We start from the raw sequence: 72,089 nt of genomic DNA, 5'->3' as shown, positions 1-72,089 counted from the left end.
TCACTTACAAGTAATTATGTGAACATATGCTTTCATTTCTCTTGGGTAAATATCTAAGAGTTGTTCTACATCCTTGAAAAGCTTGGTATTGCCAGGCTTTTTATCTTAGCTATTCTAGTGGATGTAAAGTGGTATCTCTGTGGTTTTAACTTGCATTTCCTCAATAACTAATGATATTGAGCAACTTTTCATAGGCTAATTTGCCATTCATATAATTTTGGTAAAATGTTTGCTCAAATTTTTACACAGTTTTTATCAAGTTGTATCCCTTTTATCTTATAGTAAGAATTCTATATATTCTATAATCTACATATATTTTGGATTCTAGATGTAGTCTAGGTTCTGTCAGATATGTATTTGGCACACAAATTTTCTCCTTGTATGTGCTTTGCATTTACATTTCCTTAACAGTGTCTTTTGAAAAATAAAGGATTTTAATTTTGATAAAGTTCAATTTAACAACTTTTTTTTATAGTTCATGTTTTTGTATCCTATATAAGAAACTTTGCCTAATCCAAGACACAAAGAAATGCCCCTATGCATTTTCTAAAAACTTTATAGCTTTAGTTTTTATATTTACTTCTATAACCCATTTCATGTAATCTTTTGTATATCGTGTAAGTTAGGGGTTCCACTTTACTTTTATTAACTTTATCATACTACCTACCATCCTCTATACAGCCTTTGTCTTCAGGCAGGATGTTTGCCATAGCACACATTACTATGACTTTGGCTGCTTTTCTCCCCTGACTTTGACCTTTCTTTCCCTCCCTCCAAGGCCTTACCCAGTTTTCAAGGCCAAACTCAAAACCAGCCTCTTCTAATAAGCTTTTCCCAACCAACTCCACTCCATAGTGGCATTTTCTTTCCTTTTTTTCAGTAAAATCTCTTGTGTCAACAGAACCCAGTCTATTTGACAGCTTATTTTAGACTTAGACATAATTCAGATCATATAGGAATGAGCTGTCAGACAAAAAGAGTAACATGTTACTAAATTCTAACTAAATCAAGAACAAATGATCCAGAAAACCATAAAGTGTCTCAGCAAACAAACGAATATGCAAAATAAGTGGAATAGAGATCATATCTGGGTTCAGGGATCAAAATTGGCAACAAGTGTCCCAATTTAGGATCCATGGCCTCAGTTAAGAAAAGTGATTCAGAGGGCAAATATTCCACCAGGGATCTAAGGACATGTGGCTACTTACAGCACACTCAGAGGCGGAGTCAGAATGGGTATTTCCATGCCAATTTGCTCAAGTGCCAATTCTAGTATCCTCTGGTGGCCGCCTTCCATCTTTGCATGGTTCTACCACAACAAGTGAAGGAAGCAATCTCTAGTTAATTGAGAACTTCAAGCAAGGCCCATAGAACTTTGCCAGCCAAGGCTTAGTTGATACCTGGTGTGTAGGGTATCTTCCATGAAGGTTATTTTCACTTTCTTGGTACACTTCTTATATTCTTGGGGTTAGAAGAGAGCTTTAGGACTCTGGAATGTCCAAACCAAATATCTGAGGCTCATTTCTATGAGTCACCACATAGTGGGAAGAGATATCAAAGAGAGGTCCAGAATAATGAAGGTAAATATAATCTGTATTTGTTTTAATTTGATGGCTAGATATGGGGTAGGTCAGTTAAATCATTTAAAAATAATGTTTCTCTTTCTCTTGAGGGATAGACTTGAATTCAATTTTGATGATAAATTGCTCCTCTATTTTAGGAAAACCTAAACCATCTTAATAAGCCCTTTCGATCATTTCAAGCTAAGGGTTGAAAAGTAGTCAACTGGCCATCTCAAAATAGAGGTGGGGGCAGGAGCCAAGGACAAAACAATCCCATAATAGTTCCCTTGAAAGGTCTTGGTCTTTGGGTTCCAGTTCAACCTATTTTTTTCCCATATTATTGCCTTCTATTTTCTCTCAATTTCATATTATCCTTATTTGGATAAAAAAGAACAGTACCAGAACTGAAAAAAAAAAAATTAGAGTAAAGTATAGACTTTAGCTAACGATTATAATCTATATTGGTTCATTAATTATATAAACATACCATAGAATCTTAACAATTTTTCTGTAAATTTAAAACTGTTCTAAAAATAAAGTTTAATTTATTTTTTTTAAAAAAAGAAACAATGCTTTCTGAAGAACTGGACATGTCTGGGACACCTGGGTTACATAAACTTCACCGATTTCTCAATTTTTCTTAGCTCCAGTTATGTTTTCTTTCACATGTTTAAAGACAAATAGAAACAGTGAGATGAAGAATTACTGCTGTGTATTGCCCTGCAGGGATGCAGCTTGGAGAGAAGAATGGGATGGAGCAGCATGGTACATGCCAGACAGCAGCACATAATTTATAACAATTTTCTTGTTTATTTTTAAAGCAACTGACTTGCCTACGGAAAAGCCAAAAATTATGTAGTTTCTCTCCCCTATTAGTTTATTAATCCCTTGAAGGTATAAGCCATGCCTTTCATTCTTTTTTGCAACATGTCATCCCTTGTACTCAATAAATATCTGTGGTTTGAATAAATACTATAGAGACATTGATGAAAATAGGGTAGTCTACACATCCAGTATAAGAAAGTATATAATAGTCAATTTAGATTCTCGTCAATTAAATATAACAAATGCTTGTTACACCTTCTAAAAATTAACTGCTATTAATATTACTAAGGCAATTAAATCTACATCATGAATTCATCATATTGAAAGAGCTGCTCTATCCAGAAAAAAAAATAAAGTTTTCAATTCAGCAAGCAAAATCCATATTTTGAAAGATTAATTTCCATCTTTTTGACATCCTTGTCACTCAAAGCCAGAAAACTTGATTTAGGGGTTTAAAACTCTGTCACTTAGAACAAATTTCAAGCTGTGGATGTCTATGCAGAATTTCAGAGGTAATGTTTTCCTGGCCAAGTTATTGTGGCCTTCAAAATAGAATTTTCAGCAGAGACTCTGGCAGGTTCTAAATATGGAAGATTGAATATTGATGTAATGTCAAAAGAGTTCCATAATTACAGGTGTTTCTTTATAGCATATTCCTTTACCCATTTATTAATTCAACAAATATTTATTGAGCACTGCCTACGAGCCAGATTCCACATTAGCGAGGCTTCTCTGTTTCCTGAATGAGAGAATATTACCTGAATGAATGAACGATGAGATGCCTCCCAAAGCCACATTACGGCACTGCTCCACGACCCACGGGGGGAGATGTATGTGAAGGGGAAATTGAAAAGTACAAAAAAGTCACTCAGGAAAACTTATTTGCCTTTCGCATCCTCTGCCCTACCCATATCTCAACCCAGAAAGCAGGCCGGGCTGTCTTCAACTACGCCCTCGCCTTCTCCCCTGTTCTCTTTCAGTCTTCTCATTCGAGCCCCGAAAGAGCGTTTCTTTTTCATCTACTAGGAACTGTTCTTATGTCATATTCATCTTTTTTTAGGGACATGAAACTCACTTTTATGGGCTGGTCTGTGTTTTTGATTATTGTTCTTGCTGTCTGGTTGTTTGTTAGTTTAAATCTATATCATGAAAAGTTTGGAATATAAAATAAAAACTAAACTAAACAGTATAATAAATCTTCATGTACCCATCACATATCCCCCCAAAAAACATGAACTTAGGGCCAATACCACCCCCATCTACACCCTCATCCACTACCCCATCCTCATATTATTTGGAAGCAAATCCCAGAATCCTATATTCTCAGTTACCCCCTAGACTTAATGACAGACTCTATTAAAAAAACATCAAATTCCTGAGGGAGGGAGGGGAGTGTAAAGTAGTTTAAAAAAATTATTGACTTACAGTTGGATAACCTGAAGATGTGAGAGGAAAATGGTAAATATAGTTCTAGGAATGGCAGGATCTGGGGACCATAAAGAAGTCTGAACTTTTTGTTTTGCCCTTTACTCTTTCTACTTCCTATGCTTGCATTTCTCTCTGTATTGGCTTAGACTATCCTCAAAATATTGACACTCCCCCCCATACAAAGCAGACAATGACTGCAGGAGTTGTTCCCCTAATAAGTCTATGATTATCAAGGAAAGAGATAGCTATCCCTGCCAATTTCATTTAGAAACCCTGTGGAATATTCTGAATAGTCCAGTTTAAATCATGTGCTTTTACCTGAACAAATCACTGAGGTCAGGGAAATGGAATACTTTGATTGATGCAGCTTTGGCCACACCTACCTATCCTCCACTGGAATTAAGAAGAAAGGAAGGGGGCACACACACCACAGCCATTATAAGAACGACCTGACATTTATTGAAGTTCTAGTATTAGATAGAAAGATCATAATTTAGATAAAAGAAAAATGTCTCAAAATTTTGATTCTTTGTATTTTTGAATGAAAGAAGGAAAGCTTGGAAAAGTGAGGCAGGTTTCCCACCCTTTGACTCTTTTAGTATACCCCTATTTTCATCCTCACTCATGCTATTTCTAAGTTATGTGTTTTAAAGTGCACGGTCAGCATACATTGAGTAAAGAGAACACTTTAAGAATGAGACTACAGGTGATTTTAATTGCCATGGATCTTAGACAATATAAAGCTAGATGACCACGAACAATTTTCTTAACTTCTCTGTGGCTCAGTTTTCTGTTGTGTGAAGTCATAATAATAATATCCAGTGTGGCTGCAAGGACTGAGAAAAGAAATATATGTAAATTGCCTCACGCAGTGCCTGGCTTATAGTGTAAACTAAATAAATGGCTGCGATCATCAGTATTACTACTATAGGATAGTGCTCCAAATGAATATAAAGAGATGATTATCAAAAGCAAAAAAAAAAAAAAAAAAGCCAGGGTCACCCACCAGTCGTGATGAATTGCTTTGACTGTGAAATAGAAACACTTGCCTTTCTTATTTCTTGAAAGGTAAGATCCAAAAAATACAAAGGCATTTATTATTTCCCACATTAATTGAGTACTCAACTCCAGATCCAGAAACTTACTGAAAGTTAAGCTGAGGATAATGAGGTTACTAAAAAGGAAACAAAAAAACGAAAAGCTTAAAAACTCACTGATCTAGAAAGTAAAATGTTTGACTGGTTTTGTCAAATTAGAGTAGATATCATTTCTATTTCTGGTTCTTGCTTGAAAGGGAAGCCAATAAAATTGCCTTAAAGAGGAAGGTTGTCCCAATGAATGGTTCCAGCCTTCTAAATCTAACATCTAATGACGTGACAACAGTGGTTCTATTTGCTGAAGATCAAGCAACCACTACAGCTGCTGCAGTTGGAAGCAGATTGGCAGTGATAAAGGAAAGACAATTCTGGGTCACCATCACTTTTGGAGTATATTCACTGCTCTAGATAAAATTGCTCTGTTTCAATTTGTGGCTTGCCAAACATGTTGCTCGTTTTGAAGGATACGTTTCACTCTAGAAGGGGATTGTGTAAGACTGGCTCAGAGCAGTCTAAAGCAATAGAATGCATGCATTTCCTACATCCCCATTGTGAGGTTTCCGGAACCAGAAGACATCTGGTTATGGAAAGATCCAGACAGTCTGGAGAGGTGCGTGAGGCACTTTTCCTCATTGCAAATCCTCGTGCTATCCCGTGGAGATAAATATATATCTTCTCTCGTCTCAGCCAGATTAGTTCTGAAAATTTACTCGGCCAACTGAAGCATGTGTGTGTGCACACGTGTGTGCGAGCGCGCGCGCACACACACACACACACACACACACTCACAATCTGATAGGGGCAGTAGGATATCCCTGACATGCAAACCACAGAGGCGCCCTTTTAACAAAAAAACTTCCTCTGTTTTCACAACATTGAAACTGCCCAAAGGACATCGTTAGAAAAAATCTATAAGTACTTGGGAGCCAGAATTACATGTCATTCAGAATTTTTTCCCCAGGCCTATTACTCTGCCCAGAAACAAGAAACGCTCAGTGTATATAGACTGAATGGATACTTGAATGAAGACATATCTGTGATAAAAGAGTAATATTCTAAGCAGCCTCCGGAATTGACCAGAAGCAGGTGTTTTCAGCACTTGTCAGTAAGACCTGCCAAAATCTGAAATAAATCTCTATTTCCTACACCAGAGAGTCAGGCTAAAGTTGGAAATTAGATGCATCTAACATCTTGGATTTACGCTGAGCTTTTAGAACCAGGATTTCTTCACTTATATATTCAAAATATGTGTTTTGATTACTAACTCTTTCATCTCTGTGAAATCCTTAGGTAATGTTCAGACTGGGTCAACACCACCCTTGGAGTATATTCAAATCCGTGATTCTAAAGGGAAGACGTTCTTTTAAGACTAGGTCGAGTCGAACCCCTTGGTCTTGTTTGCACGCAGTTTTTAGTGCTTCTCACACAATGAGACACTTTAGTACAAGGTACTAAGTTCCAGTGCCGGAGACAGGGCCTGGCATCGCCTTGCCGTCTCTGCTTATTTTGACTTAATCTCTCATCTCCCTGGTTACTTTCAGTTCTTTCCCTCCCGTTTCTTCCTTGATATCAATCAATCTCCCAATCTCCAAGGCAAGTACTAGCAGAGACATGGCTATGCCCACACTGGGTGGCCAGGTAACTTTTCTTGCCCCTCAAGTTTTTCTTGATCTTGGCAGTAACCCACTCTGTGCTGCCTGGGCCACCTACTTTTGCTGAACTTATGATAGCTCTGGAAACTGTGATGTCTACATTTCAAGTCTGTGTTTGTCTGTTGCCCCATTGAACAGTCAAGTGCTAACTATGACTAAATGATATCAGATTTAACTACAAATCGGTAAGGGCCAAACACGTACTTCTATAGTCCCTTTATTCAATGATGGCATTAACAATTACTTTAAAAGTTTTATTATGGAAAATGTCAAATATATGTAAAAGTAGAATGGGATAATGAACTCCTATGCACCCATCAGACAGCTTCACAATTACATTTTCAAGTTTATGACTATAAAAATAGTTGCATAACTATCAAATCATTTCCATACTTCACAATTACATTCTGACTAAAGCCATATTTGTAACTCAGCAGTGTTGGCAGGCCTGCCTTTCAAGATCAGATCCCTCCTTGCTCAGTTATAATGAACCATTCCTCCTAGCAGACTTAGTCTGAACTGTTTAAGCAAATCTACCAAAGACATGATGCGTTTGCTCCTTTTCTTAAAAATAGAAGGTGATTTAAAAGATCATAAAAATGTTCATTACATTCACTAAGTCAGTCCAGGCAGTATTCTTTCTGTTTAAGATAGCAATTTGGCAGGAGAGCATAATTATTGCCTCTGATCTCAACCGTGAAAAAACCAGGGAGGTAACACAAACCATGCCAGCCTCCCTTAATAATTAATTACACGGCCCGTTCATGAAGTTCATCTAAACATTTTTTTGAAGCTGTTTCTATTTCTAGCCTGTACCAGTTCTGAGGAAGCCTGGTAGAGGCCATGGAGATAACAGAGCAGAGCCAGGAGGTGGTGGAGCAGATAGCAAAGCACATACACATGCCTTTGACCCCATGAGACACAGCTGGGCTCAGACGGAATTCAAAGCCAGGCAGTGCGATTAGTTCAACCACTATGGCTTTCTCCTTATTACTAAAGAACTTATCACTTAAAGTTCTCACAGAGTCCAAAGTAAGTACATTTTTAAAAAACAAAAGTTACTGTGATGTATTTCATAATCCACCTTACCATCTAGACTGGTGGACATAAGGTATATACACATATATAGCACCAATAACCTTAGTTTGGACATTTGTCTTTATAAGTTAGAAATGAATATTACGTGTATATGTGTATATACATACAAATCAATCTTACTTGCCAGGTTGTGTTGCCTCTTGAGGTTAAACTATAATTCTGAAGATGACAAATTTGCATCTCCAAACACGCTCATTAGTTTTTCAAACAAAACCTTTAAGTCTGCCGCAGACGCTGAGCTAAATTCCTTTCCCAGCCCCTTCCTCTTCCTAATGTATCATAAACTCATCCTTAGTAGGATAGGGCGGAGGAGGAAATTGCTGTCAGAAGATAAAACTGGGTGACTATGAGGCTTGTTCAGTAAAATCTGAATCCAGGGGAAAAAAATTCAAGAAGCATACCGTATTGACAGAGTTCCAAGGACCATCAAATATAAAAGACAAATATAATCACAGTTTGTGTTAACTTGAATTATGTTAGTTAGAAAAAGTACAGCATAAAAATTCTAATAAAGTTTCACTTTAAGGATAAATTCTATATACTACAAATTTTTCCAAATCAGAAATTTATTCATTATAATCTGTGTTTATGGTATTGCCACTTAACAGTACTGCTTTGTATAGATTAACTGTCATCTGACACATCAAGTTTAATCTTGAGTCATGAGAGTTTCAGGAAGATACAGAAGTATCCCTTGAATCAAATGAAAAGTTTTGTATTGGTGAGAGATGTTTTTCCTTGAATAATACTTGGTTTTCTTAGCTGACACACTGAGTTTCTATCCCAGAAGCCTCAGGAGATTCCTTAGCAACCAGAGGAGCATGAATTGTCTGCTCAATTGCTAACTAGGTCACAATTGGTTAGACAACGTACAAAACTGAGTAACCAGGAAGGTCATTTTTACTGCTTAATCACAGAAGGAACCATGACTCTGCAGCTGCCAGGTAAACTCTAGGACTGAGACTCTACTCCCCAAGTGAAAGAAGACCCCAGGGCTGTGTCCCTCTGTCCATCCTAGGAGACTTGTTGTGACCTACACGACCATCTGACAGCAGTTCACCATAAGGCACCACCTAAGGCACAGGTCATTCTGGAATGCCCTCACCCCCAAGGCGACCCCTTCTCATCCCATAGATTTCACTTCCTTCCTTAGGAAGCCACTCCCAGTCTGGGCTATGGTTCTTTAATCTGGTCATGTGTAGAACTTGGGTTATAGACAATTTTTGTCCTCCATAAATTACTTATAAATGTTTCAGTATACACTGTGTGTTTGTGCACCTTGAGGGTATTTAACTCATAGTTGAAGGACCTTAATCTAAAATACACACATCACTTCATAAATTACACGAATGTCTAACCACCACGCTGTACACCTGAAAGTGATATAAAATAATCGAGTGACAACTGTAACTGAAAAGAAAAAAGAAATGAAGTAAGTAAATAAATAAACAAACAAATAAATAAAATACACACTCAAAGTATGGTTAGCACTTAAAAGCTCTACTTAAAATCTATATTTAAGAGGCAGCTATGCAAATCTCCAACTCTAATCAATCAGAGAGTTTGATAACCAGCAAATTGCATTTTTTAAAATAACTTTTAATGGGTTTAATGAATGGTATTTTAAAAATGTAATTTGGCTAGAAATCTCATACACTTTCTCTTGCTTCTGCAGAAATAGGGTAAAGAATCGAGCTAGTCTAGTGGCATAAATTCTTCAAAAGGGTGCCTTAGGCTTAGGATTCCATCTGGTTCTGGATCCAGATGCTTCCAGAGACTGTTGACACCTGAATCCTGCTGCTGGAACGCTGTCACATTAATTTCAAGTGAACTTTTAACAGAGTATCTAAAAGCCTTGCCGTTCAAAGTGTGGTCTAGGGACAGCAGCATCAGCCACCCTGAGAGCTGGTTGGAAATGCACTGTCAGATCCCACCCCAGGTCTACTGCCTTTTACAAGATTCCCTGTGATTTCTAGGCACTTCGGCATTTGAGAAGCATGTGTACATTTGAGGACTGAAAGTTGAAACTTCATCAAGCTTACAGACCAGGTTGTATAATTACATTTTTTTTTCTTCTTGGATGCCAGTTTACTGATAACCATTTGTGTAACAGAATTCCATCTGAGGCTTATTGTCACTGTAACTGACACCTGGTTGTGAGGAAGTGAGTTTGAGAACTGGAGACTTGGCCAACATTCATTTTTGGAACCCACCTTTATCTCCCCTAAATAACCTTATCATTGAGAACTATCAAATTGGCTTGGGTCAGTCTGTAGCTCTTTTTCCATTCTGCCTCTGTTTATTCTCCTACATTCACTATGTGATTATTTAGTTAACTTGTGTCTCCCTTATTATACTCTGGGCTCCAAAAGGCAGAAACAGGTTTTATTTTTTCTCTTTGACCTTTCTAGTCAAGCGTCTAGCTGTTACTAATAAACACTAAATAAATATTTGTTGATTGAATTGTTGAAGAAGGGCATGTTTATAATGTTCTGAGCAGTCAGGAAAAATACTTTTAAGTTTTCATGGGCATTAGAACTTTGAACTGACTCTTGGGTCCTGAATAAATAACTTCCTTTGTGATTTGCCACCCCCCACCCCTGCCCAAACTTCACACAAACACTTCCCAAACTCATATCTTGTACATCTCTAGTGCCACTAGAATAAAGCTCAGGGTTTGGAATTTTACTTTTAAAAGGTTTCTCCTTTTCTATTGCTCTCTTCGCTTATCTTTATTTGACTGAAGCTTGCTAACTAGCTATGTACAAGTTTGATAATCATGGAATGCATAACCATAATGTTAAAAGGAACATTGACAAATTATTTCATGACTTCAGTGAATTGTTCTGGGCTCAGGGTGGCAGACAGGCATTTTACCAGAGGGAGAAAAACCAGCCAGTGGTGACATCGATGCCTTCTCCCAACTCCAGTCTTGTGAAATAGAAAATCTTATCAGAAATATGTAATCAATTTCAGCTCATTTTATGCAAATTATGACCTATTAAGGAAGCTTGTGAACAAAAATCTCTAAAAACAAGATTCTGCAGGCTTTTTTGGCACTGCTATGATAGACAGTACTAAATGCCAGCAGACTTGCATATTTAAAATATTTAATGATGGAGAGAAAATATAAAATTAATTATCCTAGCGAGAAAAAAAACTGTCAGAGAGATAATTTATTAAAAACAATTTTGGAAAATTGTTACATAAAACATTTCTAAATAAGACCAATTGACCTACCTAATAATAGAAATTGGAACTATCCTAAACCCATGCCAAATAGAGATTTATCAGAACTATGTAAGGTTTATGTCGAGCTCCAATCTAAACAATAGATGAAATACATTGTACCTATAATAGACAACTTATTGCTCACAGTAAACTTAAGTCATAAGAATGACTTAGCAGCTCGTATTTGCAAGCTCTAATAATAAGATATTAGAATAAGGGAAGGCAATACCTTTAATGCCTAGCCATGACAGCAAAGGCTATTTTTTAAATGAGTGTACTGTGCTTGATATGACGTGATGATTAATTTTATGTGGTGACGTGACTGGGCCACTTGACAGCGTGTCCAGACATTTTGTCGAATATTATTCTAGGTGTGTTTGAGAGGGTGTTTTGAGATCAGATAACACTTGCATCTATAAACCAATGGCCGCACCTTATGTGGATTGGCTTCATGCAATCACTGAAGGCCTGAATAGAACAATAAGACCGAGTAAGAGGGAACTTCACCTACGTGACTAATTGATCTGGACATCAGTCTTCTCCTGCCCTCAACTATAACTTACACCAGAGGCCCTCAAAGTTTTCAGGCCCTTGGACACACTGGGATTGTACCACTGTCTCTCCTGGGTCGTCGGCCTGTGGACTGCAAATCTTAGGACTTCTCAGCCTCCATAATGTGTGAGCCAATTTCTTATTTATTCTTTCAATAGATGATGATGATGATAGATAGATAGATAGATAGATAGATAGATAGATAGATGATAGAGATCTGTAGATGTAGATTTATAGATAAATATAAAAGATAAATATAGAGATGTATCTATATATTAAATGTATATAATGTGATATATATAATTTATGTATATAAAACCACTCTATAGCAAGATAGATATCATCAAAGTCCTATTAAGATATGTATATGTAAAAATATAGATACTTTTATATATACATACATATATGTGTATATATACACACATATATGTGGTTGTGTGTGTGTGTGTCGTGTTGGTTCAATTTCTCTACATATGGTTTATTCCAAGATAGTGCTTCCATAGGGTGACTTTCATCATTATTCTATTTTTAGGATTGGAAATTTCTTCCTGTTTTCAAAACCACATACATAGAAAAGAAATATATATGCTTTAATAATATGTGGATGAAGTGACTGACATGGTTAAGTAATATTGTATTATAAAAACATAACCTTTTGCTTAGACTTTCAACTTCGCATAGGAAACTTACCATTGAAAAGTACAAAACTATAATATTTTATCACTTAGAGATATTTATGTGTGTAGGTCTCTGAAATGAATAGGCACACATTTTATCACCCTGTTCCTATGACTCAAAAGCGTTAAATAGATTTAGTATTTTTAGAATGAATTAAGACCACACATAGGCCATTTAAGCCCCAAAGCTTGTAGTTTTAATAAGGAGTGAGGAGAATAAAATGGTGATGATGGCAAAGCTTTTGCACAGTGCTAGTTGTGTTCTCTTACTCTGAAAGAGAGAGGATGCGTCACACAGAAGTACGACTTCAACTAAGAATGAGGAAAGAAAGCGAAGTGAAAAGATGGAAAGCAGACAAGAGCTTTCAGCTTCTTAGACCCTAGGTCTTTCTTCAAGTGGAGGTGGTCCACGGCATAGTTTACTTCTTGGGACCCTAAGGTAGAAGACACTGCTTTTTGTCTCAGTTACCTCAACTGGCTATTTCTGATTTCAAATGCGGTAAGCAAAGAGAGCCCACTCCAGTTCTTTGCTCGATCTTAGTTGCCCAAGTAGGAGAACAAATGATTCAGTTATTTTACTGCTTTGTTAATTTACCTATAGAGAGTCTTATCCACACAGACTAAAGGACAGAAATGAAACTGGTCTTATTCTTTTTCTACTTCCTGCTTATTTCCATTCTTTACTTCCCTGGAAAGATCCCCTGCTCTTTTGGGATACCGCAAATAAATGCTTCAGAAACTCTGACTGGAATCTCCACACCCTAATATAAGTTATTTTGAGGGCAGCAGAGTAGCCTTAGAGTAAGAAGACCTAAGTTCTGACCTTACCCGTTTAACTTAAACAATTTATTTGATAAATATTTGTACAATGCCTTCTACGTGCAAGACCACATAAAGGCCAAGCTTACGAAAATGTTAATAACAAAGATCAAAGAGTTTAAAGGAGAGACAGTGCATGGAAAAATTATAGCGCAATAAGATATTTTCAGGTACACACTAGATCACAGGTGGCATAGAGAAGAGAGAAACCATTTCTGCTTGAGTCGAGAGAAAAGGCTTCGCTGAAGAAGATACAGGGAGTGGGGATGTCAGCAACACTCTCACTAGGCCGAGCAGTGTAGCCTGAAGCTTGCATGTGACCTCTGGAAAACTTGGTCTTTAAGCCCCCCACCTCTCACACTCTTCCTTATCTCTCTTTCCTCCACAGTCTTCCAGTCCTGATCCTTCTTCTTCTTCTTTTTTTATCCCTTATATTCCTCCTTTCTCTTCAAAGGTTTGGGTCAGCATTCATTACACATACCATCTCTAAGATTACAATTGCATGCCTTTTCCTACATGTTGGCCTATTTCGTCACATATTCACATGTATATAATTTTACAGAAAGCAAAATGCAATCAAACCGTGCAAACATAAACTTTTTTTTTAAATCAATTTTAAAGCAGTATTGCTGTCCTCATTATTTTGCTTGGCCCTCCCAGTTACCCCAACCCCACAGATATTTCTTCTAGGAATTATCAGTCCTACATATTTTCTTCATGATCATATAATCACATAGATATGCACACATATGCATATATATATATATTTTATGGATTGTTTTATAATAGGATTATATCATACATACTTACTTGTACTTTGTCTTTCTCATTCAAAAGATCTCATGTGAATTCCTCTGTTTCCTAGCAGAGTCTCATTTCATTCTTTTTAATACTGTATAATATTCCATAGCGTAGATTCATAATGATTTTGTCAATCATTGCCATAAGATCAAGAACTTTACCTCTAGATTTTTACTGCAATAAATATGGTGTCTATATATACTTGGATGCTTTTATTTCTCTGGTATAGATTACCAGGAGTGAAATTGTTAGGTCAGAGCATGTGTGTGCGCACACACACAAATGCACGCCATTTTAATAGATATTGCCAGGCAGGTTGCTTTCAAAAAGTGTTTTAATTCACACCACTGATGTGTCAGAAAATACTTTTTTGTAATCTCTGTCAGTAACAGATGTTTGCCATTTTTTGAATCTTTAGGAATTTAGGAATTGCTTTCTTCTCTTTTCAACTCTATTTAAATTTTGAATATGTAAAACATTTACATGATTTTGAAGTCAAAACTATAACTGATTACATTCAGAGAAGTGACATTTCTGTCACTGTGCTCTGTTGCTTCCTTCCCCAGAGGGAATCATTTTTATTCATTTTTAGTTCATTCTCTAGTATTTCTTTTTCAAATATACATATTAACATTGGCATTTATACATTTAACCCTTTTTCTTAAACAATAAGTTGCATTTCATTTATATTTTTTCTGCATTTAGCTCTTTTCCCAGAAATTATATCCTGGTCTTCAAGACACATGAATGTATAAAGACTTCCTCATCCTTTTTTTTATAGCTACACAGTATTACATCGTATGAATTCACCATAGCTTTTTCAACCACTCTCTAATTGATGAACATTGGGGTTGATTTCAATCTTTTGCTATTATAAAAAGAAAAATGCCACAGTGAATAATCTTGAGCATAAGTCATTGCATGCTTTTCTGCTGTATTTTTAGGCTACATTCCTAGAAGTGAGATTGCTAAGAAAAGAATAAATGCATGTATATTTATTTCTAGATATTACCAAATGTCCCTCCATAGGGGGTATACAACACTGTGTTCTCACAAAATATGAGAATGACTGTTTCCTCATAGTCTTGCCAGAATTCTACATTTTCAAATTTTTAGATTTTCATGAAACTGGCACATAAGAAATGGCAATATAATCTAATTTGTATTTCTCGTATTGCAGGTAAGATTAATAATCTTTTCATATGTTTAAAGGCCATTTACAATTATTTTTTCTGTGAATTACTTGTTCATATGTTTTGCACATTTTAAATTGGGTTATTGGTCTTTTCCCCTTTAAGTTTAGTAGCTGTTTATATTTTAGTGATAATAGCCCTTTGTGTAAATCGAAAATATTTTTAATTTATTTTGTTACTTTGCTTATGATACTTTTAACTATGCAAAGTTTTTTTTTAATGTAATTGAACCTATTTTAAATTGCTTATGGATTTTGAATGACAGTTGGTAAACATCACTAATTCCAAACGATTCATTCATGCCTGCTTTCAGGAGTGGTATGCTTTGAATTTTTACTTTCCCAATCATTTTGGAGTTTATTGTGGTGTAGGGAGCAAAGTACAGATCTAATTGTATCTTTTTTCAAATGTCTCAACATCATTAATTAAAAGTCCAACTTTTCTCTACAGATATGAAAATACCATTTTTATCATATATCAAATTTCCAAGTGTATTGGGATCAATTTTGTATAATATTACATTTGTCTATGTATGCCCCAATGTCATACTCACACGAAGGGTTTGTAATGTATAAGACTGTTTGGCAAGGTGAGTCACCGGCCCCATGACTATACTCTTATTTTTCAAGGTTTTGCTGCCTGTCTTTGCTTGTTTCCACCTATAATTTTGAATTAACTTTGATGGCATCACTAAATTTTTTCTTACTACTTCTATTGACACTGTATTAAATTTATAGAATAACAGGAAGGATTAATATCTTTATGAGACTGAGTCTTCATATCTAAGAACATCCCAGGCTTTTCCCCTTGTTCATATCTAATTTGGAGTCATTCAGGGATATTTGAAAGCTTTTCTTATTTAACTTTTGTACCTTTGTTAAGTTTATGACAAGGTATCCCATTTTCTTTGTTGCAATTTTATGGGTCCTTTGTTACATCATCTAACTTTTACATATGCAAAGCTGTGCTGATTTCTGTGTATTAACTTTATCTCCTGTTTTTTTTTACTACATTCTTATGTTTGTAATAGCTTTTGCATTATTCTTATGAGTTTTCCAGATATACAATTTCAAAAGTGTACTTCTTTCTAATTGTAATGCATCTAATTTCAAACTCCATTATTTTAAAGATAAAAGTCCCTTGAAGGTCACAGAGAGGCAAAAATCTCAAGTCACGTAGCTTACCAAAGCAGAGTCAGAATTACAACCTAATATCTGTTCTTTTTTTCCACTATGCTGTGCTTCTTGATTTTATATGTATAGATCTTCTATTCAACATTTGCTACATAAGCAGGCCACTCATTTTAAGCACATTTAAAAAATCTTTTTTCATAATTAGGAAACCGATTAAAAATACAATATTTCAAAAGTAAGAATAATGATGGTAATTATTTCTCATCAGTGAGTGAACAGCACTCCTGGAATTTGTCTTCCAATGTGTGTGCATTCAGTTTGATGACCGAGATCATTTTACATTCTTATATTCTCATTTACTTTTACATTCCCAGGCAGCTTCTTTCCTTATGCTTTATTTTTACCAAGCTAGAATATCCACATTCACAATCATTGGGGGTTTGGAATGTCCAGCAGTTGCATGTGTTCAGATGAAACATAGATCCAAAAATTATAAGGCTCTTTTTTTTTTAACCACAGTCTACTTTTCACCAAAGCATATTATTTTCAAAAGCTAGAAGGTTACATATTTCAACTTGGAAAAAAATGACAAATGAATTTCAAATCCTCTCTTTGCAGCATTTTTCATGCCTTATTGTTTATATGGAGTGTACGGTTTTGTTTTATTCTCCCCCTCCGTCTCAATGTACTAATTGCACCTCAACAGGTGTTTTGACACTGACTTAAAAAAAAAGTGCTAGAAAAGAGACAAACTATTAGTGATTAAGCCCTTTCCACCACAACACTGGCTTTTTGAGAAATCCTGATATTTATAACTCAACTAAAATGGATGGTATACCCACCCTGAAGATTGAGCTACTCAAGATACACAATTTACACACCTCACAGGAAACTAATTAGAATCTTAAATGACTCAATTTGTATTATAATTTTTTAATTGTTCATCTCTTTATCAACAATAAGAACATTCTAGTGTGGAAAAGCAAAGGACTGGCCCCACTGTTTATTTCTCCTTAGAGCCTAGTGAGTAGTGAATGCTCTAAGGAGAGGCTTCTTTGGGAATAAAGGACTTAGTCATCCACCTGTTGGAAGCAGTATTAAAAGATAACCTTCAGCCATCAGCCCTCTGCCTTGCTCAATGTCACAACTCCTTCCAAGAGCAGCCCACATCCGGTGCCTAATCTACACAGTTGTAGAAACCCAGCCCCTTTGCTCAGACTAAGATGGTTCTGAAGGGCCACTGCAGCTCCTGTCATTCAAGAAGTCAGCTGAGGTCTCCAATGATACAGTTCAACTTCTGCCATTGGGTGATGCTGCTTCCTTCCTTTCCATTTTATACATGTCAATCCCAAGAATATCTTCAGTGCTAATTTCCCTCTCAGAGATTGCTTCCTTGGAAACCTAAGCTGGAAAAGCACACTGAGAAAAAAGTACACTTAGAAATTGAGGTTTCTTCTATTGTTTTTTTTTTTCATCAGTACTGATGTCAATGCACCTTTGCAAGTCATTCTGATAAAATAAAAAATTGTGTCCCTTTAGTATATTTTTTAGTGATAAATGAAACAAAAAGTCGTCAAGTTTTTCTCCCCCATAAACAGAGGACTGTGATGACGTGAGCTCTGAAGTTGACTCCGTTGGCCGTGCCTCTTCCATACCTCTTCTCCAAGTTATGACTTTCCAAGCTGTGAAGGAATATGGAAGAGCAATCCCTACTTCTTAGGGTTTAGGGGCTGACGAAATGAGATAGAACGCCTCAAGCAAAAGAGCACAGGGGAGTTCTCCGTAAATGTTTGCTCTGTTTTCTCAGATATCTTTCGTACTTGGCAAGAACTGATTCACACATTCTGTCCACCAGTGGTCTCAGCTACTAAAAAGTAAAATATCTGCTACCACGCCATTGAAATTACATGCCATCCAATAACATCCTTTGATAAAAAGATTTTTTTAGTAGCTCATACTAGTTCCTTTCCAAGATTAATATTTGTCATTAAATTTTATAAGCTTATCTACCATATTGTGACTGAAATAAGGTTTTCTTTGTTTTGTTTTGCTTTCTTCCCCTACAAGGAGGGAAATCCTGAATGACTCTTTCACAACCTTCAGAAATAAAATGTGTCCATTGATTGGTAGAAAGCATTACTCTATCGTTCTGAAAAAAAATATTGATAAACTTTCTGGTGTGTTGACTGTACTTCGGCATGATCTGAAAATCTGGTAGTTCCATGAAAGTATTTGATAAAGTTTCCTATCAGACAGAACACTAAAATCTTAAGGGAAAATGTAAGCTTGGTCCAACAAAATCAGATTTTCAGACATCCATTGTTCTTATTTGTACTTTTCTTTTACAGCTTGTGAAAATTCACCACATTTAGAAATTCAGTTATCTCGACACATACAGAATCACATTCTATATTCACATCTAAGCCCCGTTCGCTATTTATATCTGTGATCTTATTTGAAGTTGTGGTACTTGCTTTACTATTTTCATCACTAGTTTCATGCTTCAGTTAACAACTTTTGAGCCACTGATCCATTTCTGTGAATCAAGAATATAACACCTCAGAAAAGTAAGAATGAAATGTGGAAATCTAACAAATGTAAACAAAAATATGTAAAGGAGGTGAGAATGAGTTGGCCAAGATAAACTACACCATGTTTACTGAACTAGAGGGGAGAAGAGGGTAGTTGCGGTCCGCTCAGACTAAGCAGACACTTTCAGAATGTAATCCTTAAGTATACCTTTCAAATTCAGCAATGTCTGTGAATAAATCATTCTTTGCATTTCCTCTGGAACCTTCGAACCTCCTGCAGACCATGAGATGGACTGTTGGAACCATGGAAACCTGTAGACCACAGTCTGAGATATAATTGTACTACCCAGTGCTGCTTCTGCGTGACTCCCCAGGTAAAGGCACTGGTCTCCCTCTTGACTAAATTCAGGTGTTCAAGCACTGGACCAGATTTGCTCTTTTCAGTTGTAGTAAGACGCAGCATTCAATTGAATTTCATTACTGGCCTTACAAATATTCAGTTCTACATCGGACCTCAAACACTACTTGTATCGGTTCTTTTAGCTTGTCAAATGGGCCAAAGATTTTTTTTTTAATATATATTCTTGAGTTGTTCAGAAAATAGATACCATGAGAAGTAGCATAAAATTTAGCTATACTGTCTGAAATTAGGGTTACCTGGATTAATGCCTCATACACACTGAGGATTCTGAATTCTCTTATGCTGCGAATTACTTATGATGGGGATTTTAACAAATGATTTAGCTTCTCTTAACTCAGTCTGCTCCTTCTTTATGAGCAAAGGAACATATGCAGTTTTCTGGTGAAAAACCAGACGTCAAAATGTAAAAATAAGACAAATTCTCAGAAGGTCCTTTTTATGAAAACCAAGATCTCAAGAACGTTCAAAAGGATCAACTTATTACTACTTTAAATTCTAAAAATAATATTCCCAAACTCGTGGCTATCGGAATGAAAGTTGATGCCTAAAGTGACAGAATGTGAGGGGGTGGGATGGGTGTTGGGGGGCTGAGAAACGGAAAAAAAGAAGCAGGAGGAAAGCTAAGATAGAGGGAACTTCACGGCTCCCCTGAGCGAAAGCCAGCTCCGTCTGGAGTGAAGCAAGACCGGATGTATGGGGGCGGGGACAGTCGTGGTTACTCCTTTGGACTCTGCGTTCACGACAGGGTGATTGGACTATGATCTTTCTGAAAATGGCGCTGACCATGTGGTGCTCCGTGGTTGAGGGGCCGCCCTCTCTTGTCTTTGAGGAAGTGCCATTTGGGAAAAGCCGATCTCGCTGTCTCCTCTACCCACCCACGCTGGGTCAGCGCCTGGCTTTATGCGCCCTTCTGCCCCTCAGCACCTGTGTTCTGCTCCCAGTGGGTGCAGAGGAAGCCACACTGCCCTGGGTTCATCTCTTCAGATCAGAGCCTGTGTTTTCCAAAGAGATGTTCACTTATACCTTAAAGCTACCTTTGTTTTTTTAATTGGGTGTTTCTGTATCAACACTGGAGAAATTTTTTTTTTTTAATGTGCCTAGTATAGAAAATAAAGTCTCCCACCAGAGTAAACACTTAAAGCATGTAACACAACTAAATGACGTTCAAACATTTTTATTCTGGAGGCATAAAAATGCATCGTTATTTCTTTAGCAGAAGTTTAAAAAGGAGAATTCACTTTCCAGTTACATAAACTCATCTTCCAAGCCTCGGTTTAAAAATTTAAAATAAGAGTAACTATCTCTATGTCACACAAACTGGGACATTTTTAAGGTGAGAAATAGAAAAAAAAGAAAATGACTTATATCTCTATTTGTATGTGTTTTTTAAAAAACAGTCATCACCCTGATATGAAAGTGTCACTCTATCTGTGCAGGATAAAAAATTTCATTTTAGCTTCCTTATCTAGTCATATATTCACATAGTGTTAACAAGTCATTGCTACTCTGACTTGATAGAGACAGCCACCGAAAACTCAGAGTAATCATAAAAATCAAGAAATGATGTTGTTGCAATATTTATATCCCTGACAGGTGCCTTGTTACTTTGAATGAGATCTCGCATGTGCTGTCTATGCCTTGAGCTGTACCTGGTTCAAATAGCACTTGTTCTAAATCCTCAAGCCTCCCGCCATAGACTGCAGGTCACCCAGATCCGTGGCAGTAAGAGCCCACTCCCACAACCTCATTCATACATTCTTTTTGTTCCATTGTACATGTAATAAATTACGAATGCCAAATAGTTGGAGAAATCCCACGGCAGAAAGAGGAAGAGGCCAGAGGATTAAAGCCTTAACGTGGGAATTCAAATGTATCAGCTCAGGGCAGGCCACGTTCCTGCTGATGCCGACTCGTGTGTGTGTGTGTGTGTGTGTGTGTGTGTGTGTGTGTGTGTGTGTCTGTGTGTGTCTGTGTCTGTGTGTGTGTCTGTGTGTGCATATGTGTGTGTGCATGACAGAGAGACAGATAGACAGAAGGAACAGGGCTGAAAGCAAAAGGAAAACTGTTTGCAGAAACAGAAATAAGATCTGATCTAATTTGAAAGAGTTCAAGAACAACCAGAAGAGTCTATTAATGGGTCACTAGAGTCAGCAAGAGTCAGCTAGGAAAGGATTAAATAGAGAAAAAAAATGTTTCAGGCTGAGAGAAAATGTCCAAAGAAAGCAAGAAATTCAGAGAGATGTTTACTTTCGTAGGGGAATAAGGTCTCACGGAAAGTCAGAACCTACTTACAGGATAAAACAGACTGAACAGAATGAAATCTGTTTTGTTTTTCTGCCCAGGAGAATGAAAAGAAATCCCAGAAAGCTGAAAGACAGAGAACAAAATCTAGGAGACAGAGAAGAGATTTTGAAAACATCTCTACCTGGGTTGAAAACATAGCGAGGAATAAGTCAGGAAGTAAAACCCTGGAAATTGAGGCAGGTTTAGAATGCCACCCATACTGAAATACACACCTACCAATACAGGTGCCTAACTTTATCAAATCCTGGAAAAATGGGGTTCTTGCCACTAAGTCATCTTTAACTATGTGTGTTATTCTGAAAACTCACTAGGCTTGTAGGAGGCCAAAAAATAATAATAATAGGAGAGAAGAGACAAAGTCAATACCTAGGCCAAATTCTCAAAATTCTGAAAAATGTTTCAAGATTTGGTTATTGGAGGTGAAACTCCTGAACCCTCAAGGGCTGGCTGTGGAAAATACGTAGCTGCAGAAAGTGGGGGGCCTTCTCTGGTGGGTGCTCTTGGCCTGTTTCACCACCACCCTACTTGTGTGCTTTTGTAAGAAAAACCTTTTTTTTTTTCCACTACAGCAACTTTGGAAGGCCCTGGCCACTGCAAGTCTGAAACAAAGTCTCATAGATGTGAGGATATAGAGGCTGGGTAAGAAAAATAAGTGGTACATTTTTTTATCCAAACCATTGGTGCCTGAGCATATCCTGCAATTCATTAGTAAACGTCTAATAATCCAGGGATTATAGCCATGTTATTTGATATCCATGGCCCAGTCACTCTGGGACAGGTTTATTTCACATCATCTTGTAGGTGGTTTGGGACCATTGAGGCCCAAAGTCTTCTCAGTTTGCACATCTGAATTTTCTCTGCTGACACTATTTCATCTTTTGTTCTCATAGTCAAGTCAATAAAGATGAAAGTCATTTGACCAGTCATTTTCACTGTCCAATTACTTAACCCCGTTTATCTTCTTTAAATTTTACTTTATAACTAGAGTCCAAGCTCTTCTGCCTCTGCCCGTCTCAACCTCTACTCATGACCTCTGCACAATTAGTTGGTTAGATAGAGGATTTGAGGAATAGTTCAAGAACTGTGTTTGGTTTGAGTAACCATTTTTCTTCGAAATACATTTGTTCATTCTATTAAAAAAAAAAAATCTTTATTTTAGATGATGAACGTTTTGTCAGTCTTCCCATAACATTAGTTTAGTCCTGGTCTTTTGAAAACAGAGCTTTTCAAAGCTCATATCCCTTTACGTAGAAATCTTTCATGTAGAAAGCAGAGGAACATCCCCTGAATGTCCACTGTTGTGTTATTTTCATTTGCAGTTTTGTAATATTCTTTTTCCATCCACGTATAGATAGTGATGACTCCATAGATCATCTTTATATCACCCGTCAAGAAAAAATTAACTCACCAATGCTTTGTGGCGCCTTCAGAGTCTAGATGCTGCCAGGGCAAAGCTTGTTTTTCAATTTACCAACCCTCTTTCTCCATAGCTCTTCCCTGTAAAACCTTATACTTGAGGATTTTTATTTAAAAGGAAAAATATAAGCTATGCAAATGCTCAGGCATCAGTTTTGATAGCACTGTGGGAACACATTAAGGAATGTGTTATAAAGTGAGAGACATATATCCTATGTGCTGAGCATAATGAGGCTTACTGATTAGTCTAACTCACTGAGGCAAATCACTACATAGTTTTAAAGGTCTACGGCTCCATGTACTGTAATTAAATTAAAGTTAAAATACAGTAATTATTTAGAACCGGGATGCCATTTTCTTACTGACTTTGTGAACTCATAGGCTCCAATGAATGCAGAGATAAAATGGCATAACGCAAGTTGGCTATATATTATCTTGTCTATCTTGTATTTGGAATTAAATTACTCAGAAGTTCAGAGGTTAATAAAAAACACAAGAGCTATTCTCTATATAATAGCAGCTTTATGTTGGCTGAACTTAAATATAACTGAAGAGCATTAATTGAATTATTTACATATAGCCATACAAGCTTAAATATGCACACATACACATAATGTCATACTCCAGCAGTCTCTTCACCTTTACAGAGGGCCTTTTTAAGTGACAGGAACCGTGCTTTACAGACACTGTATCCTGTAAAACATAGAAGCATCTTGTAATATGAGTATTACTAGGCTCACTTTAGAGAAGATATAACCTCAACTTGGATAACTCGAAAGCAATTCCGACTCTAGCATGACCAAACGGAACTCCTTTATGTTCTTCCCTCATCATTGCCCCTGCTTCCCCCAAACAACTCTTTCCCATTGTTTTTGACCTTGGCGAATGACCCCTCTCTGTTCAACTGCAGAAGCCAGAAACCTGGGAGTTATCCTCAACTCCCTCTTCTTTATCCTGATATTCAATACATTATTTTGCCCTAGAAGTTTTTAACTCCTAAATGTCTTTCAAGTCTTTGCCTTAATGCTGTCACTTACATCACAAAACTAGGACAGACAGCTGTTACATCTCTTCTGTACTGTGGCAACTGTCTCCATCTCATCTTCCGGCATTCGTCCTTCTCCACTTGATGTTCTTAAAGCAAATCTGATTATGCTACTTCTCTGTTTAAAACACATCTACAGATTTCCATAGCTCTTACGAAAAAAAAAAAAACAAGCAAACAAACAAAAAATGTGAATTAGCCCACAAAATGCCTTTCTGTCTCTTCAGGCTCATATCACATCCTCTCAATTTCTTCTCAGTCCTTCAGCCACATGAATTTCCTTCTGCTTCTTGAACAAATGTTCCATGTTCTGACCTGCCTCAGGACTTTGCACATGCTGCTCACTATGACTGACTGGACCACTCTTCCTCCAACCCTTTTGCCTAGTTAATATACTTCCTCAGAGAAGCCTTTCTTGATTCTACCCTAGGACAGGTCCCCTGTTATATGCTTTTCATAGCATCTTATCTCTTATCTCCATAGCACTTAGGATAATTCATGACTACACATTTGTATTCATGAATATTCATTTATATACATTTGTTACTACCATTTGATTATAAATTCCTTGCGGTATGAAACGTCTTTTTGCACTCCACCCTAACTCCAGAATTTAACAAAATGCCATGTTTAGAAAATATTCGATCATAGGTTTCATCCATGCTCTGACTTTTTAATTGAATAGCCTCTCTAATTACTGACTTAAGAAGGGGTCAAATCCCAATGAAGAAAGAACAGGAAAAACTGGATATTCAAATCAGGTGGAATATGAATCCAGATAAATCCAACAGATAGGCAGCATAAAAATGATTCTCAAGAAAACTGATCAAAAGAAGGGTAATTTTTGTCAAAGAGGAAGAGTTTGAAACCCACTGAATGTGTCAAAAGTTGAGACAGTAGTACTTGTGTAAGGTGAAAGTGTCTTCTAAAACATGCCCAGATAGGTAGTAGTCAAGCTCCCCACAAGAGGGCGCTCACAGTCATGGCTGTGTAAAGTGTAACATTGACTTATCTGTGGTCCCAGCTCTATCTTGGGTGCCATTGAAAGATACATGAGTTCGGCATCCTAAATAATTAAAAACCATTTAACATACTCCAGTATCTTCTTAAACCATTAAAGAAAAAGCACACTTGATAATGCAAAACAAAACATCAAAAATTGTATTCTCATCTTTCTCACTTCCCATTTCACTCACTTGCCACAGTTGCTCCAGTTTCCCCACCCCCACAACTCCAAGCTCCCTCACATTCTCACAAACACAGCTCTGGCGGCGGGGGGTGGGGGGGGGGCACTCTTGCCTCTTAACCTTTCTCCTCTCTGGCTCAGCTTTTTATTATGTGGATAAATTTATCTGAGATCTCTGGCTGTTGTATGCCCATCCTCAGCTCCTTCAAACACTAGGACCTGGCCCCGCCAACAGAAATCCCACTTCTGTCAAGTAAAAGGGTAAGAGAGAGATTGAAAATATTTATAATTCATTATATATTGTTAAAATGCTATTATTTTCTCCCCAATGTTGAAAAATGTGTCATTTTATAGTACAGCAAAACAAATCCTGATTTCCATTTTATAATTTATGAGGCAGACTTCACGCACTATTATGCTTTGGAAAACTATGATTTGTCCTCAGTTTGGGGCACTGGAAGATGGGGTGGGGTGCCGACCTTCTGATGCCCTTGAACCATAGCCCATTGGATGAAATGTGTCTGAGTGGAATATTATGTTGAAGAACTCTAGTAAAGGCAAGAAAGCAATGACGAGAACTAGGCACAAACATAAGTCAGGGAAGATACCAAGAGAGAGGAGATGAGTGGATAGAATATAGTTATGTATTATGACAACCCACTCAAGTCTTCATTTCGTTTCATCCAGAACCTGGCATAGAGGTATGAGAGAGGAAGCCCTATGAGACATCGACAATGAATTGCCTGGGGATAATTAATCCAAAATTGGGGGTCCAAAATATTCATCACCATCAATGCACATGGATGAGGCGCATATCTTCAGAAATGAAAGATGGCACTTTGATGAAGTCTCCCCTAATGGCCTGGGCAGCACTGAGCTTTGAAATAAAACACTCCAAGGAATATAGATTTCAAGGTATGCCATGCTTTCTGCGGTGAGCACATTTAACGATTTTCTCATTTGATATCTAATGAGATTTTTTAAATGAATTGCAGGCTTACAAAACTTTTTGAAAGAAGACAAGAACAACATGAAGAAAATAAATGATGGCAAAGATACCATACTGGGGAGAATTGAATATGGTACTGTTGGTCCCAGAAATCTGGTCTCAGATAAGATGGTAGCCAAAGTATCTTTCATCAGATTAATTTAAAAGAAATAGTTCTAATACAGAAATGCTAAATCAAAAGAGAGCTTCAAAATTCTGCATGTCTTGCAAGTGGACTTGGCCATTACAAAGACCAATCAACTGCAAGCCACCATTGCTACATTTTAACTTCAATTTCCAGTGAAATTTCTAGTAAAATAAATATGAGGTGATCTCCATTAGAGTCATGAATTTTTAGAATGCAGAAAAGCCTGTGAAATATATCCTAGCAGTTCTCTAGTTTAATTATAGACTGTTCCATCATCTACATAGCCATGGTGATTTTTGACAAGATACTTTTCTAGTACAATATATTTGAAATAAACAGCATATGTAATCCCATTCCATTCTAAATCCTAACATTAAAAGAGAAAATGATGCTACTCATTTTAACTTCCTGACTTATTCTTCAATTTATTTTTCTAAGAGAAAGAGAGAAAAAAAGAGAAAAATGAAGGGAAAGAAACCTGCTAAGTGTCTGAGATTAAGTTTAACAGCAACTGAGAGCCCATAGCAGCATATCTCTATAACCTAGTAAGGAGACTCCACATGGATGATCACACAATCAATTGGTTTCGTTCATTAATAGGATGCATGTGCCAAAAGATAAACTGTTTTGGTTCAAAGGGCAGTGAATTCGTTTAAAGAAGTTCCTAATAAAAGTGATTCAATCTTCGTATTTAGCTTTTAATACAAAAAATTAATTAACATTTGCATTATGAGACCTGACCTCCCCAGGGAAATATAATCAATTCTCCCAATATAGAATGGATTCTGCACAAGACAATTTCTTATTGTGGTGCTAATCAATCTTGTCAGTGGTGCAAGGGAACTGTAAATGATGCGCAAAACTATTAAACTCTAGGCTTTTAAAAAGCCAGTTGTCAACGCCATAGTACATAAATATATTCTTATAGTGGGGACCGTTTAATTATACTATTGATTAAATTATTGCAGTTCCTGGCATAATACATGATGATGGTGTGCTATCTGGAAGAAATACAAGACAACTGAAAATACATCTATAGTTTTGTAAATGTAATTCCACAGGGAAATTGTATTAATTATAGCAACATGATGCATGCCTCTACTGCAAAGGTTGCGTTACCGAGGAAATGTAAAAGTTTTTTGCTTGAAGACTATAACTCGGAAAGGAAGAGTTTAGATGATTTGAGGCCATCTTTAAACCATTATGTTATTTTTGTCCATTCGAAGCATTTCTTTTGTTAATGTGTCCCTTGTTGTTTTTCACTGAGGTAAAAATTACATAAAATTCATTATTTTAATCATTTAAAATGTACAATTCGGTGGCTTCTAGTATATCCACAATGTTGTGCAACCATCACCACTATCCAATTCCAGGATATTTTCATCACCTCAAAAATATACTCTGTACCCATTAAGCAGTCATTCTTCATAAAAGAAATCATAAAAATATGTGACATCGTTATATCTATCATTCATTTTGATACTGTTTTCAAGGTTTATCCATGTTGTATGTAACATGTATCAATGCTTCATCTCTTTTTATGGCTGAATAATATTTCATTGTATTGATGTAACACATTTATTTATCCATCCTTCAGTTGACAGATATTTGGGTTGTTTCCATTTTCTGGCTATTATGAATTATGCTGCTATAAACATTCATGTGAACATTTTCGTTTGAACACTGTTTTCAATTCTCTTTGATAATTACTTAAGACTAGAATTGGTGGCCATATAGTGGGTTTATATGACACTTTGAGGAAACAGCAAACTGTTCCCACCAGTGGTATACCATTTTACATTTTTTATCAGTAATGTATGAGGATTTCAGTTTCTCTGCATCCTTTCTAACACCTGTTATTTTTTTAAATATCTATTCCGATCCATTGTCCATTTTTAAATTAATTTCGTTTTGGTCTTTTTATTGTTCAGTTGCAATATTCTGGATACTAGACCCTTACCAGATTTATGACATAAGTATTTTCTGTGATTCTATAGATTCTTCTCACTTTTTTAATAATGTCTTTTGATGCAAAAATGTCTTACATTTTATGAAATCCAATTTATCATTTTTGTCGTTGCTATCGTTGCTTGTACTTTGGTCATAAACCATTGCCAAATGCAAGGCCATGAATATTTGCGCTAACGTTTTCTTTTAAGAATTTTATATTTTTAGCTCTTACATTTAGATCTTTGATCCATTTGAGATAATTTTTGTATATGGTATAACCGGAGGGTCTTCATTCTTTTGCATGCGAATATCAAGTTGTCCTAATACCATTCATTAAAGAAAGTATTCTTTCTCCATTGAATGGTCTTGCTAAAAAAAAATTAACAGTAGAAAATGGGTTTATTTCTGAAAGTTCACTTTAGTTCCATTGATCCCAGTACCACATCCTTTGATTATTGTAGCTTGTAGTAAGTTTTGAAGTCAGGGAGTGAGGGTCTTCCAATTGTATTCTTTTTCAAGGTTGTTTTGCCATTTGGGACCCCTTGCAATGCCATGCAATTTTTAAGATAAGTTTCCACTTTTGTAGAAAAGGCAATTGGGATTTTGGTAACAAACAAAAAAAAATTGCATGGACTCTGTAGCTCCTTTGAAACATTAGCACAATATTAAAGCTTTTCACACATAAACAACGATCATTAAAGTGTGTTGGATTTTGTCAACACTCTTTTTCCCCTTCTTGGATTGAGACGATCGTAGTTTTTTTAATTCGTACTTTTTGCTTCGTTTTCTTTTATTTTTCATTTTATTACCTTGATTGAGTTTTCTGTGTTGAACCACCCTTGCATTCCTGGAATAAGTACTACTTAGTAATGGTGTATCTTTTGAATATTTTGCTGGATTTGATTTGCTATAATTTTGTTGGTAATTTTGCATCTATAGTCATAAGGGATATCGATCTGTAATTTTTTGTGATGTCTTTGTCTGGCTTTAGAATTAAGGTAACACTTGTTCATAGAATAAGTTAAGAAGTAGCCTCTCCTCAATTTTTAGAAAAGTTTGAAAAAAAATGGTGTTAATTTTTTTATACATTTGATGGAAATCATCGGTGAAGCAATCAAGTTTAAAGCTTTTTAGTTGTTGTTGTTGGAAGGTTTTTGATTGCCTATTCAATCTCTTTACTTGTTATAGATTAATTCAGATTTGCTAGTTCTTAATTCAGTTTTGGTAGTTTGCATGTTTATAGGAATTTTTCCTTTTCTCGATGTTATCTAATTTGATGGCATGGACTATTTATAGTGTTGTCTTATAATTCTTTGTACTTGTGCAAGGTTTGCAATGTCTACTTTCATTCCTAACTTTAGTAATTTGAGACTTCTTTGGATGGGGGTCAATCTAAAAGCTTGCCACTTTTGTTGGCCTTTACGAAGAACCAACTTTTGGTTTCATTGATTCTCTCTTTCCTTTTTATATAGTCTGTATTTTATTTATGCTTGCTTTAATCTTTATTATGTCCTTCCTTCTGTTCGCTTTAGGTTTAGTTTGATTTTTCTTTTCTAATTTAAGGTAGGTTTGGTTATTGATTTGAGAACTTTTTTTTAACAAAAAAATTTACAGCTATAAAGTTCTGAGTGCTGCTTCTATAAATGTTGATATGTTGTGTTTTTGTCTTCATTCAATTCAAAATATTTTGTAATTTCTCTTGTGACTTCTTCTTTGATCCACTTGCTATAAGTATGTTGTTTAACTTCCAAATATTTGTAGATTTTCCTTCTGTTATTAATTTCTAATTTTGTTCTATTGTGGTTAGAGACAATGTTTTGCATGATTTTAAAATTTATTTATTATTGTTTTGTGGCCTAATATATGGTCTGTCTGAGAGAATGTTCCATGCACAGAATGTGTATTCCATTGTTATTAGGTGGAATTCTTTTATTATTAGGTGGAATGTTTTATGTATGTCTGTTAGTATTACTAAGTTTATAATGTTTCTCAGGTCTTCTTTTTACTTGTTTATCTTTTGTCTAGTTGTTCTATTTATTCTTGAAAGTGGGATGTTGAAGTCTGAAACTATTATTGTTCAACTATTTATTTTACCTTTAAATTCTGTCAGTTTTGGCTTCGTATATTTTGGGGATTGTGCTGTTAGATGTGGATGTATTTATAATTGTTATATCTTCTTGATGGATTGACTCCTTTGTCATTATGTAATGTCCTTTGTCTCATAATAATTTTTGTTTCAAAGACTCTTATCTGATACTAATATAGTGATTCTAGCTCTCTTTCAATTACTATTTGCATGAAATAACTTTCCATCCTTTCACTTTTAACTCTTCTAAAGTAAGTCAGTTGTAAACAACAGGTCAGGTTGTTTTTATAATTCACCTGTCAATTTTTGCCTTTTAATTGGAGAGTTTAATCTAGTTACATGTAATATAATTACTGATAAGAAAGGACTTACATCGTTTTGTTAAGTGTATGTTGTCTATATGTCATAGATTTTATTTCCTGAATTCCTTCATTACTGCCTTCATTTGTATTAGATAAATATTTTCTAGTATAACATTTTGATTCTTTTCTTTTTTTATATTGCACGTATTTTTAGTTATTTTTTAGTGGTGCTCTAGGGATTGCAATTAATATCTTAATTTATAACAATTTAGTTTGAATTAATTCCAACTTAGTTCCAACGGTATGTAAAACCCATGCTCCTGTATCTCCATGACCCTCTTTTAATGTTATTATTGTCACATATTAAATCTTTATACCCATGCTGCCATCAACATAGCTTTACAATTGTTGTTTTATGTAGCTGTTTTTTGAATCATATAGGAAAAAATGTTACTAAGCAAACACACATTAATACTGACTTTTTATTTACCTAGTTAACTGATTTTTAAAAAGTTCTTAATATGGATTCGAGTTACTCTCTAATGTTCTATGATTTTAGCTTGAAGGACTCCCTTTAGCATTTCTTGTAGAGAGGGTCTCCTAGAAATGAATGCTCTACCTTTATTCATCAGAGAATGTTTTACTATCTCCATTTTTGAGGGATAATTATGCCAGATAGGGAATTATTGCTCAAGAGGTTTGTTTTCATCATTTTGAATATGTCATCTCACTGCCTTCTGGTTTCAGAGATTTCTGATAAGAAATCAGGTGTTGCTCTTATTAAGGATCAATTGTACATGACAAGTTACTTCTCTCTTGCTGTTTTCAGGATTCTCTGAAAAATTCTCTGTGTTTTTGGCACACAGCAGCTTGATTATAACGTGTTTCAATGTGGTTTTCTTTTGAGCTTGCTTATCATACTTAGGGTTCGCTGAGTTTCTTGAATATATAGGTCTTGGTCTTTTATTAAATTCTGGAGATTTCTGGCTATTATTTCTTCAAATATTATTTTTTTTCTCTTAGGTCTTTTCTCTTTTTTTTCTCCTCGTAGGACTGATTTTATGCCTTTGTTAGTAAGCTTAATAGGTATCTTAGGCTCTCTGTTCATTTTCCTTCATATTTTTCTTTCTTTTCCTCAGATTGTATAATTTCAATTGACCTAGATTAAAGTTTGTTGATTCTTTCTTCTGCCTGTTCAGATCTGCTATTAGAAATCTCGAATGAGTTTTTATTATTATTATTATTTTGATTATCTTTTCGAACTCCAGACTGTCTACATGGTTCTTTTTTATAATTTCTAGCTGTTTATTGATATTGTTTACTTGGTGGCACATGATTCTCAATTCTCCTTTAATTCTTTGTATATGGTTTTCTTTAGCTCTTGAAACATTTTTAAATTTTTTGATTTAAAGTCTTTACCTATTAAGTACAATGTATAGGCTTCCTCAGGGACAGTCTCTGTGAATTTTTATTTTTCCAGTGCATAGACCATACATTCCTGTTTTTTTTTTTTTTTTTTTTTGAATGCCTCCTAACTTTTTTTTCTGAAAACTGGACATTTTGGGTATTATCACGTGGTGACTCAAAATAAAATTCTCCAACCTCCCTAGGGTTTGTTATTGCTGCTCATTATGGTGGATATTGTTTGTTTTCTGAACTAATTTTGTATAATCTGCATTTTCAGGTCATGTATAGCCACTGATATCTCCATTTTGTTAGCTTAGTGGTCAACTAGTGGTTTGACAGAGATTTCCTTAAGTGCCTAGGACTCACCTTGCCCCCCCCCCACCCCCCGCAAAAAAAAATCTTTCTGTTTTTGCAGTTAAATTGTGCATGTTGGAGTACACCTTCATACTCAGCTGGGTATTTATAACTCTATCTTAATTTTCACTTTCTGCCTTCACAGAGCCTGAAGCTCAGCCAAATTAGAGCTTAAGGCTTTCTCAGATTTTTTCTGTCCTGCTCTGCATGCATCTGGCCTTGTATATTCCCCAGAATATTTGGAAGTTTTTCAAAGTCCTTATCCTCCAAAACATATCACTTTCCAGCTTTTTTCCTCATGCTTTTCAGTGTGTCTATTATTTGTTCCAACTGTAATCTCTTGCTCCAAGTGGCAGCAGCTAATACAACTACCTTTAAATGTTTCTGAGAAAACATGTCCCCTTAGAGCCATCTTTATACCCTGGGAGAGTTCTGAGTTAGGTGAAATAAAGGCAAGCCCTTTGACCAAGTCAAAGGGCCACAAGACAGGTCAAAACCCGCAATTGGAATTCTTTGAGAACAGATCTATCTGCTTTGCTTCAGCCAGAAACCTGCACAAAGAACACAGACTGCATCTTCAAGATCACTCCTGAGCTGGAAAGGCAGGGTGTGTGTGTGTGGCGGGGGGAGAGGTAAATTAAAACATCACACACTTACCCTACTGAGATGCATGCATCATTTCCTTGATTGTCTGATTGATATAAAACTTTGGCTATTTTTCAGAGTTCTGTCAAAGTTGATTTTGGCATGACCATGCCTTGCCAGTTTATTCACTGTTTTTACAGAAAGATAGGCCTTGGAGTTCACAACTCCACCATTTTTATTGATGTTACCTAGAGTTTCCCCTTTTATGTCACAAAAATATCTGGGGTAGAGAAGAGAATTCACCAAGACACTTTTTTTTTTTTTTACATTATAGCTCATAAAACAGTGAGTGACTCATCTACTTGTATTTGGTCATATTTCTTAGAGTTGATGTTTTACATGATTGTAAATCATTTGGACAGTAGTAAAATTTACAGATGATTTATAGGCTGTACTGCTGGAGTGAAACATACCGAAGTATTTCGATTGAAAGGATAAGAAGGAGGTGCCTCAATAGCAATGAAGAAGGACTTGGAATTTCTGAGGTCTTGATAAGATTCAAGACCAGGGGCTGGCAGTAGAGCTGTCAGAGAGCTTGTAAGACAGGAGATGGTGAGAACTTGGAGAGATAATAAGCTGCAAGTTTTGGCCCTATATGTGGAAATCCGAAGATAATTGGAGATGATGGTCAAATAGGAAGGATTTCATAACTTGAGAATCCAGACTTAAATTTGATGTTCATGTGAATGTTAAAGAAATTTAAAACTGGGCAAGTGAAAATTTTTAAACAGGTCAAGCTTTGAGCTTACTCACACTCTATCTGGCCATGCCCCTTACTTGACAGTCATCCCACAGACTTGTCCTTTGTCTTTGTGGCTTACTTAGAAGAGCTAACGTGAAATTATCAGAGACAAAGTACGTGCAGTAGGGTTTCTGTGATCCCAAAAAGTCTCATTTTTTTAGCACTTCTATTGAGGGAGAAGATGAGAGAAGTCCATTGTTTATTGACAGCATATTCTTACTTCCAAATATTTTTTTCCTGAGCTTTTCACTTGGGAGAATTCTGAATTAAGGTAGAAGGATATGAGGGCTATTAGGTTTTTATTCACAATTTTATTATAATTTGTTTGTTTTTCTTCTCTGCCCAGATTCAAAGTCCTCCATAGCAAGAAATTAGTAAAAATAAATAAATTAATTAATTAATTAATTAATTTTGAAAAAAGCACACTTTGAAGATTTTCCTGTGCCTCCCAGCCCAGCATGCTTTATTTACTTAAAAGTCAATGTCATTAGCCACAGCCCTCTCAGTAATTCTAGTGGTTTGTCCATCCTATAAAGGCAAGGAACCTGCACTCCCTAACATAAAGAAAAAGGAACTTGCCCTACCAAATCTCAGTTCTCAGAGAACCATGGCTGGCTGCTTAAGAAATCTCATGTCCTTAAAGGAATGTCATTTCTAAATGACATTCTAAATGAAAGAGCTTGGCAAATGTCTTCCAAAGTTCTAGCACAACAAATGCTCTGCCTTGCTCCATTGTATCCTCTTTTTGGAGACTTATCCAACAATCCATACAGACCATGTGTGAGCTAGTGAGCCCTAGGGGACTGGCAAGCCCCTGCAGCCACACACAAAGCTGACGGGAAATAACTAACAAGCAAGATGCACATGTGTTCAAGAGACAAGAGCCATAAGGTAAGAGCTAAGGAGGTGAGCATTACTCATCACTCTGAGCCAAGATGACAAATCAGTTAGACCCAGGATAATGTGGAAGGAAACAAGCCAAGTCTCTGACAACCTACAACTAGTCCCCGACATCCTCATGGGATCGCCACACGCATCACAGATGATCATTTCTACATAGCCTGATTAGGAAGATAAGCTTTCAACAGCTCAGGGCTCCTCATTCCTGCATTACTGGGACATCTAAGAAATTTCCTGGGAAGAAATTCATAACTATTTTTTATCAGTAGCTATCTTTGGGTGGTTGACTTATAGGGTACTGGTATTCTTCCTTTTGTTTTTTAAATTTTCTATTTTTTCTCTAATAAGCATATATATTATTAAACAGATACAAACTTATTTAAACTTTATTCCTCTTATCTTCAAACTAGGTTCTTTTATCATTTTATCCATAGGGCATAGCAAACTTGAAAACCCTTCTAGAAACTCCTGACAGAGGATATCTGGCCAAAGGGGGCAGAATTCCTGCAATTGCTCCTGATTTTATTGAAGTAGTAGCCCCTACAGAGGAGTTACTCAGTGAATGCTGGAATGTTCTCAGCACAGGAGATTAACACAAAAGGGCACATAACACCATTAGCACTAACACCTTTTAAAAAATTCTATACTATTATTTAAAATACTTAGACATCTTGCCTTTTAAAGAAGATTAAACCTTGTATGTAAACTAAATTAAATCCAATTCTTCTCCCTACTCCACTTTCACCCAAATTGTCCTTGCTCACTGGCTAGCAACACACAACTCCAGCACCCAGACTCGAGCATTCAGGAACCAGCTTTGTCTTTTATCATTTTATGCCATTAATTTATGAAGTCTTGATTCATATATCTACAACTCAGTAAAGAAAACATTTTTATCTTTGTATTATGGTTTGAGGAAGAAGAGATGAAAAGGAAGTAGAAATAAAGTTTAAAGAGTCAAATATTTAAAGTAAAAAAAAAACCATTCATTCAAAATGTATTCAAACTTTCTAAATCTAAAGCACTCTGAATGTAATTCACTGTTAATTCTGATACAGCCCGATGCCATCCCCCTCGATCTCTACGAAAAGGATGTGAGAAGGAGCAGCAGATGTCCATACTGGTGAGTAAACCATTAGATATGGAAACTTTGAATAAGTTTTTGTAGGATGAAAGCTCTGTAGATTAGAAATACACCCTTTTATTAACGTAGTAGAACTTTATAATCATCCTTCTTATCTCTTGCCACAAAGGAGCTATTTCTCTCTAAACTAGGACAAATTTACATAAATTAAAATCTTACCTTGTTAAGTTTCAAGTTTCAGAGAGAAGGAAAGAAGGATCTATTAATAATCTACAATTATTAGGTATCACTGTCAGCTAGAAGTGTGGTTTTAGTTTAGAATCGTATTTCGGCTCATTTTGGTCAAATCCTCTATGTTGGGAACACTGAGGTTCAGAAGCCAAGCAACTTGCCCGAGATCATGCAGCTGCTTAAGAGGCAGGCTCCATTTCAACATCTACTTGAGTCCAAAGCCAACAACCCCTTCCTCCTATACAACTCTTAACGATATTTGTTTCCATTAGTTCTCATAAGAAATGTAACTGGAATTCTGAATCATATGCATTTAGCTGTATGAAAAAGGAAGGAAGAAAATACAATTAATAAGACCAATGAACATAATAAAGCCATCATAGTAGCTTTGCCTAGTCTGAAGACTGTATACACTCAAAATAAAGTTCTTTTCAAATGCCATGAGTAATTTGTTTTATTATTTAAATATCTTAAAACATTCTAAACGATTTCTCTTAAGGCTATCATACATTTTGAAAGGACCTTCTGGTATTGCTTAAAACATGTAGACTTTCTCCTTCAGAGTTATAAGGACTTATATATAAACCAAATTCATTCGCATGTTCCTAACTTATTCCCTTTGCTCCCCATTTCCACTCATTTGTGAGAGTCGAAGCCAGATTTTCAAAACAGTTTTTTGTAGTTTTTCATCTTTGGAGATTTAAATTTTAAATTTATGTCTTTACTACCCCAGGCCTCCTTGTTTCCTCATTTATTTTTCACTTACTTCAAGCCATCAACACATCCCTGACATCGGTTTGATTTATATTGCCTGGGAACATAATCCAATCATGATTCTTCCTTGGGAATGCCAACATGGCATAAGAGAGAGAGAGAGAGAGCTCACTTTAATGATCTTTCTAGAGTAGAAAACAAAATGCAAAAGAAAAAAATGGGACTTTAAAAATACTGTTAGGCAAACCCTATAACTTCATGGTAACATAAGAAACTTGGCTCTTTCCTGAATCCAAAATGGAAAGCAACGATCCTTCTGTCTATTCCCCTTTGCTATTTTCTCTGTTTTATACACAGGAATTGGAACCAACCTGTTGAAGTGATTAATAGAATACCCCAAAGAATCACAAACTTTTCTCACTTTTATGCCAGGAGGCTCTTCTCGTTTTACCTGACCAGGTGAACAAATCTGTTCTCACCACTAAATGAACATGGATACCTCTGCCCCACAGGGTGCTTATGTTGGTTCTTTGTGTCGCCAGTCACAGAAACCAACACTTGTGATTCAATTAAAGAGGATATTTGTGAGCAGGACATTGCAGTATCTCCTAGTCACAAGCAAGCTTCAGAAAGGGAAAAAAATCAGGAAGACTCTGGGGACATCAGCTGCAAGAGTTCATGGATATTATAACCATTGTTCTACACTTAACGTGACTCAGATTCAAAGACTCTCAGGTTTGGTGTCTCTTTGTTTCTTGGTTTGATTCTCAGGATAGAATATCTCATTAGTCCAGCTTGGGCCAGATTACTACCCTCAGTGTCCCTGAGTGTGCACATAGCCAGCAAGAGTCAAATCTTGGGTCTTGGGATCTACACCCTAGAAAGGAAATTTGCTGCGCACCAAGAGCTTTCCCTAAAAGGCATCTCACAGATGCAGGCTCCATGCCAATGTATAATGCCACTAAATCTTCTGAGGCTATCCAGAAGGGTGGCAGTCTAGGAGACGATTCAATTTTAATTTGCAAAGACTAAGTTAGGAAATACAAAATTAGCATATATAACATAAGTCAATAGAAATATCTATTTTTACTTGGTTTAATTTGCAAACATTAATAGTATATGTACTATGTACAAAACACCATGTTATATGACATGGGCATGCTAAAAAGGAAAAAAGAATTGATGCATGCCATCAAACCCAGCATTTTCGAAAAGTGACCTGGAAGTCTTAATTAATGGTTACTCATTCTGTCTTTCTTCCTTTCAACCAATATTTACTGAGCTCATCCCATATTCCAGGCATGGTGGTGGTTCTGAGATGTTCAGTTGTGAACATAAGTGACAAAAATTCCTGCCTCCATGCTATATTCATTATTAGAGAAGCAAAGTAAGTAATGGTTAAGAGATGGGATCGAATATTGACTCTACCACTTATTAGGTAATAGGTACATTTTTTAATTTCTCCATTAAGTTTTCTCACTTTTAAACTGAGAATGATAATAGTACCCATCTCAGTGTTCTCACAGAAGTGTAGCTCTCACATAGTACACGCCACTGTCATCATCATCATCATCATCATCATCATGTGACTCTTGAGCCAGATCTTCATCCCCTCTGACCCTAAGGTCAATGACTACAGTTATCCCTCTCTCAACCAAAGGTCACCCAAATGCTCTCTCAAACCAGATGGATGATGCTGAGCATGTGAATTTTATTTACTTGCTCATTGAATGTGTAAGGAACTTATCTGATGTTGGGTTCACTAAAAGTAGATGCTGAGATGGAGTCTGTGGTTCAAGATGTTTATTGGGATCTATACCTGTGAAAGCAGGAAGGTGGACGCAGGACTGGGCAAAGGGAAAGCTGAACTGCAACTCAGGTCCAGCCAATTCTTGACACCCAGAGGATGTCCTCCAGCTAATATTGTCTATTAGAGTGTCCTTTGTTGGGACAAAATGGCTGGGTCTTTATATCCTCATTACTATCATTCACTATGGTCTCTGAAGGGTGTCTCCATGTCTACCACAGCCTGAGTAAGGAGCTAAAAAAATAAAACTAAACATGGTACTAAGCTCTAGAAAACTTACAGTTTAGTAAGTGAAAGGAGGCTGCATGGTTAATGGTTAACAGAGAGAATGTGTCCAAGCAAAGATTTACTAAGTGTTCTGAGAGTTCATTTAATAGAAAGACTACTTCTGGCTGAGAGCAGAACACAATATAATGGTGTTCAACTCTTCAGGCAAAGAAAATGTTCAAAGATGAATTGAACAAGAAATTAATAAACTCTTGTATGATTCATATATTAATATATTAATAAACTCTTGCATGATTAATAATATAATTAATAATAACATATTAAATTTTATCTCTTCCATTAATTTGGCATGAGAATATCTGATGGTCAATATCAATGCATTTCAAAGTATGGTGCACAGACTGTGATAGTCAGCAAACTGTTACCAGTCCTTAATTAGGTAAATACAGACAGTAAGAGTAAACATTTAGAAAGTTTTTAGCAATTTAACATAGTAATTTCCTAGCTATTGGATCTAGTAATAAAAATATTGGGACATATTTTGTACATTTTTTTCTACTTTGTTTTTATGGAAATTCATTTTTATTGTATTTTACAAAACAGTCTATAAAGGATTAGATTTTAAAAAAATAATGTTCTTTCATGTAGTTTGAGTCACCTGTCGATATAATATATGTCTTATTTTTATTAAATGTATTTTTTATATTTTTAAAAACATTTTCTTAAATCTAATTCTTTGTTATGCTTATGACTGTTAATTTGGAAGTAACAGTGCATCTCATTTTAAATGAGTGTACTTTTCCTATAAATTGCCTAAAAAGAGAATTACTCCTGCGGTCTAATAAAATATATACATGTGTCTGATTCCTGGCACAGCTTTCCTAAAACCCATAAAATCTTTGGAGCGATAAGAATGCCTTTTGTATGCTAATGAGATGGCTGGTGGCTGGAGGATGGGAGAAAGTCACCAGAAAGACTGAACCAGGATTAGAGAATTGACACTTTTAGACCCAGGCCCCAAAACTGGTAGATGATTTAATCAGTGGTGTTTACATAAGAAATCTCCACTGAAAACACTTAACTGCAGATTTGGGAGAACTTCCGGGTCGATGAACATGCGCAAGTGCTGGGAGGTGGCCCACTCGGGATGAGGACGTGCCCACCGCCCCCTCCATTCTGCCTTTTTCATCTCTTCCATTTGACTGTTTCCGAGTTGTATTCTTTACTATGAACAGGTAAAAAAAAAAATAAGCAAAGTGTTTTCCCGAGTTCTATGAATTGTTTAGCAAATTACCGAATTGCCTGCCATGAGTGTCATGAGAACCTCCAGTCTGTAGTAGGCCAAGCAGAAGTATATGGTTCCTGGCCCGCTCGTTTGCAGCTGGCATCTGAAGAGTGGGGCCGTCCTGTGAGAATGAGCCCTTGACCTGTGGGGTCTGTGATAACTCTGGGTAGTTAGTGCCAGAATTGAACTGAACTCTAGGACACCCAGTTGATGTCAGAGGATCAAAGAACTGGAGAATTGGTTGGTACCAAAAAACAGGCAACAGGCAACAGGCAAAACAACTTCAAATGAGTCCAATTTTCTACTAACTACCCACTAATTATAAGAGATAGTCACATGCACGTGACATTGACAGAATTAAATAAAACAAAATAAGAAAGTAATAAAGCCCTAGAATAGTACTGGTAAAGAAAAAATTTTTTGATGAAATACGAATAATCCTCAAAATAAGTTATCAAGCATAAATAAAGAAATATCATTATTTAAAAGATTTTTTTCAACAGTACCCTCAAGCTGTAAAACAAAAGCAATGAAGGATTGACAGAGCAAAATGCTCTGAGCTGAAAAGTTGTTTTTTCCAGAGAGTTTGCCTCAAGATATTTTACAATAAACCAGTCTGCCTTGAGACTCGTTTCCCTGGCTCTTATAGAAACTCACAGCCATCCTAAATTATGACTATTTGTTTTAATGTGGGCTAAAGGAAGGTAAAAACTAAAAAATTATAGAGGTATTAGAGTTAAAATTTAGAATATAGACAATAGTAAATGATAAAGTGGTAATACGTTTATTTTAAAAATCTAAATTTTTTAAAAAAGAAGATATGTTAGTAATAATTCAAACTTCTGGCTAATAATTTCTAAAATAGAGCATCTAAAAATAATTATTAGTATTACAAGATTTGTTTTACATAACTAAATGTAGACTTGGATATTTAAAGAAATCCTAACATATTCAAACCAGATTTTACTAAATCAATATGTATTTGTGCTATAGAAGATTATACATTATATTAGGAGGTGAATTATGCATATAACGAAGTCAAAGATAATCTACTTTCATTTCGATGTTAGTACAAAATATTTTTGTAACAAAAAAAGAAAGCAGAAAATAATTTATCAACAATACAGAATTAGAGAAACTACAGGCACAGAACTATTAGTGTGTTCCTTCTTGTGTGGTAAGTACTCTAACTATCATGTTGTACTAATCTCCACAACCACTCTAAGAGGAAGAGTATGTTTGATGGCAAAAAGTAGAAAACTCAACCCACCGGAAAACAACAAATAGTAGATAGTAGCTTAAAAATAGAGGGTTTTTAAAAATTATGTTAAAACCCACCTGAAGGTAGACAGTGGGTACAGCCATTGGAGGAAATCAATAAAGATTTGGGCTCTTCCAGCCTATGTGGGTGGTTCTCATGTTCACGGTCATTCACCACTGTCGTTCCTCTAGGCATTTTGTCTCAATTCCAGAAGGAAGCTGAGAAAGAGTCAAAGATTCATTCTCCCCTACTTAGTTCTTTTTTTTTTTTTTAATTGGGAAAATAGTACCTTTCCTGGAAGCTCCATCAAGTAGATTTTGGTTTATATCTAATTGTCCAGAACTATCTCAAAATCTTCACTGCAAGAAACCCTGGAAAATTAAGTTGGATTTCCTTTTCTTTAAAACTCAAATTTGTTGTTTCAAATCAAATAAAGACAGTGTTAATAAGGGGAAAGGACAAAGGGCTTGTGATAAGGTGCCTGGCTGAGTCTGCCCATACAGGTAGTATCACTTCTATTTTTATATGAGGAGACTGAGATTTCATTAAGTTACATATCTGGCCAATGTCCTATAGCTAATAGGTGAATATCAAAGAATGAAACCAGACCTATCTAAGGTCTCAGAACTGATGTATTATCCTTCAGAAAGCCGCTTCTCTGGAACAAGAAGAGAGAAAACCAAGAAAAAGCATTAAAATTTAGCTATTTTGTATAAGACCTATATAATCTAGACAGGGAAAAACCTGTGGATTTGGCCCATAAAAGGAAAGAAAAGCAGAGGTCAAAGTGCTTGTTTGTTCAATTTATTTATCCCACAAGATAATCTCTAAATTGGCGAATAAGTGTCACTTACCTTGGACTCTGTTAGAATACATGCTGTTTGGGTTACAGCGAGGAGACAAACTCCTTCCTCTTCTTCCTCATCTACCTCTCTAGATACATAGTGATCTCCCTTGGCTCCCCACACACATCCTTTTCAATACATTCTACATTCTGGAAGTTTTCCAGACTAATATTTTCTCATAGAGTCCAAGAGAAAATGAAGAGAAGATGTAAAAATGACCCTCTGTCCTAGCTGCAGGAAAGCTTTGTGTTGCTAGGAAACCATCGGTAGGTGTTAGCCATCCCTCACTAAATGAGGGCAGCTCCCAGCAGAATAATTCTTTTTATGGAAGAATCTAGACCATGAATTTACTTCCTAATTCCAACTGGCTTTGTCCACATGTATGCTCTTATTCTCCAATAATAAGCAGCAGAAATTATTAAAAATAATTTTAGGGATATGAAATTGCACCTATGAGGAAGATCAGAGGAGTTGTATAACAATATAGAGCTATAAGATTAAGGGATTTCTGATTTTCTTATTCTTCAAATACTTAGACCATAATGTTGGGGGTGGTGCTCTTCTGCACAGGAGTGAACTAGAAAAACATTTAAATCAGATTTAGGTTAAATATATGATGAAAAGACTATTGCTGGGTGTTTTTACATTACACCAGAAATAAGCACAGAGTTAGACATAACTAATTAAATATGATGTTGTCTGATTACAGCATCTCATTACTTACATCATTAACAAGGCACATCCTCTGATTTCCTTAAAAAGGTCGTAAAGAAATAGCATCTTTGTGGTTAATAGTCCAACCAATTACACATGTATTTTAATGTGACTAATTTAGATGTGGTGCTACTAGAAGAGTTTGGACAGAGGACTGAAATTATCTGCCTTACATCTTAATAAGATGACTCCAGATGCCATGTTAATAGTCTATGGGGTTGGAAGAGCAAATGGGGAAGGAGAGGGATGAAGTAGGAGTCTCCTACACTGATCCAGGTGGAAATAGTGGTGTTCGGGCAAGACCTGTCTCAGTGAAGGTGGTGAGACGTGGTTAGATTCCAGGTATGCTGCCGATAAACTGGAAGTGAGCGTGAGAGAGAGAAGAGACACAGAGGTGTTGATCTGAGCAAGTGGGAGGATGAAGTTTCCACTGACTGAGATGGGGAAGCCTGGGACAGAAAGAAAGACCAGGAACTCAATCTTAAGTTAGAAATGACTATTATACATTCAAACTAAGGACGTGGAGTAGGAAGTTGGATATAAGAATCTGAGAAACAGCTTGTGGTATATATTTGAGAGTCACCAGCACATAGATTATTTTAGTCATGAGACTGGATAAGATTCCCTAGGGAATGTATTTATTACAGTAGAAAAAAGAAACCTATAGTTATGGTATTTAGTGAATAAGAATATTGAGTTTTAAAATGATTCCTAGGTCAATTTATGTTAGTAAATGCCATCTAGACCACACTATGCTGAAAAAAAGACATTGACAAACCCTTTTCACTTTGGTATTCCGAAGCTAGGAAGCAGGATTTATGGTGACAGTGAACTCCGTGCAACGGTTTTTCATCTGTGAATTAGGACCAGTCTAAAAAGGAAGGTAACAAAAAACACTCATACTGGGCTAAAGTATCTGTGTGGAGAGAAGAATGACAGTGGTGTCTGCACCTAAGAAGCAGCCACTACTCATTGGAAGAGAAAACACATACTAAAAAGACGCCATCCCTGGGAGTCCGGCATCTTGGCACTTGAATCCTGACTCAGAACTGTCAGCCACTTCGTCATGTGCTGGTCATACAGCAAAGTGGCAAGGAGGACCAGCAGGGATTTTTCTAGGGCTACTTCTGGAGGAGAACCAGTGATATGTCCATCTGACCTTGTTCTATTTGCACATGTAGATTAAACAACATAAATAACGTAAATATGCATGTGTTTACGATTGCTCTAACAAACAGCCTCATGATCTTAGTAACTGAACACAATAAAAGGTTTATTTTTTAATTCTATCACACAGTCCGATTAGATATTTGGTGAGTGTGGCCTTCCATGGGATGGTTCTGCCATACAACTCCACCATTTTCAAGAGCCTCATACTTTTCCACTAAGACCTCTGCATCCGGTCAAGGAAAGAGGGAAGAGAATGAATATAGAACATTTTATAGGAGTTTTTAAGGTGTTAGACTTGGAAGCAGTATTTATTGCTTCCATTCATATTCCATTGACCCGAACTATGTCCATAGCCACATCTAACTTTATGCGCAGCCTCAAGACACCTGTGTGCAAGAAGAAAAATGGGTCGGGGAGTATCTAACCTTCTCTGCCACCGTGTGAAAGGCAGCCTTATTATCTGCTGTCTTACCCAGATTTGGGGTTGACTAATGATGGATTTTATAAATTCAACCTAGATTTGTGACAAAACAGACTCAGACAAATGACTCATTGAATTCAAGGCTATTCATTTCCATTTCTACCAGCCTTAAGACTGAAATCATTTCTTTTTAGAATATGACCACAGAACTGGTCCAGTACCTTTATCAACCAATTATTATTAAAAAATTAAACAAGATTATTGAGCCTCTCTGACTAGGCACATCTGAGCACTAAATATCCAAAGATGAATAAGCAATAGCCCCTGTCTTCAATGAGCTGAGTTGAGTAGAGAAAACACACACACGGAATAATACTATAGGTATCAGAGGAAGGTGTGAAAACTAATTCCAGTTGGCATAGCAGAATTTGGGGCAGAGTTCTTGGAAAACAGAAAGAAAGACATGAAAGGTAGAAGATAAGAGAGAATTCTTCAGGTAGAGGAGAAAAAGAAGAGAATTACAGAAGGTGGGGAACACAAAGCACACCAGAGCTGAGCTCCAAGGGCGCAGCTGAAGGGCGGATTATTGTGAGAGGCCTCAGATGCTGGACTAAGGAATTTAGACTTTGTCCCATAAGCCCAGAGGAGCCGTAAAGAAATGAGCAAGAGTGACAAGGTTCAATTCACATCTTCGAAAGATGATTTAAGCAAAGAGAGACTATGGATTAGAGCTGGCAGGGACAAAGCGAGCACTTAGGAGGTTATGGCAATCACACACATAAGGATGGAGAGAAGATAAATAGACCTTCTACTTGGAAGCATAAAATCAACAGGCCTTGGTAACTTTGAAGGGAAGGGAGAAGATAGAGAAAAGGGACTGTAAAACCTAACACATTTACCTTTGTTTCCCTAATTGTTGGCATGATGCCTGGAATATAGCAAGTATTATCTTGGTTTTGTTTGTTTGTTTGTTTGTTTGTTTGTTTGTTTGTTTCTGCCCAAGGAAGTGGTTTCGGAAGATTGAGAAGGTTTTTAGATATAAAATAATTTTTTATAAGCTCTCTAATTCTGGAAATATGTTTAATAAGGACTAAAAACCTTTCATTATAATGCACTTTATTGCTGAGGCTCTGGACAGTTGGGCATTCACAAACACCATCAGTGGGGGTATGAACAGACACAAATCCAGCTGAGAGGAACTTGGTAATATCTATTAGAATTACAAACGCATATACCCTTGGACCCAGAGAGTCCATTTCTGGGAAATTTTCCTACAGATATATTTGTACATGTTCGAATGGTTTATAAAAGAGTTCTTCACTGCAGCCTACTTTTAACAGCAAAAGACTGAAACAACTCAATGTTCCTAAATAACAAACCAATTAAGTAATTCATGATATACCCATAAAATGGAATTCTATGTGAGTGTAAAAATAAAAAAGAATGAGTACGCTTTCTATGTGTCGGACAAAGCTCTCCAAGATGTATTAAGTTAAGGAAGTAAAATGTCAATGGTGTACATAATATGTGACCTTTTGAATAAAAGGGGGACCAGAAATTCTATTTATATTTATTTTATATGCATAAAAAACTCTGGATACAAAATGATACAAAACAAGCAAGAAAAGTCGTTAAATCATACGAATGCATTACCTATTCAAAAAATTGAACTAACAATACTATCTCATTCTACAATCGTTGAAAGGTGAAACACTTCCCCCACCCCCATCTTTATTTTCTGTCCCCTTGTCCCAGGTAACACACTGACTTAAATTTGCATCAAGATGCATATAATATCAGATAGTCTCTTCAGAGCAGTCTTTGAGAAGAGGAAGTAAAGGTAGAAGGAACAGAAATTACAAGTTCTGAGAATTCTGAGTGACTGAATGAGTGAGATAAGGGGATGCCACACTGGAAAGAAAAGTGTGTGGGAGAAAGCAAGGCACCCCAGAAGAATCTCACCTGCTTTATACTATCCCAACATATTAAAATACATGTATAATTGGTTGGACTATTAACCACAAAGATGCTATTTCTTTAAGGCCTTTTTAATCACTATGACATAGCCATTAGTTAATCAAAAGTTAAGCAGAGTTTTCTAGAATTGAAATATTAATAAACCTGAGGTTTGTGGTTCCTTAAAATTCTCCTCTAGGTATTTCATAAAAATTGAATCACTCTTAAAAGTAAAAATAAATTTGTCTGGACTGGCAATTTACCAACCTATGGTAAATGAGGGCTTCATTTTAAGAATATTGATAGATTTATCTATTTGAGTGTTGGTCTTTGGCCAATGTTTGTAGGTCCAGAAAAATTAACTATCAGTGTCCAAACAGCACAATTCCTATAGAAAACCATTACTCATCAGAATAATAGATTATTCACATTGCCCACATCATATCACTTATATTACTGAAGATTCTTCCAGGATCTTAGAAGATATTCTTTAAAAAAAAAAAAAATTCTTACAGCCAGAGATAGAGTCCATATCCGCAGCTCAAAAGAAAAAATACTTATTTTCTCTAAAAGTTAAGTTGCTCATTTTATTCACCAACGAAACTCTATAAGTAACTGAGTGGCACACGACCAAAAGGGAGTTAAAAACAGTAAGTCAATGGAAAGTCTCTTAATTTGTCCCCTTACTACACTGAAGGAATCTTTGGAGAGCAACACAGAAGACACGCTCTGATAATCTTGGATTGAAATCAACATCATAGAACATCGGGCCTCCTGGTTTTAATTACACAAGCCGACTTTTCCATCACCACCAGCATTCATGTTGGATTTAGGAAAAGAGCATTTGCTATTTGCCCTACAGCACAAATTTTTCCTTTCTCGTTATCAGTAAGACCTCATATTAGATGCATTTTCTTTCACCACAAACCTCTCTGACATTTCTCCTAAGTTTTGGGGGGATACGCTTGTCACCTCACAGAAGGAAGAAACCTGGTATTATCTGTCCTCAGCACACGCCCTCAGACCATGGAGAAGGAGATGCAGTGAATGTCATTTCCACAGATGGCTTGGAAAAACCCACGAGCCTTGACTAATGATGATGCTCTTGAAGTTATGGCAGATTTCGAAGCCTCTAGTTTTTTATTTGCTGCTTCTGTGTGGAAGCCTCCCACCACCCATCTGTCCACATTTCAGCCTTTGCTACTAATCAGGAGATACTGCTGACCTTGGGCACAGAGTGTGATTTTCTTGATGATGATGATGATGATGATGATGATGATGATGATGATGATGATGATTGATGATGATGATGATGATGATGATGATGATATTAATTTTACTAAGAGAAATCAGACTCTGGTTCTGACAAAGGGCAAGGGTGAGAGAGGAATAGAGCTTTGAGATTGTTGGGTTCTCTCTTATCTGTGTTCCAGACACTTGTATTCACTCAAGCCAGCATCTCTGGGTAATATTCCCAAGCAGGTTAAGTGTGATTTTTTTTCTGTTGCTAACCTTTGCATAGCTTCAGAAATCTTTTTTAATCTCTACAGTTGGATAGAATCTCTCATTTCTCCATGCTTCCTCATCACGGCAGTTTTTGTTTTGCTCAGCCTTATAAAATGATTATATTCCAACCAGTCTGGTCCATTGGATAATAACTTCCCCAAAGACAGAGACCACTGAAGCCATCAGAGCCTCCCAGATAGCCTAAGCGTTTGACGATCGGTAAGTTCACATTAAATATTTGCTCATATTTTCAGAAACGTGCAACAGGAATCATCTCTCTGAAATCATTATTTAGAGCTACAAAATACTTAGAGATAATCAAGCTTTATAAAATTCCTTTAGCTTTGTTCATGTATTTCTAGCTATGATGTAAACATCCACTTCTCATGCCAATATGTTTGTGGCTTAAAGTGTGATTATATTTTTATTTGTTATGTTTATTTATGATATTAGTTGTTAGTACTAGGGACTATTTGGCAAATTTTAAAAAATGAAAATTTCTTGGTTGTCCATCTTTACTCTGTTAGTTTATTTGGTAGAAAAAGTAAAGTAAAAATTTCTCACCTTACTTAAAGCTACTATGGCTGCTCCTGTGGTTCTTGATCTTATCAGTGAATCAGCCAATTGAACTATAAAGTTGGTTTTATTAGGGTAGGAAATGACCTAAAGAAAACAGTCAGCAAAAGCATGGGCTAAAAAGTGAATTCCGACTTTAGGAATCATGCATTCTTTTCACCAGTTATGACCGAGCACCTACTGTATGCAGAAACTGCTTTTGTCCCTGCGGAACTTCCTGTCAAGAGAGAATGACATTAAATACATTTAGATATTGAAGAAATTTTTTAACTACTCACAGCTTAACAGTTTGAGGGATCAACCAACCCTTCCATTTGCTCTATGAAACTTCCCGACTGATGCTTATAGAATGCTGATCACTCTTTGCCTAAATGCTTGGCTCCTCGGTCCCCATCACTTTACACTATGTGCTTTCCAAGACTCCGTTGTGTTTGCTTCCAAGCCTGTTGATACCACTTGTATAATTTATTGTAATTAAATAACTTAGAGACATGTTATACAACTCTATGAAATAAGAATGTCAAGAGTTGTTTCTATGAAAACTATGTAAATGCTACAGAAAGATGCAATAAAGTCAAACTACTAAAAATGTTTATTCAATTAAGTGTGGGTGAAGCAACTGTAAAAGACTAGGGAGAAAATCATAAAATATATAAAAGGTTCTGCTTTCAGATTGCCTCTCAAATGCCTTTTAGTTTATTTAAAAAAAAAAAGACTAGAAAATGTAGTTACTGCATTTTGTTTGTGATGATACAAGAAAGATAATGGAGGACTTCAGTGAGCAGACCCAAACTCAAACAAAAGGCCTGATTCTACATCACAAGACTGGAAAATAGAGGTATATTTATGTTTTAATTTAGAATATTTAAATACATGTTTCATTTTTCTCCTTAATTTACTGCCTTAAAAGACTTGATTAACCAACTACCAGTCCTGGACAATTCAGAAGAAAGTGCTTCCTCTGAGCATGATGTGCTTATGGTACGTGTCCCTGAGGTTTGATTGAATATTGTTTTTTTCTGGCCACTCCAGCCGAAGAACAAGGAGACATTCAATGATTAGGGGAAAATGTGCCTGTAGATTTACGAGAAACAAGTGACAAACTAATTATAAAAATTACCTAAAATTTTAAGCACACATTTACTTAAACTTTTTGATATTTTTCTTTAAATATTTACCACATGTAACTTTTTTTTTTTTTTTTTTACCTGATGCATCACCTATTTGGAACTTAATGCAATGCAGGAAAAAGTTTAAAGAAATTTATGAGCATTTGAATTGGTTACAGACCTCTGACCAAATTTTCTAAAATTTACTGGAACCGGACATCCCTAAGATCACTAAGTGTTATCTCTAAAAAATGTTAATTTTTCGCGATAACATATGTAAAGGGAAACATACAATTTGTGATTGTTTTATTAACAACTACTGAAATCTGATAAAAAAATATATATATATATGCATACTATGCTGGGTACAGCTAGAAATTATTTAATTGAAGTTATAGTAGTTGCTATAAAGGAAAAGTAGTTTGCAAGGCACCCCTAGCAAGATGGCTTGCGCTGATCGGGGTGACTACGAATGGCTGCCCTGAGGAGGCAGTGTTAAGATGTGACTGGGAGAATGAATGAGTGGGAGCCAGCCCAGCCACGTGGGAAGGAGCAGGGGGTGGAGAAGAGAATCTCAGGCAAAAAGAATAGTGTGTGCAAAGGTCCTGAGGCAGAAAGAAACTGTCCCTTTAAAGAAACCGAGTAGTCCGGGTGATTCCAGGCTTCCTGGAGCAGAAGGAGGGCACTGACAGGTAAGACATGCAGTGAAAGAGAAGGACAATCTGTGGTCATAAGACACTAATACAGAGGGCGATAAAGAGGGTGAGAAAGCAGGACCCTCTCCTTGGTTCACACACGACGTAGCCAGGCTCCCCTCCACCCACTTGAGAGCCCAGATAGTCATGGAGTGCAAAGAAACTGAGGTCAGTGAACTCCTTCCTCGTTTTTGTCTTTACATAATTTGATCCGGTCCTTTTTTCTGGATTACCAAAATAATTGCGCCATACGCCATACGCCAGGCTCCCCTCCACCCACTTGAGAGCCCAGATAGTCATGGAGTGCAAAGAAACTGAGGTCAGTGAACTCCTTCCTCGTTTTTGTCTTTACATAATTTGATCCGGTCCTTTTTTCTGGATTACCAAAATAATTGCGCCATACGCCAAGCGTATAGCTAGTCCGCAGTCAGATTGTTCCTGTAGTCCGCCTGGTGTGATACCACTCTCCCACCTTACACCCACGCAAATAAGACCACGCTTCCCAGCTACTTCAGAGACCACCGCGGCGCTGCACAGCTCCTGCCTGCTCTAACACACTCCCCACTTCGCTGCCCCCCAGCTCAGCTCCCTACGCCCACCACTTCCTGGCCCTCCTACCATTCCACCGGAAAAAAAAAAATTACCCAGGCCCCCAGCCAGAAAAAGTTGTTAAACCCTGTCCTCGGCAACTTCACAGCACATTTGCTTTAATACCAAAAGAGGATTCATCTTGGCCAATGAGAAACAAATGAATATGCAGTGATTCGCCACTTGCTGTAAAACGCCGCCAACGATTCCCGCTGCTATGTTCTCTTCTGTTTTTATAATCAATTAAAAAGGTGCGGTTCATTAGGGGCATTTTTTTCCCCCTCGTAAAAATGGAAAGAAGCAGCAAGCAGCCCTCGGAAGAGGCACAAAGCTCTTCTGAGAAACGTCCGGCAGACAGAGCTTCTTACAGTAACACTTTATTTTAATGGTCCTTTAATGCGAAATTGACCACGGAACTCCCACTGATGAAGCCCTCGCGGCAGCCTCATTCACCCTAAATAAAAATGACTACCTTACCAGAGACAGGTCACAGCCAAGATATCAGCCTAGAAGGCTATTCCAAGGGAGGGAGAAGGGAAAGAAAAAACCCCCTCCCTGTGCTTTCATAAAAATCCCCTCTTCATCCCTGCATCTCTAATCCAACTCTCCATTCCCTCATTTAGATAAGCGTCCCTTATACCTTAGGGACTTATTCTTCTGCAGAGACACCATAGGTAGCAACTTTCTGAGAATTGAATTGTTTTTCCCAGAATCCAAAGGGAGCCTAGTTGGTTTGAATGCTCTCTTGTGGGTGAGCCAAGGAGACGGGAAGGCAGCTCATGACTAACCAGCATGACACAGCTCACAGAAGCACTCACCATCCCCTCATCACTAGCGGCAGATTGAAGGTAATGTTTTAAGAGGTTTACAAGCTGCTGGGAAATTGTGGGTTTGCGAAATGTTCTTTAAACCTTTTGAAATTCAAATTCCATTTCAGCAAAGATGTCGAAATGGTAACCAGAGGAATGGACAAAAGACTGACAGTCCACCCATTCATCACAGCCCCTCCTGCTCCCCCGCCCGCCCGCCACCAGGCCCTTCAGATGGACAGTTGGTTGAATTGCTAAAGGCCCACCAAGGGGCGGATGTGGGAAGGAGTCATAGGGGCAGGGAGAGCTGACATTAGAAACAGCCTGGCTGAGAGTCTGCTGTGTGTGGCGGGGGGGTGGTGCCAGGCAGCTTGGCAGCAGGAGCCAAGAACAAACATGGGGAATGTTCACACTGTTTTCTTAAGCAAAGGAAGTGTAAGGAGCAGCAGTAGTGTAACGATCACACATGAGGGAGCCCAGGCGCTCTGCCGGCTTGCCTCCGAGGGTGTAACTGTTCATCCCTGCGGACCCTGCACAGTAATATCCAGCATCCACATCTTGATGATACTAGCGAATAAAAAGGCAGCAAATGTGACCAGGCTGGACTTTGAGAATGCCGTGAGGTAAAAATGTCCACCCAGCCCCAACGAACAGGAGGTCAAAAATCAAACTAAGAAAGGAAAAAGGCAGGCGGCACGGTCAGCCTAAGGGATGTGGCGGTATACCATTAAGAACTCAGGCCCTGGAACCATGCTGCTCAGGGTTCACAGTCTTCCCCTGCCATCTGCTGTTCTGTGTGACCTTCGGTGAGTCATTTCTCTATTAAATGAAGCAATAGAAGCATCTATCTCATAAGGTCGCCTAAATATATAAAGTAAGATGATCCACAAAATGTTCCTAACCCAGTGCCTATCGCATTATAGTACTTAACAAATTGTATCTATCATTTTGCGTGTGTGCTGAGGGCGGGCCAGCACCACCACTACCCTCAAGGGCAGAGGTTTCCATACGCCCCCATTCTCACACGTTCAGCATGTTTTGAATATACCTGTTAGCATTTCCGTGCACCTGCAATGATTACAGAGATTCCTTCTTCCCCATCTTCATTCATTTTTCTGTTTAATTTATCATCTTCCAAATCCTTCTCAGTCTAGCTGTCACTTGATATTAGATGTTGACTGGGGAGAAAGTAGCTGTTCCAGATAAACTGGTATTAGCCTGGAATAAGCAATGAAGACTATCTATAACGTCTGGGTTTGAGTCAGGTCAAATTTGCAGAGTTTCAAGATAAGATGGACATGCACCAGATCCATCCTTATCCTGTCTCTCATTAAGCAGCACAAAGGGGAAGGTCTGAAATTGATGGAGCAATGCAGTGCCTCCTGTCAGAAGAGGAGGAGGACATGGGGACATGGTCTCTAATGCCCATTGAAGTTGAGGTCCCGTTCCAGAAAGAGTATTGCCAGCGAGCCTAAGGGAACGAGCAAGGTGCTATAATATTCTGCTTTCTCCCACATCCAAATTACTTAACTAAAAATCATACTCTTTAATACCAACCTAAGAGAAGTGTTAATTATAAAAATGAATAATTACTTATTTCAAAAACTGCATAATTATTTCACACACTTCTCCAAATAACTCAAGTTGTTCATGAAAAGGCTAAAAGACCAAAATACTAAGAAGTATTTTACTCTAAGAAAACCCCAAGTGTTTTACTGCTAAGTTTTAACTCGCTCAGACTAGCAGTCTCTAGAATAAATCAATGCTACATGTCATCGCAGCCCCACAGAATCCTTTATCGAAGTCCGAACCAATTTAACATGTTTAGATTTCACACCTCATGAATGAAGAATCTGAATGTCCTTTCATTAGCCATTTTAGGATTGGTCGCCCCTCCGTTCTACTGGCATCAACTGTATTTTCTGAGGAGGAAGTTAGAAAGGAAGGCAGAGAGGGAAAGAATGAAACCAGATGCCCACTTCTTCGTCTAGAACTCCATCCTGTCATACTGTATGGAACAATTATTGTCATTCGCCCTCCAGATGGCTTAGTTCTCTCCTGTGGGGTGGGGTAAGAGATCTGGACTGAGACTGTGGGGAAATCTGTCCACATGGCATTATCAAGATGGGGGTCCACAGCGCATGCCTTCCTATTCGCCATTCCAGCTCGAGGCCTGTGTGCTCCACCTTCCCAGGGCCCAACCCTGTGCCACAACACACAGAACCTCCGTCGTTACTCCTCTACCACCCGCTCTCTTTTTCAGTCGATACACGCCTTTTCTTCTGCTTAGAACTACCTTGTTCCTTTTCTTCACCTGGGTAATTCCTGCTGTTCCTTCTCATCTCGGCTTAGATGTTTCTTCCTCCAAGATTCTTCCCTGTCCTCCCAATTAAGGGGCATTATGTGCCTTTCATATGCGATCCTCTGGCAAAGTATGCATCCTCTATCTTAGCGTCTATCATAAATCTATTAGTTAAAACTTTCATTGCAAGACATGGACATCAGCTTGAGGGAATGTAAGCAATGTTTAGATGTGGTGTTATCATACATGATCCAAGGGCAAGATTGAAATCAGGTCATAGGAAAGGACTAGAATCAGAAATTCAAAGTTGATAGGATTCTCTTTCCCTTACGTTTTGGCTAACTTCTGCATATTTACTCCCTTCTTATTAGTTTCTCCAAACCAGCTTTCTCTCCAGTCTAGTCATATGGCAGGTAACAGCTCTAGTGACATGCAGAAAACAAAATGTACCTAAATGACAATCCCAAATTTTTGCCATAATTGTATTGGCTCTTAATTAAGTTAGGCAGCTAACAGAGGGCCCATTTTCAAGAAGAGGGCAATGACTATAAGATAAGCTATTACTCTAAAGATGTAGAGTATCATACTATTTGTAATGCCTCCTTGCTGTCTGTATCCTTGAACATCAATCGGTAAGCTTTTGAAAGTAGGTTAATCTACTATGTCTACCTTACTCACCATTGTATCCGTTGAAACTGTGCCAGACACCTTAAAATACTTAATTGTGATATAAAAGAAACATCTGTACAATTCACTCCATGTCAATAGCTTTCTTTCTCCTGTCTCCCAAACCCATTTAGATGCCCCACTCACACACACACACACACACACACACACACACACACACATACACACACACACACACACACGCTCCCTATCATTACTACTTACTTCAGATGGCGATCTATATTTCTTGTATATTTTAGCCTCTATAAAATGTTCCCTCATCCTCCACAAACATGCCCAGGGACTTTACACTTTATATATCTCTCCGCTGGAATAGGAACAAGAAATACAAATTATTTACATCTTACTAAGTTACAGGCATAGTGATAGGCATATCACATACTTTTTGTAGAATCTTATAACACTCAATATTTTCCCCAGTTAAAGCCTGGAAATAGCTGAGTAACTTGTTCAAGGTCACAACTAATAAATTACCTTAATCTAGCTGAGTCCAAAACTTGATATCTTTCTACTCTCTAATCTTTCCACTTATACATCTTACCAGGCTGAAAACTTCTCAAATCTAGTAACCATTGCTAAATTTATTTCTATCTCCCCAAGTCTAGCATATGTTACATTTCATATAAGCATATTAAATATGCTCGATTCATATATTTTGAGAAATGAATAAATTAATGAATGAATGGGTAGATAGAGTCTATTGGGGGCTGAAAAGATGCATTCACCATGGGTCAAGTTTTTCTCAAGCCTAACAACTTTGTAGTCTTTACATGTCAGCAGAACAATTAGCTCAAATAAAAAATATATGTAATTGGTTCTATATAGTTGACATGGCTGGAGGACTAGCTTTGATAGATAAAAACCTCTCACTAAGAAAAAATATAAACGCTGTATACAATACAAAGCAAAACAAAATGAAACAGCGACTATTGAAGGTTTTGGAAAACAACCAAGCTATCTAGGATTAGGAACAGAGCTACAAAAGAAAACAATGTCAGAGAAGGGAGCTTAACGCAGTTTGCAGCTTCTGCACTTTTGGCGTTTGATGAATCCTAAGACTTTGGAAGCAAGAGACCAATAAATTAAGACAAATGCAGCTACTAAGAGGCTAAAAAGAATAGGCAGAGCACAGTGGACTTGTAGGGCAGAGAAACTACTATGTATGATACTGCAGTGGTGGATACGTGTCATTATGCACTATCAAAATCCACAGAACTCACAACATCAAGAGTGAACCCTAATGCGAACATGGACTTTGGGCGATAAAGATGTGTAAGTGTCAATGATGTGTCGATTGTAACAAATGTACCACTCTGGTGCAATTTCATAGAGAGGGAGGATGATTTTTGTGGGAGGACGTGGAGTATGTGGGGACTCTACACTTTCCACTCAATTTTGCTATGAACCTAAAACTTCTCTAAAAAGCCAAATTTATTAATACCAACAACAATAATAATAATTTTAAAAGCTAAAAAGAGCTTTCAACTGTCCTGTGGAGCTGGGGAGAAATAAATTGGCATTCAGGACCTGCCAAGAAGAAGGGACTCTGGTTAACACTCAAGGTGTTTAGTTGAGATTTTTGAATAGCAATATCCTAAGAGTCAGGGAAAATAGACAATCCCTCACAAAACTTGAACCTCAGTCACAAAATATCTCAATACCTAATTGCATCAAGATGATCTATATGTATGTTGACTTCCTGCAAGAATCAAAATAAATCTTCTCTGGATGAATGAAAATGTCCAAGCCTCTAAAAATTTTTCACATACAGTGTCCAGTATTCAATTGAAAATTACAAATTATGCAAGGAAGCAAAGTTAAATGACTGAAAATTCAAATTATCAGACAATAAAATGTCATGCACAAAAAATCCAAACATTAGAGGTATGAACCTGAAACCTTAAAATAACTATAATTCATTTATTTCAGAAAGTAGAGAAAAAGTAAAAAATATAGATGGTGTGATAGATATTTCTACCAGAGAAGTAGAATAGAATCATTTTTAAAAAATCAAAGTTAATAGTAGAACTAAAATATATAACAAATGAAATCAAGGACTCATTAATGGAATATTATTAATAGCAGATTAAACAGTGAAGGAAAACAGAAGAGGAAATCAGTGAACTGAAAGACAGTTCTGTACAAAATTTCTAGACTGAAACATAGAAAGAAATATTTAATGGAAAATACTGAAAAGAATTTGAGACATATAAACCATGGAGGAAATACAAGTGTATGTATAATTGGAGTCTCACGAGAATAGGAAAGAGAAAATGGGCATATGCAATATTTAGAGATATTGATAAAGAATATTTTTAAACTGACAAAAGTAATCAAGCTACAGATTTAAGAAATAAAAAGTAAAAGTAAATGTAAGTAAACGCTTCTAGAAGAAAATATTGGCAAGTACTCTCATGACCTTTATTTTTTAATTTTTTATTAAAAATTATTGAGGTGAAATTAAGTTTTAAATGTACAATTTAATAGTATGCCGTGTGTGTGTGTGTGTGTGTGTGTGTGTGTGTGTGTGTGTAGAGAGAAAGAGAGAAAGAGAGAGAGAGAGCGTGAGAGCAAGAGCGCTATGTGTTCATCACCCAAAGTTAGATTTCCTCTGTCACCAAATATTTGACCCCTTTTACCTCTATCTACCTTCCCCATATCCCTTTCCCTCTGGTAACCACTAACCCACTGTTCGTGTCCATGACCTCTAGAAAGACAAAGATTTCTTAAACAGTCATAAAAGGTCTAAAAAGGAAGAAACAAATTGATGAATCATGCCATGTTACAATTAAGAACTTCCGTGTATCAAAATCATCACTAAGAAAGCATGAAAGCATGACCTTGAGTGTGAAAAGATATTCAGTAATCATATGCAGAATATATAAAGTCCTACAACTCATTAAGAAAAATCTTGATAACGAATAGGAAAAGTCACATATGAATAGACACTTCACGTAAAAGAATAGAAAAATGATCAATAAATATATATGAAAATATGCTCAACATAATTAGACATCAAAGAATCTAAGCTGAGAAAAATTTAAAACTGACAATACCGGATGTGGGAAAGTATGGGGAATAATTGGAAGTTTGCCACCCTACTTGTAGCAATGTAGATTGGCACAATCACTTGATGAAACTCTAATAGAATCTACACAAGTGAACCTACAGAAATATTTACGTGATGTGTGACCACCAATTCTACACCAATTCAATTGATTTGCATACAAATGTGCATCAAAATACAAATGTTCATCAAAATACACATGCAAGAATGTTCATACCTACATTATTCATAGTGTTCTAAGATTAAAATAATCAAAATGTTTATCAACAGTAGAATGGATAAATGAATTGTAGTATAACTGTACAATGTGTGTCAGTTTACATCCTCCAGGCAACCATCAGAGAGAATGAGGGTGGAGACATTTACTGAGAGTAATACCTGTGAAATAGTTGGAGCAAGAATAGGCTGGTTAAGTCTTCGGAAGGTAATGTAGATCTAACATTCATAGAAGAGAGGACGAAGGAAGGAAAATTGGGAAGGAAGGAGCTGCAGACTAGTTGGGGCTCCGAGAACATCTCCGTCACTCCAGTGAGGGTCTTCCATGCAAATATTACCCATGAAGGAGTTCCAAATGAACAGAAATACTCAGGCCTTAACGCCACCCCTCTCCTGCCATACTCAGTCATGGGCTGGATGCTGCCCAGAGAAAGCACATCCTAGGACTGAATGCTGCAGCAGATCTTAAAGGCACTGGAGCTGGAGGATGTGGGCTAACAGCATTCCTCTAGGATGACGCCCACCTCTCCATGGCTGCCATATGGAACACCACAAAACCCATACACTTAAGACTGCTACAGAATACCATGCAACATGGAAGGATCTTACAAACACTATGTCTAGCTAATGAACCCAAGACCTCCTCCCCCTAAAAAAAAACACATACTTCATGATTTCATGTATATAGAGCTCAAGACAGTCAAAAACAATCTGTGGTGGTAATGTCAAAATAACAATGCCATTTGACCAAGCACCTAACAACAGTCAGCATTCAGTAGGCTGCTGTGGTTTACACATAATGGTCTGGGCTGTGGTCACGCATGTGTTCACTTTGTAAAAATTCATTGAGCTACACGCAATGATTTGTACCCCATTCTGCCACACTGTAGTAAAAAACAAGTTACTTTTTAAAAAAGCTGGTATGACCAGATAAATGTGTTAACAAAACTAGATGTCATATTATCCGGGAAACAAAAGCCAAGAGAATGATGGCTTTGTAGAATGTAGTAAAATATGAACAGGATAAAATATATTTATTTTAATACAGAAGACTCAAATAATTCTACCAAAATATTTCTATAATTATTAAATCTCTATTAATGGGAAACAGGTGACATGCTGCTGTTTTATTTACTTCTGTAAACAACATCTTGATGGCTTAATAGCTACTGTATTTTTATTCTGAAAAAGCATGTGCAGCCCAATATTAGATTAACACAGCACTTCCCAACTTTTTTCAATACAAGTGAAAGCTAGAAAAACTACCATTGTGATGCTCCTTTTAATTGAATTTGCATACTGGTTTGCATAATAATTGATGTCTGTATTACTTAAATATCATCTTTATAATGTGCTTCCCCACACATAATACAGTTTCCTTTTTCCCTTGGCTAATCCATATGTACTATCACCAGATATGAATTAGCACAAATGGGACCAGTGTGCAGGAATGGAATAAACAGGGAGCTGGGAGGCAGCCGCACTGAGTTTTGTTCACACCTCTGGCACTAATTAGATCTCTGTGATATTGAGCAATTAAACATTCGAACCCGCAGGTTCCTGGGTTGTAAACTGAGACTCCTGTACCATATGGTCTCTAAGATATGTTTTGGCAATTGTGTGTTCTGGATTTGGATCCCACTGTTCAGCCTGGTGACCTTAAGGAAATTATCTCACCATTTACGTCTGACTTCTTGTTTAACAGAATGGTTGTGGCAAATACTTTATTACTTTTTCACTCCTTCCTTCTCCAGTAGAAATACAGTTTTGTTCACTTATCTTTCCTTTCCCTGAACAGTCAAGGAAAGTGACTCCATCCTAGCTCTAGCTACAGTGTCTAAATAGTTTAAGCCATAGCAACCATAACCTTCCTTCTTCAGAGTTTGCTTTAGACATGGGCATGGGACAGAATGCTGGCCGATGAGACTGAGGGGGATGTCCACTTAGAGGCACGTAGCAAACAATGGTCTTTTCTCTTCTGGGCTTTGCCATATCTAAATGTAATATCTGGAACTAGAACTGTGGCAGTCATCTTGAAACTTTGGGGGAATCAGACGGAGGTGAGGGCAAAGCTGACACAGCATGGAAGGCGGGGAGGTGCTGGGTACCAAGTCTTCAGGTACTTGATAACATCCTTGAGTCAAAGATGGTATTGTGCCCTATCTCTGGACTCTTTATCATGGGAAACGATACATTTACTTATTGTTAAAGCCAGTTGAATCCACTTTTTTTCTTACTTGATGCTAAAAACATCCTAACTGATAGAATGAGTGTAATAATATTTACCATACAGAAATAATGTGCCAGATGCCAGGACCTTGTGAGCAATTTTATTATATTTATTATATATAATTATATGTATAATTTAGATGCTATATATATTTTAGTCTTTAAACTTACTGCATTTCAGTATACATGGTATAGAGTAGATGGTGCTGATAAATATATATATGTACACCAAAGCATCATGAATTTGAAGACTAAAAAGATGAAACAATGGTCTAAGAAGCTAAACTTCCCTTTAAAATTAGCTGCTTTCAAAGCTTTATTCAGTAAGCTACATTTTGTTTGAAACTGCTTTTTCTCCCCATCATAACCATCTACTAAAAGAAACTATTCATCCAGAAAAGTATTTCATGATTTGTTCTGACCTGGATACTGAGAAAAGAGGAAATAAATGCAAAAAAAAAATAGTCATTTTATTCTAAGAGCTAAAAATGCATATGCAGCAATAAGAAATGGTTGTAGAAAATAGTTGAGTAATAAAGAATAAGCCAAAATCTCAGAAAGAGTATTTCAGGTGATATACACTCTATAAATTCAGAAAACATAGAGATTGTTGTGGATTGAAGGGATTAGTTACGCCATTCACGGGGAGCAGATCACCAGAGAAATTATAACCCTCATGTACGGCTTCAGACCCCTTAAACCTGGGATGCACTGACCTCCTTCCTACCATCTCTGTTGAATGCATAGGTAGTAACGAGTTGAGGTCAAAGGTGCCCCCTCTAAATGGTAGAGCAGTGGAAACACATGGCCATGAGGATTTATATCTGGGTAGGAAAACTCAAAGCCAAAAAAAAAAAGGATGTAACAGACCAGTTTGAGACGGAGGACTAACACCCACCACTCCTACAGTGGTGCGGATTTTTGGTTTGTTGTGGAGCAAGAGGAATATTCAGGTAATAATTTAAAATAACAAGAATAAGATATAAGAATAAGAGAGTTTCCTATCAACCATCAGATAAGTGAGTTGCAGGGCTATACTAAATCTACAGAGCAGCCCAAACAGAGAGATGAGGCTTCTTTCCAACATGTTTAGTTGCTGATTTTATGTGAAGCAAAGGCTTTTGGGCAGTGTCTAAGGGTTGGATTATGAAAATGATCAGACCAGTAGATTGTTCTTGGTGATAGAAAGTGTTTCAGTACTACAAAGATTATACAAGAAATCGGCCAAGTCCTCAGAGATATGTCTGTCATCACGAGTTTTGCTTTCTCCTCAGGAGAAACATGTGGACATCTCTCTCTTATTTTTATCTCCCTATGATAATGCGAAACTTAACTGGCTTATGTCTTTTTGAAATAAATGGCACGACAGTAAATATTGAAAACACATAAGGAAATATCTGGTCTATCAAACTCTTTCACTATAGTCCCAAAGTCATAAAAGACAGAACAATCCACATACTGGGGGGCACCTCGTTACCAACAAGTCACACTCTCTTTCATAGTGAAGAAAATAATATCTTTTGATGTATACAGATACAAAGTTTGTATAATTTTAGCTATAAATAAAATTAATGTAGTTGTAGAAATACAGGTATTTGGTGTCACTGAAACAAAAGCTCTCCAATCTGTAACTATTTTAATTATCATATATTCAATAAGCAGTTGTTGAGTATTATTCCCAGGGACACTGTTTCTGAGTGTGGTACGTGAGCGTTGGGAAGGTGGGATCATTTTAGAGGATATTCTGATAAATATTTTTTATTGGTTGGTTATATAGTTCTGTTAGTGTATGTATGAATATATATATATATAGAAAGACATATATAAACACATACACATACATACCTATGCACCTAGCACATCAACTATATGATATAAACTTTTGATAAATGTATTTGAGTTTAACAAGTGAGTTGACTTAAAAAAATAAAACATTGAATAACTGTAGTGATCAGAATTCTCCAAGAATCAGATGATCTCTAAGATCTCACCCCCTGTTATGCATGCCCTGTATAATCCTTGAGTATGAGAAGAAAATGTGAATATGATAGGATAGTCACTCCTGTAACCATATTATTTTATGTAATATCTACAATGTCATAGTAGATTAAAGGGACTCTCTGGTTAGTCTGGAAGAAGTGACTGACATGTAACAGGGAATGGCAGCAGCCTCTAGACGCTAGAAATGGGATCCACTGACAGCCACCAAGAAAGCAGGGACCTTAGTCTTACAATCTCAAAAAACTAAATTCTCCAATGACCTGAATGAGCTTGGAAGAGGATGCCGACTTTCAGATGAGACACTGATACCTCTAGCACCTTGATTTCAGCCTTGTGAGACACTGAGCAGAGACTCCAGCTAAGCTGAGCCCATTAAGCATGTGGCATTTGTCACTCTGATAGAAAACTAATATGTTCGAGAATAGATCACGTGGTATGGAGCAATGGCGAAAACCATGAAGGCGGTGGCTCAAATGACCGACGTTTGAAAACTTTGCCCAAACATCGAGAAAGAACTACTCTCAGACACAAAGGAGAAGAGCTCCTGCCTTGGCTTTTGCATAGCAGAAGCATCGAGTATCATAAATACACACAAAATGGGCACATACATGGGCTCCTGTCTCAATGGAGTTCAGTGCACAGAGCTGGCCAGGTGCATCTGTAAGTCTCATAGGTCTAAACATCTGCTCTCATGGCTAATACCATTCTGGCCTCAAGGTAGTGCTTCTACCCGCTTCTCATCCAATGGCCTTAGTCAGGTAAACCAAACCCAAGGGCTGTGAAGTTGCATGTGTTGTTCTGCAAAGAGAATGGAATGGCAGAAGCCTGGGTCAGACACAAATCAAATAACCTGTGAAATCCTCCTCTTAGGACAAACACAATGGCTTCTTGCACAATGAAGTGTGGTTTCCCAGTAGTGTCAAGTATCTCATTTCTAGCTTCTCTCCAGGTTCCAATTTATAGTTCTGAGGAGTACTAGCGAATTTGCAGGGTAAGTACAAAAGTTACACAGTGGTTAAGGAAAAATTTGCAATATAAAACAGTTCATTTTACTCATGCACACACACACAAATTGTATGTTGGAAACTAAAACTGCAAACACTTGTAATTTTACAAAATATTAAATAAGCTTTAATTAAATATTAATATCAAAACTGTTAAATAACAGGAAAGCAATCAACAAAACTCAGACTGGGAAAAATTCTATAGGACAAACAAGGTGGTTCCCTCAACAAATAAAATGAAAAGAGGAGAGGCAGGAAAGATGGGAGAAAGGGAGGGAAGAAAGGGGGTGGGGAGAGAGAGAGAGAGAGAGAGAATTAAAGAAAAAGAGACAACGAGAAGGAAAGAAAAACCCAAAGATTAAAAGAGACTTAAAGACATTTCAACAAATCACAATGTATGACCTTTCCTTGGATTTTGATTCAAATTATTAAAAATATATGCAACATTTGACATAATTGCAATATTAAACATTTGATAGTTGTTCAATGATATTAAAAAAATTATTGTAATATTTTAGGCTCAATAATAATCATGTGGTTATGTTAATAAACTCTTATCTTTAGAGACATTACTGATATATTTACAGATCGAATTACATGACATGTGTGATTTCCTTTAAAACAATAAGGGGGAGGAGTAGAAGGGTCAGATGATATAAGATTGGCCATAACCAGATCCATCACTGATGCTAGATAATAAATGTATGGGGATTCATTATACTATTCTGCCTACTTTTGTATGTTTGAAATTCTCCACAATAAAAAGGTTTTTTTAAGAAAAATATTTTTAAATAAAATTTTGCAATTTATTTTAACTTTATTTAGAATTTTTATATTTATTAATAATGTTTCTTTTTGCTCTTAGTGAATAATTTTGAATAATTTAGAGAAAAATTAACTGTTTTGGAGGGTTAAATAATTGTAATAATTAAAAGTGTTATATTTACTTGAATTTACATTATTGATGAAAATATTTTAAAGTTTTGTAAGCTGTGAGTACATACACGTTCTTTTTTAATCCTTTAAATTCTTAAGAATGAGTACAAATCGAGAGCATGATAGAAATGGAAAATACAAAAGGGAAGTTCAGAAAAAAATAAAATGTTGAAAAGAAAAACAGAAATATAAATTTTCCAAAGAAATGGGTTGCTTAAGTTTTTGAAAATTGGAAACAATGAGAGTGAATTGTATTAAACATAACATACATAAAAGTCACGAAGAGCATATTATACATTTTCTGTAATCCCTCATCAAAACAATGAAAACGAGCAAAATGGTTCTTGTCACTAAGCCTTCAACTTGAACAGATCCGATAAAATCCCTGTATTTTCACATCTTTTACTGCACAAAGATCGAATTATTAAACGAGATAATGAGCATGTGCAAGCACCTCAGTTTAACTCTTGGCCTGGCCCTGTATTTGGAAGCCTTGGGGAAGGAACTCTGCCAGGAGATACGTCCTCTGCCTTTACATGGTCTACAGTCCCTTCTAGAAAGAGACTACCCAAAATAATAATAATGATAAAATAAAATAAGTTCAAAACATTATATTTTGTCTTATAAGAATTCGAAGAGGAAAGAGAATTGTAAAGCTCTAATAACACTAAAAATTAGAGAAGGCTTGTGGCAGGAGGTAAGACTTCTCTGAGCTTTGGTGGAAGAAAGAATTCCATTAGATGGTATGGAGAAGGAAGGTCATTCTGGGCACAAAGAATTCCCAAAAGTATAGATCAAGAAGGAGGGGTCCAAATCGTCCGAGGGGCTCTGTTTAATAAAGACAGGCCTCAATCAATTTTACACCATGAGTGCAAATTTAAGCCGGATTAGTCTGGCCCTGCTAAGTACCTTGTTTAGGAACTGAAATATTATAGCCGCGACATGGCCACCAGAGGAAATGAAATGGAAGCCTATAAACCCTGAAGTGTGGAACAGAAACGCAAATTCAGAGAACTGAGTATAGTTTTATTTTGGGGCTGTACCATAAAGATGACTTAGGTAGACCCAAGGGCCAGGGTTCTGTGGGCATGTGTGCAGGCCCTTGGTGATCATTAACTTTTGAGAAAAAAAAATGTTACATGGCTCTGCAAGTAAAAATGATTAAGGTATTTCTTGTAGCTATTTCTGTGTGTCATAAAAACAGCGGGATTTTTTTAGAGTGGGTTGATATTTTTTATCCCAGTCCTCCCTAAAGGGAATTAAAGAGTTGAGACCTGTAGGAATTTATTGGCCTGATGGGATAAAAACACAGTGCCAAAAAGAGCACACATATTCCCAGTGACTCGTTTGAGTTTCTATCTAAATGCAAAGCCTGGTCTTATTTTTTGAAACCACATTTCTGGTAGACTGTTTAAGAGTTAAGGGATTACAAGAACAAGTCATTGATCTTCTATTTCTGAGGCTAACAAATAATTTCATATTACTGAAACCAGACATTGCCTTTAAACTCATAGATTTTAACCAGAAGGGAGGAGGGAACATGCTTTTGTTTTTGTCTGTGATAATTTGAAAACTGACATTCTTGGGAAGAAAAGAGAAAACATTAAATCTTCCAAGAACACTTTTCCATGCTCTCCTTGGGGGAAAAAAAAAAAAAAAAAACAAGGCAAATTAGAAATTGCCTTGGACAGAGTATACAAAATGGAATGACCCAAAGCTTTTTGAAGGGTGGCCTATCTTTTAAAATCGAGCAGCATGATGTACTGTGTACTTAGGAAAAAAAAACATTGTTCTCAGTCAGAACAATTCCAGGTGAAAAATGAGGTACTTATAGATGAGATAGTTCCATTGCTATATTGATGAAACCAAGCTAAATAAATATTTTACAGCCCTTTTGACAAAAGATTTTGATTAAAGGAATTATAGTGGAGGTAACTTGCCACTAATGAAGATGAGATCCCACAAGAACACAAAGCAACTGAGTTTTAAAACAAATATACCAAAACTTATATAGTTCAGTGAGTGTTGTCTCCCCCACAAAGGGTCTGTCTTAGGAAGCTGTAAGTTTAAATAAGACCCCAGCAATTTCTTAAAAGAGTTTCTAAATCTTCTGTTCAAGCCTTCAGGGACAGCAATGTATCATTTTGACTATCTTCAAAAATAAGAAAACTTCAACACATGAAAATAGATTTTCATTTTTGAAAAATAATCAAAAGTCCATTGAAAGCAAGTCTGGAGACTCAGAGGTGATTAAGCTGAGTTTTAATTTAGAAATAAATTTTAAGTTGACAATCAAGAGGTGGCTTCTAAGCACCTTTGGAAATGGATCTGGAGGAAATTTTCAAGAATTAGAAAAATAATTTATTGAAATAAATGTAATGACTCCTAACAACTTTGAAGAGAAAAATCGATCTTAGCATATTATAGACATACCATATTTAAACATTCTAATATTCATACAACCATTCTGAAGTGGCAATACGTACCAAAGTATAAAATATGTGTGCCCTTTAACCTAGCAATTCCTTTCAAAGACATGATCCTGAAGACAGAGAAGTAAACAAAAATACTTAGGCAAAAGAATTCAGTATTGAATGGGTGAACAATTAAAGACACACTATCACCAATTACGGATTAGTTAAATAAAATACATGATACTACAATAGAAAGCATGGAATTGTTTAAAAGATGGTGGAGAGAGCTGGGAGGCCACACAGTTTTTATGTCATGTGTTAACTTCAATCAAACACTGCGTTAAGGATTCTGAGACAGAGTTTAGTCTTTCAGAAGAAATTTTTGGTAATCAATGATGCCTGCAAAATTAGTAGAATAAAGAAAGTAGCAATACAATGCCCAGGTCTTTGCCACCCCTAATGGAACGAGCAGTCAGGATTAAAACAGATATCTCAGTAGAAGGAATTTACCAGGGAGAATTAGTTACAAAGTGCTAGAAAAGCTGAAAGAGGAGACAGGAAAAGTGGAGCGACATGAAGATTTACAGCCACAGGAAGCTACTGCCACCCACCGAGCTAAAGGGCGATAATAGAATGTCATCCACATAGTCGCCCAAAGAGCTATGTGGCTAAGGCCACCAGATGTGCATCAAAATCCTAAAGGAGAGGGAGCCCCAGCCTGAGACCTCAGCGTGTGTAATCAGTGCAGTCTCACAGAACACCACACTCAATAAAGGCCCCGGGGCACACTTGGTTTAATGCCCTGCCGTCATCTTGAAATTTTAATAATTTTGAACAAAAGGCCTGCATTTATTGCCATTTTGCACTGGGCCTCAGAAATTATGCAGCCCGTCCCGCCAGAGACTCTACCCAAAGCAGAAAGAGATGAAGTTGAATATCTTGGCCACTCCTTCTCCTCACCCTTCATTCACCCACTGGTTCCCACTGGCCCGTCTTAAACGGAAGCTCTTAGGGAAAGGATGAGTAGTTTGCAGAGACTGGTCTCCAGGAACAGGGCACAGCGGGAGAATGGTGGGGAAGAGACCCGATAGCTGAACAGGAAAACAGCTGGCATATCCAAGGTAGGTAACCATGCGTGATCAAGGAGAGATACTCAAATATATTAAGGATTTAAAAAGGTATAGAACGTGGAACTGTGTGTGCTCCTGTTTACCTAAATGTATATGAGTTTACATTCCTTTTTAACAGTTAGGCAGTATAAATCAAGAAGACATAAATCAAGGTGTTTAAAATAGTGGCAGGCAAGTAAGATGATGGCCACTTTCTATAGCTTTTGTTTATACACACACACACATATCTGTATATACCTATATATGTGTTTATTTATGCGATGTATATGATATTATGAAAATATCATATACAACAATATCTCCACCAAAAAAAAAGTAGCTTTATTTTTTAAGTTAAAAATATACAAAGAGGATCTGCTTTTAGAACGAGCAATCTCGTCTTTTTACCATTAAGGAGAGGTAAAAACAGAAATTTAGCTCTTGACCCAGTCTTGTCAAATACGGCAGGGAGAGAGAGCTGGACAAGAACTGAGGAAACATACTGTGGAGTGGGTGACTGGGAGGACATCAGGACAATCCGAAACACAGTTTCAGTAAACCAGTGAAGGCCAAAGTTTGATTCAATAAAGAAATACAACTAGCAAATGAAGGTAACTTCCTCCAAAATCAGGCAGGAAGAGGAAGCAATGGGCTGGCTTTTTTTTTTTTTTAATTTAAAAATAGTTGGTACAAAATCTTGTATGGGTTATATTAATTTCAGGAGTACAGTACACAATGATTTGACATTTTGATGCCCTACAGTGTGATCACCCCACCAATTCTAGCCGTCATGTCACTGTGCAGACTTAGCACAATATTACTGACTGTATTCCCTTGCCTTTTTTGCTAGTCTCCCACCCCTTCATTCCTTTGGTCTCTGTTTCTATAAGTCTGTTTTTGTTTGTTTGTTTGTTTGTTTGTTTGTTTTCAGATTTTACATATAAGCAAAACCACATGATATTTGTCTTCCTCTGTCTGATTTTTTTGAAGGTCACCGTGGAGGACTAAGGAAGAGAGGCACAGCTTTCAACTTGGCAACCAGGGCCGACATCTCCCAATTCTCAGACCCAGGGGTAGGAAAATAGCATAGAATTTCAATTTTTAAGAATGTCCAATTAGTACCACACAAAGGAGATGATTTACATATAATTATTTTTAAAGGAAAGCTACAAGTGCTTACCTACTGAATAAATGACCATTTTAAAGTTAATTTAGACTTAAATTTAGTCATTTAAGGAATTATTTCTTAAGATACTGAACTTAAAGTCCCTCTCAGCTTTTTTTTTTTTTTAAGTGATTGAAATTTTATACAGATAATTGACTGGGCCATGTTTCTATAACGCTTCAAAAATGCATTTGAGGGACAATCACCTTTTCTTTTTCCGTCATTTCTTCAAAAAATGCCCTGAGAAATGTGGCCTTGATAGAAAGGAAGCAAACGATGCTCTATGCTGAATATGTGAAAGCAATCTTAAACTGAGTGGCTCACGGCGAATGTTTTTCTCTCTTAGCAAAGGAGCCAAGAATCTAAAGAGGAAAACTCTTCTAAGTTCTCTGTCTGTGAATCCATCGAAGGGAAAATTCTGCAATTCAGCCAGGAAGTTCTCTGGAATTGGGATCAGACGACACATTGGTGCCCCGTTCATTTTGCGTTGTCAAGTCCAGGTACCATCCTAATCTATGTTTACTCATTCTTTTCACACGGAATCATTAACCCTGTTCTCTCCTTTATGTAAATGCACATGTAAGTCCCACAGGATATCACCCAGCTTTTCCCTTAATTACCATGCATCACATATAAACTTGCCTCCCTCTCAGAAGAGCTCTGTTTACCCACCCTTATCACCTACCCACAGTCTGCTCAGCTACAGGAGACTGTGTGACAAAGGGCCATAAATGTGACACTGTCCTTGAAAGATATCAGTAAAATTTTACATTATTATTCTGATTGAGAGAGAAAAAAAGGAAGATTCGTGAAAAGGTGTCAGATTATTTTCTTTTGTCAGAGGTTAAATGGGTAATTAATTTGCATTCCTTCCTTTCCGCAGCTATTTTACACCTGTCAGGTAGAATAAATTATAAACCATGAAAAATGAACAGTTCCTTTCTTTGGACATTGCTGAATAAATTTTTTGAAAATGTTTCTCATTTTAAATGATTTCAAAATAATAAACATCAGGCTCTTATTTCCATCGCTGTCAGCTCCAATTTCAATTTGATCCATCAGGCAGTGAGTGCTGCCTCAAGGTGCCAGGTACTTTGAGGGGCTCGAGATGAACAGACTCTAGAGTGACACAAATTGTAAGGGCTGCAGAAGACTCAGCAGAACAAAGAAGCTAGAAGGAGAAGGAAGCAGCTATTCTTAACAGGGTGTCCAGAGAAAACAAGGGGTCTAGAACTAGTCCTTGAACTACGGGTTTGACGTCAACAGAAAATAATGGGGAAGAAAGACCAATTATAGGAGGAATAAAAGGAAATAATGGGAAGACAGAAAGGAAATGAGGCTGCGCCAGATTGTAGAAGACTTGAAATGATATGAAATGTGTTGTAAATTCAAATCTAAGCAGTAGAATTCAGAACATTCTTATGCATAGAAACTTGGTATGAGTTTGAGAAGGAAAACTCCAAAAGCGGTGTGGGGGATGGCTAACAGGAGAGATGCCAGTAGTCAGAGAAACCAGTGAGGATAACTCCAGTGATACAGAAAAGAGGAGGAGAGGGCCTGGCCTAAGTGGCAGACGGAGGAATGGAGAAGCGGTAATAGACAGGCGATGGGGGAGAAGGAGGTTCTTCAGAGCATGGAGACCAACTGAGGAAGCACAAGGAAAAGCAGCAGAAAGTAAAGATAATGCTAAGATTTTGATGATGATTTTGTTACGGCATCATTAACAGAATTGGGGAAGATAAGAGGAAGAAGGGTTTTAAAGAGGAGAAAATACGCAGAGATAAAAAACAAAACATGAAGGCAGAGTATTCATGGACCTACATGTGGAAGTTACCAGTAGAACTGGGAATAGGCTATTGGCACTCTGGAGAGAGGATGGGAGAGGGATATAGATTTTGGAATCACTGTTATAAGGGTATTAGTTAAAATGTATAAATGAATTAAATCTCCAAGATGTCCTAGTGTTTAATAACATGAAACACCGATATTTAGAGAATAGGAGAGAGCTGAAGAACATGAAAAGGATCCACCAGAAAAAAAAAAAAATTGTTTTTTGCCAGTGTGTAAGGGCTTGAGATACAATTGGGAGGTGAGAAAGCATAGAGAATCCATATAAAAATTTAATTTTCAGAAGTTTAGCAGTGAAAGAAAGAGATCATCAGCAGCTGGAAGGAATATCAGGTGTGTAGGAAGGTGTTTTTGAAATAGGAAAAGAATCCCATAGAGAAGATGTTACTGAAGGTGCAAGAAAGAGAAGCAAAGAGCGATGATACACCCTGGAATGTTCCTGCACTACCATGAGGGTCATCAAACTCAGTGGTCCAGTTTGCAATGAATTCTATGCAGCGCAGTAAACAAAAGCACTTTTAGCTAAATTCCCGCAACAGAGAAGCAAAGGAGATCAGGGACCTTGCAAGCTCAGAAACATAATGCTGGAGGATTCAACAAGAAGATTTTAGATCTTGACACCAAAAAGACAGAAAGGGGTAAAACCAAGGCTACACATGAAGGGTCTTGCTTGGAAAAGGAGGAAAATAAACAGAGCCTCTGGGGAAGAAGCCATCAGCTAGAGCGTGTTGGGGAGTGGAACTTATTGGAGTTACAAAAGGCTTGTACTGGCCCTAAGGGGGAGTGTGATAGGAAGTCAGATGAATAACAGGGTTTCTGAGCAGCATTGAGGGTGCAGCCGAGATTAGAAAGCATTGATTTGTGATGTGTCCATTTATATATAAAAATTATACCATGTACATGAGTATTGGCTATCTAGCCAAGAGCTAATGCACACATATAATATTTTATCTTCAGTAATGGTACTTAAATTTTTTTAGTAAACTTCAGCAGTCAAACACAATTTTTAACTTGACCTCTCTCTTGATGCTGGTGCATTTACTGAATGCTGCTTCATTGCCTTTTACTCACTCAGCATTTCTTGTTAGTTTTTAAAAACCAGAAAGAATTGATTTGTTTTCCTCGGCAGTTCTGAAATTCACCCCCACTCATTACGTTGTATTTAGGAGAAAAGGAAGAAAAATAGAGTTTCCCTCTCAAATGTGCTTATATGTGTGGCAAGAAAAATAATCTTTTAGATATATATCCTTGGGGAGCGAATAACCAGTGCTACCTTGGCAAATGGTGCGTATTGAACCAGTGGGAACACGTTGGCTCTAAGCATTGGAAAGCACCTTCATTCGTCCTGGTTCTGTGACACATGTCAGACACCTACCTACCTCTGAGCCCTCTGTCCTCCTGTTGGTTTTGGCCAAAATCCTATTGAAGAATAGCAAGCACAGAGAGACACAGGAGCAGATGGCAATTTAAAAAGCATTTTCCCTTTGGGCGCGGGCAATAGGGGGGAATGAATTCTGATCTCACCTAAGTTAATCGTATAGGTAGCTCATGACCTATTGCACTTAGGACAAATGAGCTGGGGGCAGGACCTGTTATTCAAGAGAAGGAGAACGTTTTCG

This window comes from Rousettus aegyptiacus, unplaced genomic scaffold (genome assembly GCF_014176215.1).
Source record: "Rousettus aegyptiacus isolate mRouAeg1 unplaced genomic scaffold, mRouAeg1.p scaffold_m13_p_2, whole genome shotgun sequence".
Classification (NCBI taxonomy): domain Eukaryota; kingdom Metazoa; phylum Chordata; class Mammalia; order Chiroptera; family Pteropodidae; genus Rousettus; species Rousettus aegyptiacus.
Note: the sequence above shows the minus strand (reverse complement) of the source record.